General features: G+C 37.6%; 1 long non-coding RNA gene across 1 annotated transcript; it reads left to right on the plus strand.

The window, feature by feature from the left end:
* Window positions 1-22,256: 22,256 nt before the first annotated feature.
* LOC108641688 lies at window positions 22,257-43,006 on the plus strand. The gene is made up of 6 exons (XR_001922202.1): window positions 22,257-22,368; window positions 29,560-29,680; window positions 32,242-32,320; window positions 34,762-34,833; window positions 42,550-42,615; window positions 42,925-43,006. It is a non-coding gene; the product is annotated as an uncharacterized LOC108641688 (long non-coding RNA).
* The last annotated feature ends 29,083 nt before the right edge of the window (window positions 43,007-72,089 follow it).

Genomic DNA, 72,089 nt, shown 5'->3' on the forward strand with positions numbered 1-72,089 from the left:
TACCTGAGCTTGGCTGGGACACCTTGACTTAGTTCTGTGAGCCTTGGATCTAGTACAGCAAAACGGTGGCTATTTTTGATCCCCACATAATAGCTGGAAACCAAGAAGAGCTCCAGGAACCTGCCCTAGGGAAATTAAATCATTTAAAAGATCAAGTTTAGAAGAATTGTACTTGAAAGAATTTAAACACTAGAAAATAGACAAATATATTAGAAACAGTGTAATACCAATACTAACTATACCTGGATTAGACCATTTTCAAACCCATCATCCTGATTAGGGGTAGACAAGTTTCGACTTCAGTCAAATTTTGTTACTATGCTGGTTAGCTTCGCCTGCCAAAGAAATGCCAGAAAACAGTTTCTCCATTATGACTAGTGTTTCTTCCTCACCTGTCTCTGGTTTGCCAAGACAAAAGTCACACATCTGATAAAGGGTCTACAGAAGTCTCTTAGTGTTATTGTGCTGCTTCTGCTGTTCTTTATGTGCACTTCTTAGTGGTTCTTTAGGTATGAACAAGCCTTATTTTGATCTAGCCAGCTGTCATAGATCCTGATCCATGATTGGGAAGCCCACATATAGCTAATGTACATAATTGTGAGTGTCAGTGGGGTAATTACAGCAATATGATTAAAGGAGTGAAAGGAAAATCAGACACTGTGGGTTACCTGTGGGAAGAATATCTCAGAATTTTCCAAATTCTGAAATCAATGCACACCTCATTCATACGGATTTGATCTGAAGAGCAAACAAAGTAGTAATAATGTTTACATATCACAGTTTCCCATAAAGAGCTTGGTAAGCCCTGGAAAAACATGTATGAAAGAACATTTCCAAGTTTCTAATTACAGATGTTATGGTTTTGGTTGTTCCTGAGTAATTATTTAGTTTTATAGGGTTTTTTTACCTGAGAAAATTTGAAGAATACCTTGAAAATTAATAGCTCATCACTATAGTCATATGCAATTTCATCTTTTTTACTTCATCTTTTGGATAACTTTTCCATTACGAGGTGAATGCCTCAACTCAAAGTTATATTGTTCACTTTTTATTTTCAAACGTTGCTTATTGCAGGCTTGGAAAAGAAGACAACTCAGGGAAAAGCACAACGAGAGCGCAGCTTTACAAGCAGAAATCTAACTCTGACACAAACCTCATGGCTGAGGCTTATTTTCTATGGATTTTGAAGCTGAAGAAACATCTCTTATCACACAAGGACAGGCTACATTCAGTATAGATTAGGAGGTGGACTGTGTGTCAAGGAATGTAGGGATTTCTGAGTAAATTTGAAATAACAGAACAGTCAATCCGCTCCATTGATTTTGGGTATTTTTAAACCCAGCTTAATGTATGGGATGCACTGATGATTGTGTTTTAAGCTGATGCAGCTTGGAAATGCTTACTGATGAAGTCAGTGCAGTGCTTGATGTCTTATTTCAAAATAGTATCTGCCTGTATTCCTCTACACATATTTATTTCATATTTATTTTAAATGCTACAGTTTTTTTAATGTCATGTCACAGGGTCTTTTAATGAAGGGCTGCTGAATTATTGAGAAATTTCATTCAGAATTCAAAATATAGTATGAACAGTCATCTTGCAAAATTTATGTTGACCCACTGTGCTAGTTTTGGCTAGGATAGAGTTAATATTCACAGTGGCTGGTATGGGGCTCGATTTTTCATTGGTACAAAGTCTGCTGTTTTTTCTTAGTCTTTAGAAACAGTGTGATGTCTGAAGTGCTTGGTCATAATGTCATAGAAGTAGATTCAGCTCGTCTCTAACATAACAGTGTGATTTTGTTCATCCCTTATAAAGTTCTCTGTCTAAGGGAGTGTTTCACAGAGAAGTCTCTAGTCCACACTGGGACCAGCAGGAATCTCCGAGCATCTGTCAAGCGCTGACTTGTATGCTAGAGATACATCTTCAAACCCCATATACCAATGCATTTGCACAGGCAGATTTTTAACAAAACAGCTTGTTTGGGATATTTTTAGCTGTATGTGTGTGGCTCCGTTTTCAATGGTGACTTGAGAACTGCAGTAATTAGACTGTAGTGAAACAGCAGTGCAAGTATCCAGGCAGGCCTTTGGGCATAACAATTTGAAGTCCTTAAACCAACTGCAAATAATTTTAGTATTTCCAACCCATTATTCCAACTCAGTCCTTGACCATACAGGTACGCCCCTGTGCATACTGGGCAGAGTTGTACTGTGTGTATTTTACTACAACACTGGCAAAACAAGCACTCGAGTAACCACATTATATTTATCTGTGCAGTTAGTATAGTTAAATTCCATTAAGTCAGTGAGAGCTTTTCCAGTGGTTTTAATTTCACAAATTTAATAATAGTAGTAACCTTGTATTGGTTTTAAAAAAAACTAGGTTTGTTTGTTTGCTTCCCCCATAGGAAACATCACTAACATAGATAGTTTTAGTATTAAAACAATATTGATTTAGCCCAATTTCAGTGGATGCTTTTTTTTTTTAATTTAAACTCTCTTGGGATTATCTTTATGAAATGCTGTTGTGTTTACATGTACATATTGTTTTGCAACATGATATCACTTATGTAAAAATTCCTGTGGTATTTTCCTTGGTTCACCATAGTCATCGTCTTCTAGGTTGTCCACAGGTGTCTGCCTCAGCAGCTGTTCTCACTGTGTTAGTGTTGATATACAGTTGTCAACTGCATTAACTGCACATTAAAGATCACAAAGAGAAGTTGGTCACAGGTCCAAGTTCCTGTATCTTTTTGTCCCGCTTACCTGCCTTTCCATCTCAGTTCCATTAAGTCTATGAGGTACTTTTTATTCCATTTAGTCTTAAATCACAATATTTTTATGGACTGTTCCAGACTACTCTTCAGAGAGACAGCCAACAAATCCCTGTTTTGACAAGCCAGTGATTCATAGTAGCTGACCAGAGGAGTAGATCTGGCTTCTGGGTTTGATAACATGCTCCAGTTTTTGGGTTCATTTCAAAAATGGCCACTAGCTATCCTAGGAGATTTAAGCAACAAATTCACAGATGTCCCCTGCAGGATCAAAGCGAAGGAACCAATGTTTCAAGCCAATATACAGTTTTTAGCCTTATCTGTTACTGTTGGCTTTTCCTAGAGAGATTGGCTTCTGTAAAGGTCAAAAGCCATTTACGAAGCTTACGCAGAAGTTTATTACCGCTCTTCCATCCCAAAGTCCACCTAATTATCGAGGGGGAGAATGGTAAATACGCAGCCAAGTGTAAATGTGTCATAGTAGTGACCTATATATTTTAAATAGGCACCATTCATACCATTAGATGCCTTTTCTTTAGTGTGTTGTCATAATCTGTAGAACTGCATCGTTCGCACATAACGGGATACAGATTGCAATACAGCTGTCGTGACTTGGATTACTGATTTTAGACCTCTTCATTGGACAAAGTTTGTCAGGATTCAATGTCGCCAAAGATCAATCTGTCCTTGTAAGTCTTTTTCTTTTTTTTTATGGAGGGGGATGTATGAAAACTCTGTACACATGCAGCTCCTGCTCTTTGGCAAGCAGTCATAGCAAGGAGTAATTGCTGAATTCCTCTGTGGCAAAGTCCATGTTTTTAGGTTTTGCCTTGTGTTTCTATTTTTTATGAGAAAAGGGGAGGAAGTTGCAGAATACAGCCAGATTATGCTTATCAGGTAGCAGCATATGCATCAGCAACACATCAGTAGCCTTTGCCACTTTCTAATAAATAATAGTTACAGACTTATTGCACAAGCATGATTTTGGTTAATTTGTTTAATAAGGTGAATTTTGCTGGATCTCTTCTGTTATTAACACATTCACCAATACGTGGTATTGTCACCACGTATTGGTGACAAAATCTTTTCATTGGCTGAAGAAATTCCTCTACTGGAACAGAGCACCTTTTTGTTGCTTAGACAGACAGTATAGTCATTGTGTTAAAATTTGTAAACTAGGACCTTTATCAGAAGGCAGCTAGACAACATTCTTCTTTGGAATCTCAGATTAACGTGTTCTCTTTCTCTAGTTTTGCGGGTACTCTGAGGATGGAAGGGCCAGTTAGGAGGCTGAGCAAAGCCATTGCTAAAGATAGCAAAGAAATGCATCTCACTCCCAGTGACATTACTGTGAAGATGCAGAAGAGGAACACCAAATTCCAAGACTTGCTGCAGGTACAACAGGAACAAGGGATAAGAAACTCTGACAATGTAATGGTATGAGGAAGAAGGAAAGAAGGCACTTGCTAGAAGGGCAACAAATGCTTTCCGGTGTCTAAAGTTTATGTGCAGATACAAATTCTATAAAGACTAATGACAAGCTCTCTGAGCAATAACCTTACACATAAAAGTTATGACAGTGCATTTGTAGACTTTATTTTCACAGATTTCACTTCAAATTTGGTCTTCCAAACTGTACTAGGTAATTAAAACCATTTTTTTGTTAGCTGACAGAAGGTTTGATGGCCTTGCTCTTAAACATTTCCTTTCATATGTTTCCAATATTAATAAAGTTGTTTATTTAGACATTTGTTGTTCACTTAGTTATAAAGATGGCCATTATGCAAGAATTACTCTTAAAGAAGAGTAAAGCAGCTAATCTGTAAGATCAGATACCTGTGCTCACAGAAAAGCACACGCCAAAATTTATGTATAATTTGACATGTATTTTGAAAAAGAAATCAACCGTTACCCCATGCAAACCTTACAGTTATTCTGGCCTATACAACTGTACAAATTTATGATCACCTAACCTAAAGCTTGTTGAAGAATTAGCACCACAGGCCTCTATAAAGCCTCATAGCATAGAAACATGGGGGTTCCAAAGCATTTTTCTAGCACAAGCCACCCTATATATCAACAATAAACTGCTCCCTAAAATGGTTTAATCTGAATGCATGTAGTCTTTCTAATTTTAGTCTTCCTGATTTCTTATCAAAGGCATGAATGCTCCCAGAAGTGTGAGTCAGCTCAAAACAACTCCTAGGGTAAGTTTACAGGATCCAGACATTGTCAGAATACTCACTTTCAGCCTCTCAAGTAAAGGTGCAAAACGAAGTATGCCACAAATTAGTGTAAACTAAGGAAGTGGTGTCTTGCCTTCCAAATGCATGTTCTGCTTTAGCAGTGGCTAAGAACAGTAGCTGATTTTTCTCTGCAGCTCCCACATTGTCTGGGACTTGCTTCTTAAAATAATGTCAGGAAAAGTTAAATGAAGTTTACCCAAGTATGTTAACAACTTCTAACCCATTGCAAGCGATGGCCCCTGGTTCTGAATAAGGTTCCAATTTGTCTAGCCTCTTACCAGTGCCTGACACTGGTACATAGTAGTTTTGATGTAGGCGTGACAAAACTCCCAAGACATTCTGATTGGAGTAATATTTCTTCTGGTTAATGCAGGTGTTAAAACTTTTGGGAGGACGAATTATGGGCCAAATTTTTAGGGGAGTACTCCCTATGCTAGATTATGTAGACAAGCCTTATGTGAGAAAAGACTTCTGGGAGTAATCTAGATCCTGTGATGAGAGGCATGTAATTGTTGTGCATGTAATAGGTACTTTCTAATTCACGTAAAGAAGCAGCTGTAAACCTCTTAATCAGACAGGTTGAATTGTTTGTGAAGTACTCTAGAACAGGTGAACACAATCTTTTATATTTTACAGGGAATATTTTCATGAAGGGTAATACTAACTACTTCTCTCATTCCAATTCATCTTTTATTTATGTCTTATAAAGATGCAAACCTTTATTCTCAACAGCCAGAAGAGAAAGCACCAAACAAAACAAAATGCTGTGTAAGCAAAACATTCCAGTGCCTATGTCCCCCCCCCTTAGAAGGGATGGACATAAAGATCACCAAACTCATGGTAGATAATTACTCAGGTGTCAGGAGTGGCTACACTGAGATGACAGAGCTGCTCAGTCACATGATTGTTCCTGTATCATATGAGCAGGATCATGCCTGCCATGCTAGACTTGCACTGGCAAGGAGAGGGAGGTGGAGTGGGAAGGGATTGAAGTATTTTAAAGCTTGCCCTCCTGTTAAATACACACCTTCCTCAGCACATTCCTGTCAAGTTTTTAGATACCGTATCAACACGTGGGGCAAATCTAGACACTGTGCAAATCTTTGGTTATTAAAACCTTTTTGCAAATAAGTCAATAATACTAACAAATCAAAATAGGAGCCCTTGACCTTTGTTTTGCACTCACCTAGCAGGCCTGCATATGACTAAATAAAACACAAGACACTGGAAAACCAGGCTTAGTGTGTGCATGTCCATATGTTCTCTCTGTACCCCTGTCTCCTCCTTTTCATTCTGAATAATGATCAGGACTAGGCTGAAACTGAATGAGAAATCCATGTTCCAAAGAAGCAATGCGATATTATAGTTTAAAAATCAGTTTGTTAGAATTGAAAGCTGGGCGGATGTTAGAAGCAGCCTGGAGAGAGTCAGAAAGAGAGGTTGAATTTAACACAAGTAAGTTTTTGGCAACTTTCCTGTTAAAATCTATGGCCAATGCAATCTTGCAGAAGTAGTTTTAGAGCTGAAACTTTTCTTCCAATGGTAACAGCAACCATGTATTTCTTCTGATTTGTGCTGAATAGAGATTGAACTATGCAGACAAAGCAAGGTGCATATGAGAGTTCAGACACAGCATAAAGCCTATGCAGGACTATGAGCTGTTGAAAATCCAAGTAGCCTGTTTTCTCTATTCCAATGCTGTTAGTGGGTGCAAAGAGGTGAAAAGTAGCTCAAAAATACCCAGGTTACACATGAGTTTATCTCCAGTGGTGCAGATACACTGCCAGTTCAACATCTATTTTACAGAGGGATGTTACGCCTCTTTTGCCTTGCGTGAGTTAATTTCTGTACGGACCATATAGGTACAAAATCATGCACACTAGTGTTATGAAAGAGACATTAGTACTCTCTGTAGATCATGTTTGTCCCTACTTGAAGAACCATTATAGTACAGTAGACTCATTCGACACAAGTATTTGTCAGGGAGATTTCAAACAAACCTGTACTTTTTATTTTTGCCCATCATAAAGTAATTAAAACTCAATTAATATGTAGAAAAAATGAAACGATATAAGGCTGTGATTCTGCATTAAGTCATATAAAATCTGTGTATGCTGGATTTCCTGGCAGTAAAAATTTGATCTGTTATTGGTGTGAGCATAACTGCATTTTTACCAAATCACCCAGAGCATATGTTACAGTGTTTATTCAGGGTTTGTGCCAGCTTTCTGTCAGTTGAACAAGATAAATTATGCCCGAACCAGCACAGAGTTAGAGTGGTACAAACAGAAAATATCTGACAGGACCTCTCCTGGGACAAAATTATTTCTTCAAGGTATTTATTACCACATGGAATGATAACCTACCACCCTAATAAGCTATAAACCCTGCATAGTCCTTAGACAAATCTGTTTCAAGTCAGAGCATGTCTATATCTGATTAGCTGTAAATAGACTGACAATTTTTACCTCAGAGGGAAAGAAGGGGAGAGACACAAATTCAAATTATATTTTTCACCTTAGGCAAGTACAGAAATGTTCAAGAATATGATTTGTGTAGAAATCTCAAGTGTACTCATGTGTAAATGTAATTAATGAGATGGGGAAAAAATGAGTCGTAATGATAAATAGAAACATAATTCTTGAAATTGCTGGGTTAGATTTGAGCCCATATTGTGAAAGAAAAAGGATTTGATTCTGTGCTTCCCACCATGTTTCTTCTTTTAAGTATGCAGCTGCTGTGTCATGTTACAGATCTGTGACGTTTCATTCTGAAGCTGAATTGTCATGACAGTAGTTAAGAGAGGTGAAGATTGTAAACCAGAACATTGCAGTGTAAACCCAGTGATTTTTGAGATTTCCTAAGTCAAAGGGCTGAATCCATCAGTGAGTGCATGCAGGTTTTACTGTCTTTGATATAAAATCAGCTGGGGTCATGTACAATTTTTGTTGGGATTTTGTTAATTTTCATTGAAATTTCGTTAGAGTTTGTGAACTCACTTTTGTCACTGCAGCATTGTCTGTCTTTGGCCAGGGATTGTAAGTGACTGCAATGCAAATTTCCGTGGCAGTACTGCTTAACATTGTGCAGGCCACCCTGGCTATTTGTTTCCACCTGCACCTGTACTGCAGTCTTTACTAGGCTAGCACAGCAATTTTTTGGGTCCATCCTAGAGTAGCCTATGGAACTGATTTAACTGAAGAATAGCAGGGATTATGAAATCTGGCATTGCCACTGAGTTTTTTTCCCTCCAAACTGCATAGTGTATGAAAACAAATGGAGCTGGGAATTTGGAGCAGACCTGGCAAAAGGGTATGATTGTGGTTCGGAATAAACTATAAGAGGGATGATTCTTCTCAAGGTAAGAGCATTACTTGTACCTCCATACCAGGAAATAAGTTAAAGTAGAAAAGGGTATCCTGAAGTAGATGCAGTCATGTGAACACAAGAATTCTTTTTAAAAGTGTAGCACATACTGGGGACTGTAAATCAACTTTGTTATGGTATGACTGCATCTATACCACTGGTGCTTAACAAAGTTAGTAAAAATGTTCTTCTAACTGACGGAGTGATGCTAATAAAACTTTTATGTGTACAAGACCCCTAAAAATTGGAATAATCAATAAATAACATACACGACTAGTGTTAAAATTGCACACCCCAAATTCAGCAAGAATTCCTATTACGCAAGTCTGAGTTTGTAGAGCTGTAATTCTACTAAGCTAGCACTGTGGGAGAATGCAGAAGTTACTTTTTAGAAGTTGAAGTGCCTTTTTATTTCTCTTGATACATTTTGGGGAACTTTCCAAAATCAGTCTTGGCACAGCTGAAGCATCTTTAACATTCTTCTACTACTGTTTCTTCTACCGCTGTCACCTTTTAAAAGCTTATGTTTTTTAGCATTCTTCTACCACTATGACTCTTAAAAGGTTATGTATGTTCTCCAAATGGGACCAGATTGTACTGAAAGACTGTTATTTTTAATACAGTTTCCTGTGGAGGAATAACCCGAACTCCTGGCAACACACCACTATTCAATTCATACAAAGCACTCACATCATTTACTCCAGAGACAGGCTTGGGCTCACAACCATTCCGATGTAATCTCTACTAGCAGTGCTATTTTAACTGCAATCACATTACATTATAGGCAAGTACTAAAGGCATACAAGAAGAGAACTTAAAACATCCTTTGGGGTTGAATTTTGCAAAAAGTGATGCTTCATAAAAGCTCGTCAACATAAACTACTTTCAAGCGAAAGTTTATTAAATATACTAAATTAAGGTCTGATGATACATAGCAATTTGCTACATATGGGGATGCTTAAAGCAAAATGTGATTTATGTATTTGACTTCTACCTGCAAGAGAAACATCTGCCGTCCAGTGTGTGATTTCAGTGCACTTGGGATGGAATGAGTCCAGCTACCTAGTGGCAGACATTATAGAGGCACTTTCTTATGCTGTTATGGGTCTCAGAAACTCAGGACTGACCAAAAATCCTAAAGCAAAGAAACTACTGAAGACTATTTATATGGCTGCCCCACATACTCCGAGGAGGATCCAATCTCGTTGAATGATAGGGCCTGTTAATTTGTGATAAACCAGATGGGAATGAGAGTCATGTGAAAAAAAAAAAAAAAAAGATGCATGTGATTTCTCCTGATCAAGTGTCTTATAAAATAATGGCAATTTTTTTGTAATACCGTGCCCTAGGAGTCAGCATTTTCCTATAGCTCTCCTGTGTCCTTCCCATAAATGCTGTGCTGAGGTCCTAAGTGTTCTTGCTCTTTGCATGGAAAAGGCAAAAAAGTACAAGGAAGACTAGAATTCAAACTTTTGAGGGCACTTGTGAATTGAGCTGGGTCACAGGCCCTCATGCAACATCCTTTTTGAGCAAAACATGTGAAGATAATCAAAAAGAAAACTCATGTGTGCTGGGCCTTTATCAGAATTCAAACTAAGGCAGGATATTTTAAAAAGACATTGACAACTTATTTTTCTGTTTTGGACATGGACAATGTGGAAGGGAATAGTTAGTGGGGTGTGATTGAGGAATATACCAAGGGATCTTTGGTATGCAGAGACTTGATTTCTCAGGAATGGATGTAGTCCTGTGTTTCTCCACCTTCCTGCTTCACTTCCTCCCAACATCCCTATTGCTGTCCAGCCTTCTGTCAAAGAAATACTCTGGCTGTAAGTTGCACTGTAGAAGAATTTATTAAAAACTATTTCTCTTGCCATTGTAAGATATTGGTGTAATTATGATGTTGTGTACACATAGTATTTATTTATTTTCATTGCTGTAGTTTGGAGCTCTGAACATGTCATATGTAGAGGTTTTGTGTTGTGGTTTAGGTCTTGGAAATGCTGCTTACCTCTGTTTAAGTTACTGTCATCTTTACGTGCTCCAAATGACAGTATCTTTCCCAGTAGTAAGTCAGGAAACCACAGCTTTATATGCTAGTAGTTTCTGCAGTGAACTAGCCATCATTCCTTATGCTCCCATGCCAATCATATCAGCCTCCAGAGAACATACCCTATAATCACAACACATATGAGTAAGAACATTTTGATCACACAAGAAATAATTTGTGATTATACAATAATGTCTATAAAACCTTACCAATGTATTTTTTAATTCAGTAAAAATCTAATTAAACTTTTTTAGATATAAATCTTTAAAAACCCTACAACTCTTACATTGCACTACTAAGGCAATATGGACAGAAACATTTTACACAATTTATAATTATATACAATTATTATGAATTGTATATGATTATAATATATGTTAACTCCCAGTGTGGTTAAATCTCATTGTACAGCAATAATACTTACACACCTAACTTAGGATTTGCCCACAGATGATAGAAAAAGAAATTCCTCAACATGAAAAAATGCTTGGAAAGGCTCTGATGCAAGACAAAACCACTTTCTGGTTTCCTGAGTAGGTCTCTAAGGCCTTCCAGCCTTACAGAACATTAGTATAATATTGTTAATGTATATAAGGATTTATTTTATTTCTTTTTCATTTTGGAAACATAAATAAGGGCCTTTTACCTATCCCTATCCGTCTCAATGTTTCCTGAATTGCACTTAGTTAAGGCCTTGCTTTCCCTATGTCAAGGTTTCACCTGGTCTCTATACTAAGTGACAATAAGAGTGAGGGCATTTCCTGTGCCTCAAACAAGCCCCCATTTCTCTCACTGCTCTGACACAACTACTAACAGTTTCAGAACTATGGACATTTCCTTAATTTCCAAAGCATTTGAAATAAGAGGTGAGAAAAGACATATAATCTTCCCTGTCTGGAAAGAGACTCAAAACCCAAGATGAAAACCTTTGCTACTGTTAAAATTGAAAGTTGAACAGTAACTCTTCACCTTTCAGATATTGCTTCTAGACTCTGAGGTCCTCCAAACTATCTGTGTTATCAAGTGCTTGCATGTCATATTTTCATGGGGAACTAAAGTTAAAAAAAAGAATTTTTTTTGTGACCTTAAGAGAGAAAGAAAGAAGGGCTTGGGGGAATGGATAAGTGATAAAGAGAGTTTGCTTTGTTTGACTGCTGTTTCAGATTTTTCCTGAGCATTACCGAGTTTAAATCCGTGGAGCCTCATCAGTCCTACACATGACACTCCTTGGTCACAGAATAGCAGAATAATTTACTTTGAAGGGATCCTAGAGGTCACTTGGTCAATCTCAGATCAAAGCAGGGCCACTTAAGATCAGATTGATTAGGGCATTGTCCTGCTGAGTTCTGAATATCTCCAAGGATGAAGAGTCAAGAGGTACCCTTGGACAATCTACTCCTGTGTTGGACTACCTTTATTTTGATCTTTTTTTTTTCTTCACAACAGGTTTCCATCTGTCCTACAGTCCATCTGTCCCACTATCCGATCCATAACCAAGGCCATTTTAGGAGATAATTTTGTCACTTCTTCAGAATCTGCTGCACTTGTTTATTCTTCAAGTCTTGGACTCTGATGTTAGGGGAGCACAACTGGCAGGAAATCTTGAGTCAGGACATGCAGTTAGATTGGAATCCTTCTGGATCTTAAAGCCAGAGAGGATTTTTTTCAGTGCTTTGGACATGGTCTTAGTATAACTGCCACCGAGAGGAACTGAGCTGAACAGTACCTTTTGCTATAGGTAGTCAGGAGGGTCAAGGTTTGTACTTCAGTGGAACCCAAATTTAGCATGTCTTACTTTTGTTTTCCTTTAGGCTGGTGATTTGCAATCAGGTGCTAAGAACACTGCTATTTCTCCAATCCCCACTCTGCTCTCAGAAGGGCAGGCAAATTCCCTCACAAACACTGGGAAAGGATTACTGGTGCCCTAAATTACTGCAGTACTTAAAGTCATGGACCATAGCCCTGAAACAGGCTGATGCACATGCAGGTAAGCAAGGGACACAGTAAATGTATTGTTCCATGCACACTTTTGCCAGCAGCAGCCTGTTTTGAGGCATTCTTAGGACTCACCTCAACTATAAGCTGCTTGTTCCTGACTCTGTTTCAGCTGTGACAAAATGACTGTATATGTGTGTGTTTGGGAACAGAATCATGAGACTGATTCTGGTTAAACTGCCTAGCAAAGCTTTTTTTGCAGAATTTTTTCTTCAATACCTATTAAATTCCCATGACCTGATTCACAAGGTGGCCTTTTAGACAGTTGTGTTGATAAGAGTCATATGGCTCTTAAGAGAACAAGGAAGGAAGGAAGAAACAGGCAGGAAGGAAGAAAAAATTGTAGGAAGTACCTTAAGTCAATACCACTGCCAAAGGCAACTTCTCTTCAAACCTACAGCCTTATGTTGCTGCTGCTATGACCTGAGCTAAGATATCACTGTTGTCGAGTCCAGTGTCCATCTCACAGTCAGCATCAACAATGCTGGCACTTTCATAGCTATACTTGTATCAGTTTGCTCAGTAGCAGTGATAAGCTAAAGATTAAGGTAAAAGAATGTAGTAGAAAGGGATCCCTCATAAACTTTTGAAGTTTTTTAGGAGGAATTCCTTGCTCTTTGCAAGCACAAGTACTGCTGAATTTGCAGAGCAACCCTCTTTGGAGTTGTGGAATAGTATCTGAATTAACAGTGTATTTAAAATTGAAGTTCTCATTTAAATTTTTATGTTAATTTTAGTTTGCCACTGATGTCACACAAGTGGCAGCTGGAATTATTTTACTGAAATCACAGATACTGCTGTGTCCCTCATGAAGTAATTTCTACCTGTGTAAAATACCTATGAAATGCTACTAAATCAAGTCAGCATTTTATACTGACTTGACACCCATATTGCAGTGATGTAAATTGCTGCAATATGAGACATAAGTGGATAAAATTATACTAGAATAAAAGTCTTGTGTCAGATTTGATCCCATATAAGTGTTTTGTACTGTTGTTTTAATAGAACATTGCAAAATTGAAAAATGATTAGTAGTCCTACCACTGCTTTAGCATTTAAAAGGTCCTATTTTCCATTTCTCCATAGTCCCTTTATGCTACTTCATTAGTTTAAAAAGGCCATAAAGACAGCACATTTAGCCGCTTGGGAATATTTTCATTTCAGTGTTGCTCTTGCCTTTGGCATAGTAGATATGTTAGGTTGTGGCTGAGGAGAAAGGGTCACGGCTTGCCTGTGTCCCTGTTCCAGCTATTCTTGGATGCTGGAACAGCTCCTGGGGGCCCCAGGCTGCCAATTGTACTGAAATTGCTGGTAGCCTTAAGACTATTCAAGGAGTAATTAGCTACCAAATATGGGTTATTGTGGCAGAGTCTAGCTAATACTGCCTTTGCCCAACAGACTAATTAAAGGCTGCACATATGAGAAGAATTGAAAAAAACATCTTCTCTTAAGGAAAAGAATTGTTAAGAAAGAAAATTTGATCTGGTATTAAAAAAAAAGTTCTGTTCTGTTCCTTTTATAGGATCCTAGAAGTTTTTTATAGTTAATCTTAGACTGAAGCACAGCTAGAGTTCTTAAATTAAATTCTTTCATTGTGGTACCCCTGCATTCTCTTCTTTTGATTTAATAAATACATATTTTTTATAAAAAGGTTGTTCAGTGCAAGAACATTTAAAAATTATTCTTGCCTATGAGAAATCAGGAATTCTATTTCTGCTATCAGAAGAAGCCCAGTTGGAGATATGTCAGCATGGGTACCTACACTCTGTTTCTCCCTCTGTACAAAATGAGATGAGGAAGGGGAATCTGCTGGTCTGACAGTCCTCTACACATCAGTATAGCTGTGTTTGTTGTAATTTGTACCTGTGCTCCTCCCTTCTGCTGCTCCTATAATCAGTTGTGAGTAGTTCCATTTCAGCCTATATGTGTAATGTGTGTTTTCAGTGGCACTTCTATATTTGCTAGTACAATCATAAAATCTCACATCTCAACTAAATTTTCTATGCCTCCAGCTGTGCTGCAGGCAATACCAGATTTCTGAACTGCAGGAGCCCCATCTATAGCTGATTATATCTCCTCTTTCTCTACTCTGAAGTAGGTAACAAAGTGCACAAGCAGAATGAGACCCTTGCTAGAGCAGCAGATTCAGAAGCAAACAGCTCCCTTTCCTTCCTCCTGCTCAGCTAAAACCGATTATTTAAAAAAACACTTCCCTGTGTTCTGAGATGCTCAGCCAGCATTTCCCAGCAACCAGCAGCCACCCGGCCACCATCAGAACTCTGTTTCTTTCACTTAAACTTGTAAAACGTCTCTTACATATGACAAACAACTTGCAGTGTCCTGCCTTGTGAATTGACACACATATGCAGACATTTTGCAAAGTTCAAATGTGATTGAATTCCAGACATTTTACAGCCATGAATACAGATATTACCTCATTATTGCAGCTGCAATTCCTTCTTTATAAACTGCTTCAAAGAGCAGCTGATATAGCCTTGTCTCCCTGTTTAAATACCTTCTTACTCCATGTTGTGAAAGTGAGTTAGAAATAACATTGCAACTCCTCTTCATTACCCAGGAAAAAAGGAAACAAAGCTCTGTTACTGAATGCAGACATTAACTAGAATGGGCAGTTTATGATTGTCTTTTCAAGACAAAGCTGGTGATCAGCAGAGTTTGTAGGTAATACTTGATCTTTTCTTCTGTATCCTCTCTATTGATTTGCACTCGGAAATTCATCTAAGTGAGATGTTCTGCCTTGGTGTGAGAGCTCCTGTGGAAATGAGAGGACATGGTAGCTGATTCTCCTCCTCTTTGAACTGAAAATTGGGGTGACCTGACTGGCAACTCATAGAAAGGCTCTTAGGAAAAGAGCAGCAGTGATACTGGTTTAGCAGGACTGTCCATTCTGAAATAGTCTTCAGGTGGCTTTGACTGGTTTAAAGGCTGAGTATGAAAATTCTGTGCATGATGTCTGTGGAAAGATGTCAGAAGGCCTGTGACACAGGTTTTCAAGCAGTCTCCTTGTTTACAGTCTTTATAACAGCAAATCTATTTTCCTTGGTCTTAACAATTTGAAGCATCTTAAAAATGAAAGGCAATCATTACAGCCCAAAAGAAGGGAAAGAAGCAGAAATTGCTCTCTAGCCTTGTCACTCTTTTGTGCTATTCAGGAAAGAGGAACTCAAAAATAGGAGTGGCAATGTCTGTACCTTTTCAAAAGTCTGACAGCTGGTGCTATGGCAGTGCATCTCTGCTACCTGACCTGGAGGCCTTCTGGTTGAGACAGTGAAAATACAGTCAGATTGTTGAAAAATGTGAAATATGTAAAATTTTCTTAAGAAAGAATGTTCTTTGATGTTTGATCCTTGTATACTTTCAAGGCTAAACAATCAGAAAGGAGGAGATTTAGTCCATGAAACAGCAGCTAACAATCTCTAAGTGATGTCCAGGTGTTAGAAAGCAAATTACTTGTTGGTAGAATTGCCTTGTTAAGGTTTAGGGCTGAACATGCTTCAGTGATCTCAGACCTAGGGAGAGGTTAACAAAGTTTGGGAAGAAGGAAGGTCACTTACAGTGGACACAAAGAATGCAGAATTTATGGACCACAAGGACATCTGACAGAACTCCCAAGATAAGGAAGAAATTAATAAAGCCAACTCAGCAATTGTGCTGAAATCAGCTCCAGTTGGGGAAGAGGTAATTCTGGCAGGGGGAGATGGTGACCATTGACCCAAGAAACCTACTGACTTAAGAGAAAGACTGAATGTGCAGACTAATTAGCATGAGAAGGGAGAGAATCATTACCCAATAGAAGATAGAATACTAATTAATAGAGAACTATGTAACTTGTAGCCAATAAACACTAATTCCTTTGTTTCCTAAAGTGCATAAGTAGTAAAGAGTTTTGATAGTTGGTGTGCTTGGTTTGTGGAATACCACTGAGCACCCAGGCTTGTTCAACTCTGAAATAATCAATGTCTCTCTCAAGTGTGTAATTATTGTCTTGTTGCACACCAGGTAACAAATCCAATTTTTGTGAAGAATATAAGCTACATTTTAGAAATACCTGTCATTATTCACATAACTTTGCAGAGATGGAAGTAGGGGTTGCTGTGTGAGTGCTATCTTGCAGTAGAAACTGTAGGCTTGATAAAGTAATTTAATGTAATTAAATTACATTAAATTAGTAATTATAATACTGGATAAAGTGAACTAAATTAATAATAAACATGCAGGTTCCACCTGAGTGCGTGAAAAAAGATCGGACTCTTAAGATTTTATAAGACAAATTTGGGGTTCGTATTTTTGTGTTGGTTTTTTTGTGTTATTTTAACTGAAAGTAATTAGCTCACATGTTAGAAAGCTACTTTCTTCCCTAGTTCAGCTCTAGAGCTGTGTTTCCCATGCTTGCAGTTGGTCATCATGTCATGAAGATGAGTTCCTTCTTTGTTTCTTTTTAGATTAAAGGATTAGTGTCATGTTTCCTGTCTTGCCCAATGAGCCTGGTTTTCCCTTTTCTCTTCCAGTGGCACAACTTCAAGTACCACAAGTACCTGACCTTTACTGCAGCCCTCATCCAAGAGCAAAATGTTAGCCTAATGATCAGAGCATACCTCAGAGAGGTCTGCATTTAGCTGATTTGGCCAAGGAAGGAATTAGGCCAAATTTCCTACCTCTGACCAAGGATTAATAACATTTTGTAAATCAGAGCACTATCACCTTGGTGTTCTTCCCTGTTAGGTCACTCAAGCAGAGGACAGTGACCTGTCCTGACTTCCTTCTACAAATTCTGCAGGGTGACAGAGCACTGGCAGTTCCCTCTGTAGGGAAGTACTTAAGACAATACAGTGGCTTCAGGTAACTTCCTGATCAGCTCACTAGTTGCTTTGAATTTCATTTTGAGGTGTGCAGGCATGCACTGTGTTAGGAACTTAAGCATGAAAATGGATTTCTGGATTCCAGACTCACTCAAACCTCATTCATATCAAACCTAAATTCTATCTCTGTACAAATGGTCACTGAGTTTGAGTGTTCTCTGAGCTGGCCAGATGTCAGGGAACATCTGTGTGATGGCATGGTGTGTTACAGCATTAGTGCCTGGCAAGGGAAGAGCAGATCCTTACAGACAGAGAGGGAGGAGAGGACAGGACAGCTGCTTTTCATGACTGTGCAAACTTAGATTGCCTTCAGGTGCTTGTGAAACCACAGGTACAGGCTTTAGGTATTTTGAGGGAGAATCATTGCTTTATTTTTAGATGAAATAGCATTGCCACTCCAGTTAAGTAGTCTTGCTGCAAAACACGGCTATATTTAGAAGTCACTCATCTCCTTAATGCAAGAACAATATCTTATAAGAAAGGTCACATTATACTTCTCCATTCTGTTAGTACTGTGAGTTTTGTGCTAGACCACTTTATTCCTCTTTAATCACAACACACATGAATGTACATCTTCACTATGTAATTGTGGCCTCCATTTCCATCAATATTTGTCTCAAGTGGACCTATAAAGACTATTCCACTGATTTTCAGTCACCATTAGCTCTGAGCTCATCCAGAGGCTCTGAATCACAGATAAGGAAATGCATACTGGTGCATGAAGTTAGAATGCATATTGGTACATACCAATGCATATTGGTACATAAAATTAATACCCTGCATTGTCCTGCTCACTCCTTTTTAAGGAATCCATTCCCTCTCTGGGATTGGATTGGACGGCTAATGATGGTGGATTTACAGCATGCAATCTGCACATTAGCAAGCGCTGTGAGACACATTTCTGAGGGGAAAGCACACTTGCAACACACTTTCACATCTCATTTTCATAGGTTTAAATAAAGAACCAATTCATAAAAAGACATACCTCATTGTAAAGCATTGTGGATCAAAGTCAGGCATGGATAGCTGGGACACAGGGCAAGGAGTCTTAAAGCACTGAGACCAGTAAAATAAAGGTAGGGTTACCCTGGATCATGACCTGCTTCATTGCATGTACCTGTGAACTTCATTGGTCACCTCTGGATACACATTTGCTAGTGGGGAGAGAGATCTGTTGTTACCAACTGTTGGCTTTGGAATTTGATTATGCATAAATAAAAGCAGGTGTTCCCCAAGATAGATGGTTTATCAATGTTTTCATCTGTTCAAGAGTTGCAAATTACTATTTTTCCTTTCAAATTTCTTCTTCCTTCACATTTGCATGGCTATTTGCTTTCAGTGAGCAAAGGCTATGTGTATGGTATCAGAAATAAAACTCTGAACTGAATAGAAATATGTTACAGAACACACAGAAACATGTCCTTGTAGTCTTTATGCCTTTAAAAAGCTAATCTGAAATGAACACTGAAATGTCAGGAGATAAGAAACACCATGAGCATGAGGATATGTAAGCACTTTGGATATGCAGAAAATAATTTGGCGTGAGGTTTAGACATTTCAAATGTCACGGTTGAGCACTGTGAGTACTATAATCTTGTTACTTCTTCAGAATGGCACACATGAATGGCCAAAAAGAAATCAAAGCTAAATTTCTAAATTTTAAAAATATAATTTATTGTGTGTCAAAGAACATACATGATGTTAATTAAGTGAGGGGAATTCATATTGGATGTCATATGTTGCCTGTCAGTGTTCCAAGCTGTGCTTAGCCTGTGCTGCAACATAATATACACAGTGGCATTGCACAGAGCAGGTGGGATCCACAGGCCTCAACACAGACAAATCAGGCAGTCTTGGCAACAGTTTTCCTGGTATTTGTCATTTGGCTGTAATAAGACAGATTTGCTGTAATGCTTTCAGGTGTGCAGTAACAGGAACAGATTGGTTACCAGTTTGAATGATTTTAGTGTTGCATCCAATGCAAATAAAGCAATTTACCAAACACTCTGTGAATAAAAAGATTCAGAGCTTTGCATCAGCTTTGTCATTTGTGGATCTAATTGCTTGGCAGTGCTCTATTTAAAACCAACATTATAGGTATAGATATTTACTACATATTTCCTATCTAGTTTGAAAAATTTGTCACAGCAGCAGAATAATAGTGTTATTCTGCAATTATTTGGTTTTAAAACTATAGACAAATATTCTATTTGCAGGAATAAACAGTTTGGTATTCAGTAGTTCATCTAGAATATGAAATTGGTCTGAAGGAGGACCACTCCCAAACGGAGCTTATGTCTCTAAGCAACTTGAATTGTAACATGTAATTTAGAAGCACTTTAAAAATCTAATTCATGTGAGGCAGTCCATCATTATATGGAGATGATTCACTTGATTTGCTTTTATAGATGATTAGACTATTGATATTAGTAATTCCATTGGCTCTGTCTATGTTGCCCTATGTAATATTAGGGTGCTGCCCCACCCAGTTTAGTGTCCTAGCTTGGAGCTGGCAGCTCCTGGTGCCACCTACCCTGGAAGGAAGTCTGTGACTTAATCTCAGTATGGTAAAAGATTCCCAGTGTCGGAGCTTAGCAAAGGCTTTCTAAATCAGCACTGGTATGAGAAGATTGCTGCTTGGCTGGTCTGGCGTGACCAACACCTAGTTCCAGAACAACGTCAGGAAATTAAAGGAGGTCAGAACAAGCCAAGAATAGCAAGTTGTGCTCAGGGGCTTTGCAGGGGGAAGCATTCTTGCCTGAGGTATGGTGTTTTCTGGGAGGATTTTAGCAGGGAAGTGCACACCTGTGACATGATGCTGCATGTAGTGGGAAGAACAGGGAGGGGATCTCATTGTCTAGTGAGTGGTACAGGAGAACCTGATTTGTCACAGTTTTCCTTTTAGGCAATGGTATATGTCAAGCAGCCTCTGGAGTTGCCAGCCTCATTCCTAGTCTCTGACTCAGTCATTCAATATTCTTGTAGCTTGACTTCATTCCTGCAAGATTGCTGTTTCTGTAATTGTCAAAGGGGTAGGATGAGAAGTAGGGAGGGAGAGAGAGGAACCTGGAGCCTGCAGTCTACAGTGCCAACTGTGGGGCTTCTATGCCAGATGGTATTTCCCCATCTGAGGTCAGGACAGCATGTGGGATTCAGCAGTACCGGCGTGCCAGAGACACATCGCGTGCATTTTGTGTCCCATGATGGGCACCATGATTATTGTGAGGTGTCATTCCATCCTGTTCTATGATCTGTGTGATCATTGCAGGCAATTAATTCATGCATATCAGCTCCTGATTTAGAATGGTTTTAAAATGCATGCATAACTTTAAATGTGGCTACTCAGTTAGTTTGTTTGGGCCCTATGAGAGGCTTTGTTTGCTTTTCTAAAAAATATCAGAAATTTAAAGTATACAGTGGAAAGCAGCAAAATATCAGTGAGATCCAGAATGATTTTTCTGCAGGTGTTGTTTTTATCCACAGAATTACTGTTACACATAGTTCAGAAGTGAATTAGGCTGGGAAAGGGGTTATTAGCTGAGAAGTGTCTTGTAGTCTCATGATTTGTTTCAGAAGAGGACTGAAAGCAATAGACGGCAGCACTGAACTTGACACAGCCTTCCTTCCCTGCTCACAAGCTTTTTTCTCACTGTTTCTCCTTCATCCTGGCTATAATAGGTACCCAGTAAGACTATCCCATGCAATTACATAAAGAGTCAGAGGACATTCACTCTACACAGACTCTGCATATGACCTTCACACTGCAAAGACAAAAGAAATCCAGGCATGCTGAGTAGCCTCAACTATAGCTAGGTTTGGTGCCATTCTAAATTGGGAGGGCAGACTGACACAGTGACAAAATCACATGACCCACATTTAGATTCTGTAACTGAGTGTACCTGCAGAGGGGGAGCGAAGGGACCGTGCCTATCACTGTCACTGATTGAGAACAGCAGGTATGGGGAGATCCATGCGACAGCTCTTCATTCTCCTAGGCTTATACATCTATACTTTCATTCCCCAACTTCACCTGGTTCTCCCCACAGCAACCCTATTTACTTTCTTTGAGATAAATTTACTGACTTTTCCTGCTACTACTGATACCTACCACTACTCTTATCTATACAACATCAAAACACAGTGAATCACATATGTATTTTATCACTTTTGTATACAGTGTGATGTGCTTGGTGAGCAGTTCTCTTCTTCCTCAACAATTCCTGGATCTCGATTGTTTTCATCAAACCAGTCCTTGTTCTTCTTGAAGGAGAATCCTAAGGATTCTTCACCAGATGTGCCTATCTCGTATTGGCCTTTTTAGCCACCAGCGTGCTTGTAACAAATGTGGGTAGAGCCTTCCCCAAATCTTTGTTCGCGAAGCCTAGCCATGATACAGTGAAATAGTAACTGGTCTAGAGAAGTGCATTAAATAAATTATAATATAGTTAAATATAATCCACACAAAATACTCAGAAGCGATTGCAACAGCCAGCTGTAATAAATTTTTATATTCATGGATGATCATACTCTTGTTTAATGCAGGGCTTGTTTTACACTTAGTATGCAGAGTAGTAGTTTCCTATTCTATGAAAAGGTAAGGGAGCTTAAGCAAATACTGTTTTAACTTATTCTTAAAGAATATGGTCATTTTAAAGTAGCATAAGTTTAAATAAGCAGAACTTTAAATAACTGTGATCTGCTTCTGTTTGCAAATGAGCTATCAAAAACCCCCTAGCTTCTTTTCAGTACAATTTTTAGTGCTTTTACCCTAAAACCCTAATGCCAAATAATCACATTTGGAACTGATCTGTGTGTTCTACAAACTAATTTTCTTATCACTCTGGTTCATTTCAGCAATCTAGTTGTTCTTAAACTAATTGTATTGAAAAAGAAGGACTCGATTTAAGAGAAGCTAAAATCCCTTCTTGTACCTTGCTTTTTAGGCTCAAACCTTTTTTTACAGAAAGCTTCTCCTACTGCCCAGAAGGAAAATTTCTTCCCAGTTGCTCACCTAATTGTGCATCTTGTCTACAAGCAGAAAGTTTCACTGGCTCTGTAAGTCCATCCAGTGGCTGCATATGGGAATTGCATATTTTTGAGGGTAAATTCCAATTTTGTACAATTTAGCTTATTAAGTAGTGTAGTTAATGTTATTACTGGAAATAAACGTGAACTGAAATGTACAACTGGAATACTCCCAGCCTTTGCTAATAAGTAGATCTATATCTCTAAAGTATCCTTTGAGTAATACTGGGAATTGATTTGTTGTTCCAGCAACAGGGACAAGATAAAAGTTGATGATTATTTATTTGTATTTAAATTAATTACCTCCTAGAGTGAGGAACAGAAACCTTCTGAGTGAAAAGTTTTAGCTTATTTTCATTCTGAACCTGAGACAACTGAGGTCATTGTGAATGCTAGGCTAGCTCTTGTGAATCATCCTCTTAGATCTCATGTGTGTGTTCATAGTAAAGCAAACCTCTGTGAAGTTACATCTTCTAATTATTGAGTATGTGTTTTTGTTAAATGGCATGAGATACTTCAAAAAGTCATTAAAAAACTGAAAGAGGACAAGATCTGAACAGTGTGTACCAGAAGTCACATTAAGAATTTATATACAGACTATTTCCAGAAAATCCTGATTAAGTTCAGTACTGAATCTTGATGGATCATCAGACTAAATCAGGCCAGCTGATTGTTTGAGAATCTATCATTAGATGTAGCATTTCCCCTTGATGATGACAGCAATTTGAGCCTTAGTGCCTTGAGCCCTAATTCTAACATCATTTCCATTATTGCTACCAGTGCTGAAGTTGTAACTGTAGAGAATATTGGTGGAATACTTTTACCAGTTAGAAAAAGCCCATTTGCTAAAAGCCTTTTAATTCTCTGTTCTTGGTAAATAAGGGCTTCTAAAATGTTCACCATCATTACTACCTTTTTTCTTCCCATGAAAGTAAATGTATCTTTAATTTTGCCTTCTAGAGTGAATACATTATGATATAGCTTACAATTACATGATAGCCTATAATTTGTCCAGCCCTGCTTCAGTTAGTGTGTAGGTTGTGGAGGCATAAAAAGGCATAAAGAGAGAATGACTTCTGTAACACCAGCCTAAATCTAGTACTTTTAAAAAAATTAAGAGCTTTATTTTTCTATCTTTATAAATAAATTTTACCCTAGAAAGTTGTAGAAGTGTGTGTAAGATACTGTCATGGCAGGTACTTTGTGCTTGTTAAAACAACCATGTAGTACCTGTTGCCTGCTGTGGTACAACAGTTGCCTTTATAATTCTTTCCAGTGTTTTATACATTTCAAATCTTCATTATTTTTGGTCTAGAATTGCCACTACTGAGGTTGCTATGTTTGTAAACTCTAGCAGTTTCTCTCCAACAAGATATCTGGTTTTAGTAATAGAGTTTTGAATTAGAATATTACAATTCCTTCTTGCTGCAATGATTATTATAAAATAGATAATGTCAATGTGTTGTGGATATAATGCAACTCGATCTGCTACAGAAACTCTGCTTTCAGGTTTGGTTTTCTTTTGTTTGTTTGTTTTTAACTAGGGCCACAATAAATATATACCTTCTTTGTTAGCCTAAGTACTCCCCAGACCTGAAAACATAGAGCCTTCATGGAACTTTAAGTTAAAATGAGTTGGCTTTGGAAAATGAATGCAGAAAACATTCAACTCATCTCTGGAACCCACTCTAGCAGTTTTTTGCATGGTTCTCACTTTACGAAGTTGGCTGGTATCTTATGAATTCACTTTCCTCTGTAAGGGTATAGAGTTGGGTGATATAGAACCACTGAATGAACTCCTAGCTTTCCTTTCTCTGTAAGCTGTGAGTCTCAGCATATTTTAGTTGGAGCACAACATAGGTTTCCCTACTGTGTACTTGATCAGTCTGCAAAAGCTGTTGTTATAACACTGCCTTTGTCCTCTCCTTCCCTCTGAGTACAACCAGAGGATCACTTGGTTATTTTATTTTACTTGCATTTACCAGTGTTAGCATTTCATTATTCATGTGTCAGTTATGACTATATCATTTATCAGAACCAAAAAGACTCCGCTTCTTAGTACATTACAATAGCTACAAATCTTTCCAGAGGCATCCAGTAAATTATTTTGGTTTTGTTTGTTCCATTAAATATATAGGAAACTATTTTCCTCTAGTGAATTATTATTCTTCATGAGAAGACAAGGAATAAATATAATGTATTTCTGATTTGTTCTGAGCTCTTTACTGGAGATAGGAAAAGAACTCTAAAGGTGGTGTACCTTTCTTGAGGCCATAGTAGAGCCCACTTTTTAACCCTACCAGCTTCCATGCTTTTTGTCTGAGCAATATTAATACTGCAGCATTCTTCTGTTAATGCATGGCCCTGCATTTTACCATGTTCTGTGATGTGACAGATCAATAAACACCCTCAATGAGGAGATTACAAATAAAACTGTGGAATTTACAAATTTAGAAAATTATTTCCAAATCAGCTAAGTTTTTTAGCTAAACAAAACAAGATTTACGAATACCTGCATACCAAACACTTCCTATCAGAGTTCACAATATTTACAAAGCCCATTAGCAGGTTTTGCAGAACATCCTCAATCCTGTACTCAGCTGATAGGTTGTTACAGACACATCAGTATGGAAAAATTCTGTCCTGTTCTAGTTTCTCTTTCAAACGTCTCTAGCAGTTCCAGAAGTTATGAGATCCATTGCCTGCCTCAGTTCTGCCCTTTCCCAACAACTGCAAACAAGGCAAAGCGGTTTTCTGCAACCTGGTGGGGTTGCAGGCACCCTCTTTTTCTAGGGTGAACATAATCAAATTATTAGAATTGCCATTTTTTGGCATATTTCTCGTAGTTCTTGCTGCATGGAAAGACTTCACCATTTGATGTGTATTTAATTCAAAGTGGAAAAATGCAAAAGGAAAGAACAAACAAATTTAGAAGCTTTTCAGACAAAATAGTGGTCACAGAATTGAGTTTACAGGTCAGCACAAACATTCTAGGCATATGTTAGTCTGTTATAATTATGATTGTCGATTTGTTCTTCCCTTATGAATAAATATAAAATATACCATTTATATTTCTTTGGCCAGATTTTCTTTCATCTTTTCTAAGCCGACCACTCCTAATCTTTTGTATCTTCTGCTGTGCACAATAGAGCCCAATTTAGTAAGGATCGTCAAATGTCATTGCAAAACTGTTATGCAAAAACCATATTGCAAAACCATTATGTCATTTAGTAGTGTCTTTCAAATTCTAAAATAATTTTTAAGAAGTCTAGTCAGGGTTTATGATGTTATGTTCCATATTCCCAGAGATCTGTTTCAATTATATTTTCACAGAGCTGAATGTTTTGTTATGAGGTTAGAAGTTAGTTTTGAAAAATTTGTTTCAAGAATATTTACAGTCCATCTGTTTATGAGCAAAGCACAGACTGAAGAGACAGCATAGCACAGATGAGTCATAAACTGGTTCTTAATTATTGCAGTTTGGAGGCAGTACCAAGTGGTGTGTTTGGTCCTGTATGGTCCTAGTCTTCCCTGGAATTAATCTTTTGACAAAACTGGAAGACTTTTGGGTACCCACCCAGTCCTAAGAACTGTTTATTCTCCCATAATCCTGCCTTCAGAAATTGATAACTGACAACTGTTTGGTGAAAGATTAAACAACAGATGATTTTCAGTTCTTGTAATTTCTATACAGTTTCTTAATTTTACTGTAGTAAAAAAAATCCATATAGCAAACACTGCCAGTCATGTCACCCTTCTCATTTTAGAAGTGTGTAGTTTAGGATCACAAAATGTTTTGCATGTTTACATAACTGGTTATTTTTGCATCCCTGCTCTGAGGACGGTACCATAATATGCTCATTTTACAGTTGAAGGAAGTGTGGCAGAGAGCAATGACTTGATTCAGGGCACACATCAAGAGTGGTGTAGGCTCAGTCATCCCAATTCCCACTTATAGTGAATGCTACTTCGTTCTTCATACCACAAAAACTACAGCTTAAAAAAATGTAAAAATTTGTTTTGAAAAATTGCCCTGTAGCTCCTTTCTTGGGACAGGATTTTCAGAACCTGAATTCTGGCACCCGGACGCACCTTATCGTAATGCTTTACTAGTCTTTTTTGTGGGTAACTTTGTGCCTTTCAAAGAGCACCTGGATACAGCTAGAAACACAAGGAACTAAGCTAGCTTTGAAGCAGAAGGGCTGATTGCAATGGAGAGGAGTGGGATTATTTTAACTAAGCAGTGTTTTAAGATAGTGAACAATCTAGAAAAATCTTATTCCTAACAAATTACAAAAACAGTCCAGTGGCATTTAATTTATTCCTGTTATAAGCCCCAGTTTACCTCTAAGAGGTGTTAAGAGAAACTGTTCTGTCAAGCCCATTTAATAACAAGCTTTTATTCAACATGAATAATACTGAGCTCTTTTATGAATAAGATTAGAAAATTATTCTATTTTTATGTGAGAGAAATAAATTAATAAAGAAAACCAACACTTTGTGCACAAACCAAATGTTCCTCTCATCTCTGAGGTGACTCTCAAGTTACTTGTATCTTGTCAGCCTCACTTTTCAATAGTTTTGTTTTTATGGGTAGTATTTAGCAGGCAGCTCAGCTCCTCTAGTGTTTGCTACATGATAAATGTTTTTGTCCAGGACATTCTCAAACCTGACTGGATTGTCTGTGCTAGCATAGGCAGCTCCTTGTCAGCATACAAGGGATCCATATTGGCAGTTGTGCATTCGTTCGGTAGGTCACCCATGTAGAGAGTAAATGGAAGGAAACTGTAAATTACAGGGTTATAAATACATGAAGAGTCTCTTGAGCAAAGATTGAGTGGTTTCTGATGTCAGCAGAACCCTGAGATGAATTTAGTGTCCTGCTTTGTTTTGCTGTTTTTCTATTCCCTGTGAAGCAGGGCTCCTTTATAAAGAGAAGAGAAAGCCAATTTAATGGAGAAATCAAACTTAGACACTTAAATGATAACCATAAACATTTACAGGATGTCCTGTTCTGTCATGGCCACAGATAGATGCTTAAAATTCTGTCCCATGGATGTAGCTAAAATGGGAATTCTGAACCTATTCAATATAATCCATTTCATTTACTGGCTGTAATGCTGTTGCAAGTGGATATTAAAAAGAACAATCTTGGACTTTAAAATACTGTTGGTGTAGAAATTGAAGTATAAAACCAGAAAACATGTTAGTACAGTACAGATTTAAACAGGCAGGTTAGGAAGATAATGAATACATATTATGTAATAAAGAATAACAGGATTATCTATTTTCATGGCAGTGCAACACAAAATAATTCTAAAGACTAAGAATCTAAGATTTTCATACGGTCGGTGGTAACCAAGAAGGAATAATCTCAGTCAATGATATTCAGAAAAAAAGAAACTGAACTTTGTTACTGAAAAATTATCCATAGGCTTCAGTAATAAAAAATGATATATTTTGCAAACTGCCAGATTTTGCAAAGTGCAGATTACTCTGAAACCTGTAGGCAGAATCAGTGTGGCAATGCCCAACTGTATTTGCTTCTGACCCAGAGAAGGAAGAGTTGTGGTCTGAATGAAAAAGACAAAATAACAGCATGTCCTGTGTATGGGTCAAAGCTTTCAGGCTTAAATTCAGTCACAGCAAATAATAACCTTGTTTCTCTAGAAATATCTATTTTTCACATTGTGCAGCATAGTAATCCTAATAATTCAGTTGTGATCATTTTGAAGGATGTTGCATATTTCCTATAGTTAGTCTGAAGGAGCTCTAGGCTTGTAAACAGCATAATTTGTTTCAGAGGTTAAAGGTCTAGACCAAAACCTCAGTGTCTGTCTGGATCAAAAGCCAGTCAGTCTATGAAAGAGTGAAGACCTCTAGGCTGAATTACTTTTGTGGCATTGCTAAAATGCAAGGTGTGTCTTATCAGAGAATATTTATTTTAAATAATACAAGAATCTATCAAAATCCCATAACATGTTTCTACCTCAAATCTGAAAAATTAAATAAGGATAACTACCATTATGAGGATGTGGTTATCCTGTACCACCATCCTTCTCTAGCCTTTGTAAAGTTCTGAGAAATTACAAAGTATTTTGTAACACTAAAATATAGTGCCCTGGCAAAAATCAGAGGCACTGTGGCTCAGCTGTGATTTCCAGGTGTACATGGAATAAACTAGAGGTTGTGGGATAATTTGAGATGTTTTGTTTATGTCAGATTCTCTGTGGTGGCAACAAAAATACTCACTAGATTTCAGGCTAAAATGTGGATTAGTACTGAAAGTAATTACTTCTGTGTGACTACACAATTCCTTCTTCTGACACTAAATTTATCTCAGGCTTTTAGGAAGTCTACAGGCATTGAGAATTATATTGAACATATTCCATGTGTGCAAAAGAGAAACATTTCAGCCTCAGATGGGATATAACTTTTAATATTTCCACTTGTACCCTAGACAATAGTTCTATAAAATTTCTCATAGTTTAATAAAGTTTCTTATCCTAAATGCAGGTGTTTTCTTACAGCAATCCTGAAGGCAAAAATATCATTCCTTTCCCCTTGGAAATCTTGAATGATAACTCACAGAATAGAACAATAAATCAGTTATATCCAGGAAATGTTAGTTTGAAAAAGGAAAAAAGCCTACAAAATACTGATTTGATATTGCTTTCCAGATTAATGCAAAAACTTGACTGAACACATGGCTGCATTGTCATACTGTGCTTAAAATTGGCAGTCCCACATGGCATTGGACACAGTCCTGTCACTGGGTCCAGCCTGATAAGAAGAGAACCCTCAAACACTTTGACTCATCTCTAGTAAAATCTTTCTACACTTGGGCTTTCCCCCCCCACTAGGTTGCTTTTAAAAAACACTATGTTAATAATATTTTTGGAATTAGGCACATTTCAGAGAAATGCACTGTACCGTACGGAGTAATAATGCCCAGAAACTTATCTGTGTATAGTATTTCATCATATATATTAGGATGATATTTTAAAATATAGATCTTGGTGAAATAATTTAAGTTTTTTGACTGCAGGAATACAGGAATGAGCATACAAAAAGAAACTCCTAAAAACTTCAGAGTAGACCAAATTCTTACATGAGTAGCATCTAAAAATAAAGGATACTAATTATAACAACAGAAGATACTTACAAGTGTAGATGAACACACCTCTTTTTTTTCTCTTTCATTTCAACACATTTGGGAAGATCTGTGATGGAACATGCCTGCCACTTTCACTGTTAATGGAAAACAATGAAGTATCTGGCAGGATCAGTTACATTAAGGTGTGATTTCCTGCTGGAATAAGATCTGGAGGCCAAAGGGGAGGTAAGTACTTTCTTAATCTTATTTATTAATCTTAATAAATGCTTTAACTATTAAGTTACCAAGTATTGCAAACTGGGAAACACTGTGAAATCCTCTGTCTTATTTTTTATGAGGAGAGGATGATGGGACAGAGTTCTAGAGGAGAGCCAGTAGCTGAGAATCCTGAATAAGCCCTTAATTGTCTCTGGGGGGACATATATTAGATCCTCTCCTTTTTTTTGGTCATCTTTTACTGGTAGCTTTGTCTGTTAAGTTTACTGGTTTGTACGCCTGAATTTCCTGTGTTTTATGGGGACTCTGGGTACCTTCTCTCAAGAAAGTGAATTTTATTGCAACACACACATCCATGATGGAAGTAAGCCAAGTTAATGTTTTTCTACTCTAGAAGCAACTTGAGTTTTTTCAGCAAAATAAAATGCCAGTGTTCTTTGTACTCATTCAGCATCAGGCAGAAAGTAAAAATGAGGCATTTTGAAAGTTCAGATGTGAGAATTTGTGCGAGCTCTGCTACAAACTAAAGGAATGTGAAAAGTTTTAAGCCCTGGTGTCATCTGATATGGCAGACTATATTATTGCAGAGTTTGCTGCCAAATCCTAATCTAATCAAGGCAGATACATTTCCTTTAACCAAATAGTTTCCAGTCATGTCAGAAAAAAAATTAAACGAAGCAGTGAAGGAGATTATGATCTACCTAGGAAAACAAAGTAGTTCTTAATCTGGATAATATATTATTACTTTGTTGTAAAAGGTTAGATTCAGACTGAGTGTTGTTTTAGTAGTTGCTGATTAGTGATGCGTTATTATGGGAAGTAATTAAAAGCTTGCCAGACTGACGAAGCAGGGTCTGTGCACAGTCAAAGTGGGAATTCAGAAGCCTGGCAGATTAGATTTCCAATTAAAGTCTGTGATTTTAAATCATTTTAAACAAACATTGTTTCACTTCCCATTGGAGTAGAATAGGTTCATTTGGAAATACTGTGAAATCACTTCATCAGAAACAAACCAAGGACATATTGTCTTTCTTAGACTGCCAAATTTGTGAAGTAAATCAAGTTTTTTTCTAGATTTCTCTGGTACCTAGTTTACATAGCTGTTTTGTGGGTAAATTAATAATTTTTAACTGCATTAAATATGAACAATTATGCACAAATAGTAATACCCAATAGTAATTACATGGAAGGACTATATTAACCCCTTAGATCTCTTTTATTTTAGTAGGGTTTTTTTAATGCCTTTGTTATTTAGAATTACTCATGATTTAACTTCAAGTTTTGGGCCCAGTCTTCACATATTTTATGTCTGAGCTTTCTGGAGTGGTCACAACCCAATTTCATATCCATGTTGCCTGAAAAGACCATTAAGACACTCCAGGATAAACATATGCAATGGTAATTAAGTAATTAGATGCCTCTACATTTCTTTGAATGCTCTACTACATCAGGAACAGAGCAGATGAAGCGGGGGTTAGTTTTTTTTCTGAAACACCTGTTCTCTCTCCCTCGTCCTTTCCGCCTTCCCTGTCTCCTCTGCTTTCTGCCAGGAACTGCTGGAGTCCATGAGATGGCACTACGGCATAGCAGGGTGTTGGGACATCAGCTCTACAGCTCCAACTTTATAGCATGGATAGATCCCTTTTTAAACTCTAGAGATTTGTTCAAATTCTAGTTTCCTTATGTCAAATATCCTGCCTTTCAGACTGTCATCAGTTGGGAATTGCGGGTGATTCCTGCTAGGGGACATAGGAGAATTCCAGTGTAGAAAGGGATCAATTTACTAAAAAATTTGGGAAAAATGTTTACTCTAAGCTCCCTCTATTGAACTGTTAGGTGAAGGCTCCTCTTTGGAACTAGCAGGAATGTCTCTGAGAAACACAGTTAATCAGTTAAGAAGGATTTTAAAATATTCAATTCATATGTTCTTGGCTTATCTTCAGATTCTAATATATAAGGCAAAGGTTGTTTTTTGATTAAATATAAAAAGGTAACACAATTTAGGAGGTGTGTCCTTCAAGTAACTTTTATCCAGACTAGCGCACAGAGAGGAAATGCCTTGTCAAGCCCCAGCCACCTGAGACCCACTGGGCTATTAAGGCCAAGTTAATTGGTTCAGGCAGGGTGATATAAGCAGTGAAGAGCCTACAAGATCAGCATCCCTCCCTCCCTAAAATGAGAAGAGCAAAATCCTTCCTGTTGTGGATCTGCTCTGCAACTTTGCAGGGAGGAGAGCAGGAAGGAGGACAGCTCTTACTTTCTGGAACAGAAAGCAACCTCTGCAGCTGTGAAACCTGAGAGAACAATGGAGATTGTGTAGACAAGCAGTTACGGGGGGCTGCTCTTGGCTCTCTGAGGCTTGATGCCAGAGAGCTCCCACAGCAGCAATCTTTTCTTTGTAATAAATTCTAAACTTCTGTTGACCTTATTGCTGTGCTCTGGGCTGAATTGCATGTGAACAACTGACGGGACGTACCCCAGATCTTGTAATTGTGGATGCTTACTGAATGCCAACAGAACTGTTCTGGACAAGACCAAAATGTAACCGAAAGCATTTTTCTTGTTTCCAGACTGAATGTGAACTAAGCTGTTCATTCCTGCTTTAGCCATGCCCTGGAAGAACATATCATACCGCTCAAGTCACTTTAGGTTAGTGTGGTAGACGTAGCTCTCATTTTCCCATTTTCAATCCTGTACTGCTTTGTATTAAGATTGGCTTATTTTTTTTTAATGAAAAACCTCCAACCTTCAAGCTTTTATTTTAAAAAAGTCTGAAGACTTCACTTTTTTCTCTACAGAAACATATTGTCAACTGCAAATATAGAGAAAGTAAAACCTGAAGGTTTTTATACTTTGGTATCACTTTGAAGCATTTGTTCAATTTAAAGTCCTTGCTTTTTATTCCAGGTTCTGTGGAGAACATGTCATTACAGACCATTCTTCTTCACTTTGTTGTAAACTACTTCTATCCATAGGCCATAGTTCTTCCAACTTTATGGATATGCCTAAAATCTATTCATGTGAACATTCACATTGATTTCTTTTTTATATTGTGTGCAATAGGCATGTGTATAACTTGTAAAAATCAGAACAGAATTATTACTTTGTCCTCAGCGGATTAAAACCATTTGAAATGTCTACTATTTGCCAAATGAGACATAAGATCCTGATTTACACCATCAGTTTTCTACAAGACCAAATCTATTTAAACAATACAGTAAAATAATATTGTTCCCTGTTACATATAACAGTGGACTTTGATAGTAAGTAGCCCACAACTATTGGATTAATATGTGTAAGTATTTGTAATACATGTTTTAAATTATATACCAGGATGGACTGTGCATTTTTTATACATATGTATGTGTGTGTGAGTATATAGTCTTGGACTGTAGCCAAGACTACGTAAGAAATATTGTGTGTGTAGAAGCTCTGAATGACCTCCTTCACAAACATCATCATGCAGGCATTTTCTCTGTTTTACCACCCCTCAATGCTCTTTCCTTTAGTTAACTGTATTTCTGGCTCATATCACACTAGAATATATTCCTTCCACTGCCTGTCATCTACTAGGATTCATTTTAAATGAGGTAGTCACTATCCTTATCTAATGAATGATAGTACTTTGGCCAGTGCAGTTTAAGGATTGGGATGATTTATGGTTCAGTTATCTGAACACAAAATAAGATTTTTTGGCAGTGAAATAAATATTTGAAATTCAAATTTTATAAAGGGGTTCTTTAAAAACACTTTGATGTTTAATCACACTGAAAAAGAACTTTATTACATGAGTGGCTGTAAGACTTTTGGATGCTGTCTGTATTTATACCACACCATCACAAGAGAAATTATTGTTACTTATTGAAGAAATAATCTCTGTTCTTTCTAGTTGGATTATATTTAAAGCCTAGAAAATTTTGACAAAAGAGGAAGATGAAAGCTAAAGTCAGTGATAGATTCAGTCTGGAAATAGTTGAAATGTGTCTTGTGGGATAAATGGTTTTTTATATTGACTGCATGTCAGCTCTATATTAGATGTGAGCATGACAATAGCAGAGAAGACAACTACCATAATTTACCTACTTTTATAAAAACCAGATATTGCCGGGTTACCCGTGCAAGTGTGGTGTTATTTTGTAATTTGGGTGCTTTTCACACAGCCTGATTCAAGGCACTCCATGGCAAGTGCCTGTGTTGGTTGATTAGCCTTCCTAGAATCCTCAAAATTTGTTAGGAGAAAGAGATTTCTACCACCCAGAGGACAATTCAGAGGAAGGATTTACTGAATTACTGAATTACTGAATGAATGAATGAATTACTCTCCTGAAGAGGCCTTCTCACCCTGCTGATACACAGGAAACCAACAGCATCCAACTTCCTATTTTATTGTATAAACAGAACAAAAAAATGGCAATGTCAGGAATAAAAACCAAATCAGGATAAGTATATAAACCTGTAGTATGCTGAATGTAAAATGAGGCACTTAAAGCCAAAAATTAGAAACCTGAATATGCCTGCTTATGTGGTACCAATTTCTAGGTTTTCTCAAACTGTGCCTGTTGATATGTCAATGGGCATGTCTGGAACTGCTTGAGATTTCGTAGTGCTGGAGAGACAACACATGCCATACCTCATAGTCCACATACAGAAACTAGATGTTCTCTCTATTATAAGACACATTCTTTTCCTTTCATCTCTTTCCGTGTCAAGACCATTGTTAATGATTTTAGTGGTTAAAACAATGGTTAAAAGGTCCATTCTCATTTGAAAGTTGATGATACAAGCATAGGACATTTTAAGCATTTAACAGTGTGAAAAATTAACACTGTGATTGCAATAGATGCTGCATAGTAATAGAAGGAAAAAACTAGTTCTCACCTGAGGCAATTGTACAATGTAATAAGATACAAAACCTGTTTTAGTTCAGAACAGCAGAAAAAGTTTAATCAGATTCAAGAAACTGGGGAATTGGTAATGTCGGCACCATGTCAATTCCATCACTGCAACACAGGTTTGAAGCTTCTAGTGGAACTAAGGAAAACAAAGATTATGTTAATAATTTTGTTAACTTTTTTTTCTTTATTCCTAAGAGACATTAAAAAGGCACCAAGAAATAGTGTTAACAAAGTCAAGACAAATTGTGTTCATCTGGAGAGTTAGAGGTACGTTGAAACTGATGTCTTATCATTCCTTTTTTTTAATAAATATCCAACTACTAAAGAAATACAGACAGGTCTGAATGAGTGTCTAGTGATAGTACATCAAAAAATGCATATATAACAATGCTGTTGTAAAGACTGCCCAATAATCACAGCCTACATTAATTCCAGAAAGCACACACAACTAATATTCCTTGGCTTCATTTTTAAGGCAGCATTTGGAAAGTTATGTGCACTAATCCTGTAACAGTAATGGCATTTGTGTTTCCAACACAAGCATAGCTTTGAAAATGTAACCATAAGAGTCCCATGCAGCAGTCAAAGTAATGCCTGGCTTCTGAGAAAGAAGAACAACTTTGCAAAATTTTGTCACCAAACTAAAAATACATTCTGTATCTCGGGGAATCCTCATATAAACATTCTTTTCCTGGCTGCAGGGATGTAAGATCACAAGGAAATGGAGGAGAAAGAGCGGTTACTGAAAGAACCCGAGTCTGCTTCTTAGCTGTCTGAAAATCCGCAGTGTCCCCATTTTCCCACAAAAGTGTTATCATAGTGTTATCATGATTTGGTTTGGAAGGGACATTTAAAGGTCATCTAGTCCAACAGTAGGGACATCTTCAACCAGATTAGGTTGCTCAAAGCCCCGTTCAGCCTGATCTTGAATGTTTCCAGGAGTGAGGCATCCACCACCTCCCTGTGAAATCTGTGCCACTGTATCACCATCCTTATCATGAGAAATTTCTTCCTTATATCTAGTCTGAATCTATCCTCTTTTAGTGTAAAATGATTACCCTGTGTCCTGTTGCAACAGGTACTCCTAAAAAAAATTATAACCCCTGAGAGGTGAGTGGTCACTTTAAGTACTTCATTATTTAAATTGGTAAGGTAAAAATGCTAGTTTAGTCTCCTGTTGCCTGACAGAGCAAAGTAGTGTCTCTTCTCCTTCAATTCCTATTTACAGAGAGTAGGACCTTTGGAAATTTTCAGAATTGGCATTTTTCCTCTTCTCCCTAGAACAAGAGTTGTATGTAAATCTTACGTGTGAATAGGAAGTTAAGTGAAATTCAGTAATTCATATAGGGAAGTAGCAAATGCAATCTGAAAAGTTTCAGCCTGGGTATTTTTATTCAAAATTCCTGTTGACTTCAGAAGAATGAAAGATGTGGGTCTTTTTCACAACAGAAAAACAATCCTATGTGTTAAATATCTGTTGGAATGAATGGGTGTTGCTGGCTTTTTGTATCATACTGGAAGTTGTCAATTTCTGAGGATATTGGTTTCCACTCTTGTGGTTGAGAGCGGGGTTATTGGTCATTATTATTTGTGACACCTATTTTAAATAGGGACATAATTAAAAACTCTGTCCAGGATAGCAGTATCTAAAGATTGCAGTCACATACATCAACACTGTTGTGAGTCTGAATAAAACTGCAATAATATTGTTGGGTTTAGGATTAGGGGTAAGGGTAGGGGCAGGGTTAGGGATTAGAGTTAGGGGGTAGGGGTAGGGATAGGGATTAGGATTAGGGTTAGGGGTTAGGTTTGGTTTTTTTTTATTCCACTGTACAAATCTCGTATTTGATTTTGAACATGTACTTCAGGACTTTTGAGGGAATAAAGATTTGGCATTGTGTATTCCTATGGAAATCTCACCATTAAAGTTCATCCTAACTTTCAAAAACACTACAGATATACTCCCAGATACAATGTATCTGCTTGCCTGTATGTATGACTTGTAAATCATGAGAATAAAACATGACTTATTCCAAACGTTAAGGGTTTTCTCTTTTACAGGTCTGAAATCATTTTGCCACTAGTATATGTGATTGCAAATTTACAGGTGACATGGCTTATTTCAATAAAAATGCCAGATATCAATTTCTAAGGGATACAATTTCATATACTTCTTCATGACAGCTAATTTTACCACACAGTGGTTGGTGTTGTTTCTGTTACCAACAAATACTTGTCAAATGAGGAAGCTCTGTGCTTTCACCTTATGATTTTTCTTTTGTGAAAAGTTTTATGATCCATCCTGGACATTTCTTCTAATAATATTTCACAGGAGGCAGTGAAGAGCTGCACTCCCTTGAAAAGGAAATCTCTGTATCAAAGAGACTGTTCCTTGGTACATCTGTAGAAGTGTCTACACTTCTCTGAGGCGTACTCTATCATGTAGTAAGGAGGTAGTAGATTTCTTCTCCTTCTCATTCTTCAACTGGAGGCTGACTGAATTATGATCATGATGCCTTCTACTTCCTTTTATTGGTGACTTGCAGTCTGTGGTCAAGTCTCTGCTCTCTGAGGTTGCAGAGATCACGCCTGTTGCGAGCCCTTCTGCATTGTGCAAAGGCAGATGTCTTGGGTATCCCCCAGTTTATGAGTTACGTGGGATCATTGCAATATGATTTTGCATGTCTATAATGCTTTTAAAATCCTTGTTAAAAAAACCCAGCCTTTGGCTGTTTCAACGTGACCATCTCCTGCCTGTGCCCATCAAAAATTTCTTTTGGTCCAAGGTACTTTATGTCAATAAAGATTGCTTAAATAGCCTTTGCATAGCACAGCATGAGTTTCTCAGAGGGGCTATAGGTATGGGAAGGATGAAGCAGAAATCCTGAAAGAAGGAAGCTGAGAGTTCTGCAATGGCTGGAAATAGATATGAACAGCAATTTGATAAAACAGCTTAAAAGAGTTAGTTTTCTTACCACACCCACAAAACCCCCACATCTTTGGTATGATTGGACATATAGAGTCCACTACGGAGGGTCCTGATCTCTAGAGCAGGTCTCCACATACTGAGGCTCTGATCTCAGAGCACCCATAAAAGAGCAATGAATTTAGAACTCCTTTCTTGTGTGGAGGTCTTGCTGTCTCTGACAAACAGTTTGTGAGAGAATCATGGATGGTTTTGTGTATGCTTTCCCCCAGTTTTCTCCCCTCACCCCTGGAGCATTACTGTGTGGTTAGTCACATCCAGTGTCAATATATTCTGGTCAGATACTTGGAATGCTGCATTGCTGGAGTTACATTTGCTCACAAAACAATAGTCTTCCTCTCATAAAATAGAATTAGCATGTATATCATCCTGTTTAGTGTGGGGCATCAAAAAGTGAAGATCTATCCAGCTTGGTGTTTCAGACACCTTGCTGTTTGGTATATTAGATGGGATTTTTTTAAAGATTCAGGAAAAGCTTTTTCTATTCAAATGTCTTCAATTTTTCCTTAACAGTCTGAATTCTGGAATGCTTAGTTAATTGTAGGTCTGTTATTTTCACTGTCAGGTAATAGCTGTCAACATCTTTAATAGACTACCTGAAATAAGCAGCATTTTAGACATGTTGGTGGTTTTCAGCATTAAATTACATTTTGTATGATTCTAACAGCAGAACCCAAACTTCCTGAATTATGCCAAGAAGGAGGAATCTGCTACTTGTTTTGTAATCCATGTGAAAGACATATGATTTAGAAGATAAATGTCCATTCCCACTAATTAGAGCAAAAAACTTTCTAACTTCTGTGAGTTCTGCCTCTTGGGTAACTGTTTAAGATTATATTGAAGTTACCTACAATCTAAGCTAAATATCCTGAGCCCATGGAATAACTTTCTCTTGTAATTGGTAGATAAGAAATTTTATAGTTTAAAAAAAAAGAAGCAGGAGAAAAAATTTTCTCTGCTTCTAGAAGACCAACAATGAATCCTTCCCAGCAATCTCTTCAGTAATGTGTAAAATTTTAGTAGAAATAGATTTTCTTAAAAGATGTAGCAGCTCATTTTCTGTTCCTTTTGGTTGTGAGAGTCTTTTTCTGTCAATCATAACTTTCAGAATTGGATGTTCTACACTGAGATTCTTTTCTTGGTGACTAACCTGTTTTCTTGCATTAGGCCAGAATAGTACAACTAAGCATATGAACTTGGGAGATAGTCAAGTATTTCCAGTTAAGAAATACAGATTCTGAAATGCAGATATGCCAAAGGCCATATGTTCTTTTGGCTGAAGTGCTTAAGCACAGGGTAGGCTTAGATTTATAATTTAGATTTACAGGTAGCATGCAATACTATTTTACTTTGTAAAAGCTTGTCACGTGAAAGGTATGGGGAGGGATTCACCTGACTTTGGATTTGCATATGAAAACCTGGTACTAAATAATAATCAATGTAATACAGAGTAGTATGGCTCTGTATGAATATATGAATCTCCAATTTAAAGCCATGAGAAATTTTATTTCTTAATATCCCACATAATGGAATGAGTTTAAAATCCCAAATAAGAACATTGTAATTCAAATATTTTGCAGGTACCAAAACCAGATGAACTCCTACAGGATTAAGATTTTATTTTCTTGCAACTATAAAATGTAGTCTAAAGATGAAAGAAGAATGCTTATTTTCCCCAGGAAGCAGTTTCCCTTCTGTTTTTCCTTGAAGCATTAATTTTCCTCTCAGCAGAAAAAAAAAATGGCCACAGAAAATAAACTGTTATTTTGCCCTTTGCATTGTGTCATGGATGAAGAAGCTTTGTGATTTCTTTAAGGTCTTAGCTCTAACTACTGGGCCATAGCATCAGAGATTGATTGCTGCTATTGTGTGCCATTAAGGGATATTATATATTCAGAGGTCTGAATCATTACTAGGTTTTGTAGTACCCCAAAAAATCTTTTGGTATTTCTTTTCAGTGCAACGTGAAGGAGCTTTCATTTTGCTTTTCTCATTGTCATAGAGATCCTGCTATGATTTGTACAGCTTACCTATGTCAAGAATGTAGTTTTAGAAGCTTGTGTAAATTATCTGTTATTCACTAAACTGTAATGGGCTACATACCCATGAGATTATGAATTTATACTAGCTTATGATTAATTTAAATTATTGATAGAAATGCTGTTTACTGACAATGACAAGCATAGTATGAAATAATTTTGCTAACATCATCTGATTTTTGCAGTAACAAACATTTTCTGATTTTCACATGATAGGGCAAGAACCTGATCCATAGAAATGACATCTTGTTTGTATTTCTTCCAAGATTATAAGAACTTCCGTTACAAAAGGGTTACAGATAACAAACTTACAACCCTGAAGGTATTTTAGTTTGTTAGTCACAATGTAGTTACTTCATTATTAGCAGCAACAAAAGTTTTCCCATTGTCTACTAAAGTACCTTGCTAGGGATCTAGAATGACCCTTCTTAGGTATTTGGGAATGTTCCAGTCTCTAACCAACTTCTGTCCCTGGTGTATATGACATATGTGATTTGTGTTAGCAAATATAGTGGTATCTATAATAAAATAAATTTTAAAGTGTATAATTGAGTGAATAGTTAACTTTATCCATCCAAGTAAACTTTACAGAAATGAACATTAAAAAATTATGGTCAAACTGGATTGAAATAAATGTAAATATTACTTTTTCTCAACTTTGTATATAGTTTATTTAGCAAGTTTTATTAAGCTCGCTGGAATGAGAAATGAGCTGTGAGCCCTCACAGAATTAACTAGGCATGTTTGTTTCTGTTATCAGGGGCAACAGATAATGGAGTAGGAGACCCTGATAACAGAAGAGCTTTCATAAAAAGATCATAGTGCAAGTAGAGATGCAAGTACAGCATCATGTTATGGCCTCAAACCCTTTATTTAACCCAGAAAGAGCTTGAGTACTTCCAGACCATGCTCTCCATGAGGACTAGCTCAAAGTTTACAATGTGTATTTTGATTTCCTGAATTTTCAGGGTCCCAAAAGCTCATAACCCAGATCAAAACTTCTATCAGGGAGAATAGCTGCCTGCAGAGGCCCTGTCCTACCCTTCAGAGAATTTGTCCCCTTCCAATTTAATTAATCCCAGGAGCCTGTTCACTAAACCACAACCTGCTCTCAGCCACACTGAACCTCATTCAGGATGCTTTATCTAGAAGCTACTTCTAACCTACCCTAGACTTTTCCCTAAATCTACAGCCTTTCTCAGAGAATACTCCCAGCTCAACACAGCTGGGAAAGATCTAAACCCTAATGGCCCAGCTCCTGCTGTGCCTTGTGTTACTGGTTGGCTTCAGAGGCCACTCAACTCACACTCCTTCCTTTCCTCCCTCTATGATTAGTGTAGTGGCTGGGTTTGTTTAATGTTTTGTAGAGGAGAGGCTTGGTCTTAGTTGTTTTTTCAGAATCCCTGAGCTACTCAATGGGACCTCTAAAGGATGAATTACAGAGGTAAGAGTCTTCCCTGAACAAGTTAAAAAATCAGTGTAAGATGGTTCAATGCAAAACAGTGCAATGTGAGGTCTTTTTTAATTCAGATGGTGGTAAATTATTTTATGTATGAAAGTAACTTGTTACATGAAAGCAACGTGTTACGTGATTGGCCTCTTTAAAAAGGAGAACTGGAGTAGTATTTATACCTACCTGTTACTGTGCTTCTTTTAGATCTCAGTATTGTTACAGTGATGGTGAAATGTAGGCAAAATGAATAAAATTGTTTTCCAAAAGATGTGTTTGTAAGTATATGACAAGAAGTTGTTCTTTAATGGCTTGTATCCACAAAAGATAGAAGGATTTTAGTTCTAGTTTCACATGCTTTTTAAAGCTGTTCAGAAGTCCCTTGTTGAAGTTAGTTTCGATTTTGCATATAAATGTTCAACTATTTTATGCTAATATTGCTCGTATACATAGAACATATTCTTCCTAAATTTATAATACTTTTATTTCACATTTTTCTTAATTTTCAACCGAATTAGAACATTTTATTATTAAAAAATATTTATTTTAAAAATGTAGTCCCTTTTAATTCTTTTATTCAAATGACTCTAATATTGAGGAATCTTCAAAATTCCTTTGTAGTTAAAACTCAAATTATATAACTTTAAGAAAATTGGTTTTTATGTTGGTGGCTATTTTATCCTACTATTTTTCATAAGTAAAAATAGCTTCTTCAGTCATATTGACTATTGGTCAAACTGTATCAGCCCTGAGAGAAAATAGGTCTCTCCGAGCATCTCTTTTCTGTTCCTACAAGTTTTCCTCTAAATTGTAGTGAAAATATCACTATATAGTCTACTCTACAAGCAGCAAAATTGATATTGTAAGAGCAAACTATTTGTCAGGGAGCACTAGCAGAGTCTGAAATCCAAAGCAGGGTTAATGTTATAGAGTTTCAAGCCATTTTATAAGAATACATTCATTGGATCTTGACTTGTAGTTTAGCTGTAACAAGAGTATTGTATGCAATCTGGCAGAGCATAAATCTCCTGGACTCCAGTTATGGCATAATTTAATTCTGAGTCGTGTTTTCTAACGTAACAGCTTCTAAAACTGCATGTGCAGTTTAGTTGAGTGACGAGGTGCGAGGACTTCTACCTACAAATGAATTTTAGGGATCTTTACTATATTCACTGGAGAGAGTTTAAAATATACACTGACTTTTTAAAAAGAGCTTGATATTTTTTTCTGATATGTAGTAGAAGTTCTGGTCTGCTTATGAGATAATTTCAGAATCTTCACCTTTCAACTTCAATATGTGAATGAATTCTAGAGAATGAAGGTACTTGAAGAGGTTAAAGAAGGCCAATGCACTGTACTTGCCTACCTCACATGGTGAAGAATGAAGAGAATTCATTAAACAAACTGTGTTATAGGTGGGACAAGTAAAGGGACAGTCTGTGGTGTTCTATAAAAGCTCACTGACAAAACCTTGTGATTTGTCATGAAATTTCCATTTATCTGTTTAGCCATGGAAACCTGCAGTTAATGCTGTTGAGGTGCTAATGAAGTTGATGGGAAGGAACCCTTTAAAAGTAAGTTCAGATGAAACAAAAATCCCTTCCATTTGCAACAAGTGAATTGCATAGGGCTTGAAAATGAAAGAGTTATGTAAATATTTTTCTCTTAATTTAGAATAATTTTTTTTCTCTTTTAAAAGCTTCAAGATTTCAGTTGTAACCTCCTGTGACAACTGCCCTTAATGTATAAACAGATTTAACTGTGCGTTGCATCTGTACTTGCAGTAATATTCTCCCTTATTCAGTTGTAATCTAGAATATATAATCTAGAATCTGCTGCTGGTAGTGTGCTTTGGGCTGATTCAGACTCTTCTCAACTTCCAGGGAACTTGGATTCAGATGTAGAAGGACTGTAGATGAGGGGACCAAAGGATGTCTTTTTGGGCATGGTGTCCATGGGCATGGTGAGATGATAAAGTTTATATATTGTCAGAAAAATTAATGTGAAAGTCTTCACCAATTTGGTAGCCGAAGCAAAAACCCTGTCATACCCAGCATTGTAGCTACGGAAAATACGCATCACTGCTTTCAAGGTCATGTCTTCCATGAGAGCATTACAGTGTTTCCAGCGTGTTTCCAGACTTTCAGTCTGACGTCTGTGAGGCAATACACTTTTGAATGCAGGTGCACCTTCCTTAAAGTCAGTAATGAATATATCTTTTGTTTCCCATCTTTTATAAGGGTGCAAAGTCCAGATGTGGACCCAACTGCCACTAAAATCCTAGAGGGAGGGGTTTTTTTCTTAAAATTAAATGGAGAATTGGCAGTGGTGTTAGAAATTATTTGGCAATTCACATATCAAGTTGTCTAAGTGATGATTGCCTTTTAGCCTGAAGTTCCGTGAGAAAGATAGCTCTTGAGTTTTAGTTTAAAGAAGATTTGGAGATACATAACTGAAAGTTAAAAGACAATGAAAGATAGCTGAGAATGCTGGATAGCATAATCGTAGTGAAATGTAGGACTGGACTAATTTATTTGAAGTGTTTCTACTAATGAAACCCTGGCAAAATCACCCTAATCTTGTAATTCAGGGTTGCTCACTCTGCATAGTATTTACTCTTCTTTTAAAGGCTGTGTATATTTCATTTGCTAGTGATAACATAATAAGGCCACATGGAAATCCTATAAAGATTGGAGGGAAAAAAATCCCTCTCATGAGAAGAAAAACAGATGCAAAGCTGTAACCTTGCACCTGGAAGTCTTTCACATGGAAGTTCTGTGTGTTTCCAACCACCCCATAAGGACAGAAACAACACAAGCAGCTGATAATGTGATTGTGAGGAATGTGCTGACCATGGTGATGACAGGGTGATATATTTACCCTCAAGAGCACAAGTGCACCTGTGAAATATTAGACTGTGCTTTTTTACTACAAGATCAGTTTAGAAATATTTAAGAGTAAGCTACAAGATGGAAGGAGAGGGCAGTTAAAAGAGGCTGGGAAGAGGTAAGTGATAGACATTTGGGAAAAGCAGAGTGTGCTTTCAGAACAATTTATCGCAGATCTTTGGAAGCTTATTCCACTCTCACTAAGAACAGATCCTTTGGAAGGAAATGTCTATCAATGCAACTAATTAAATACACTAGAATTAGTAAACTAGGAGAGAAAATTCCTAGCTTATGTTAAAAATATAAAATTTAACATGCAATTAGTGATGCATACTTGAGAAAATAAAAGGGATGTTTCAGATGGCTGACTGGGTTGCACTGACTGTGTATTTCTAATTTATGTTTTAGGTTAACACACCAAACGGTACAGAAAACATTACATGCGTGGAGAGCATCAAAACTGAAATTACTGTTGGTGTGCTATCCTCTGGGTTTCCTGAATTCTTAGAATTTTATCTTTAGTACTCACAAATAAATAATGGTTGTGATTATATTTAAAGAAAATTCTGCATGCTAGTATTGCTGTTTCCAAATGATCCTTTTCCATTTTGAAGTTCTCCTGTGGGAGGAAAGAGAAAAGATGTACTTGTGGATTGGTTTCTTGTTTGGAGTTTTCATTTGTTTTTCTTTTTTTGTACTGTTTAATGTAGCCTTATAGAAAACTTAGCAAACCTTAAGCTGGCTTGTAAGGGACACATGTGGATCATGATGTTTTGAAGGGAAGATTCTTCCTGGTTAGCTGCTGTTGTGTCTGGGAGATGTGGAAATACATTGGTCACTTTACCTACTTCAAACTGGATGAAAATGTGTTATCTTATACCAAGGCTGATAAAAAGAATATAATGCCATCTGTATAAAATAGGGAGTGTGTTTTTTGCAGGCTTGTGAACAGATGCTAGCTGCCATGTTTTAGCCAAAAACTATGACATTAATGATAAGGTTTCCTGATACAGGAATGTAATGGTTCCAAGTATAACAAACCAGAGGAATCTGGGTTTAGATTAGAAAGAAACACTTACTGATGTGTTCAGTAAAGAGAGGAGATTCTAAAGAGAGGAGATTAAGACCAGAAACTCTAGAAAAGGATTTTTTACTCTCTTGAAGAAGAACTATGTTCAACACCTGAGAAGGGTCTGTGAAATCATGTGTCACCACTGCCTGACTTCTACCATTGTTTCTGCAGCAGTGCCCAGCTATAGTGAGAGTCTGGTTCATTTACTTTGGTTAATTAGGCATGTGCTGCTTTCATACTACGTAGCACTTTCACACAACTTGTAGTTTTCTTTATTATTTAGTGGTTTGGTGGTTTGGGGTGGGTTTTTTTTGTGTTTGTTTTTGTTGTTGTTGTTGTTGTTGTTGTTGTTGTTTTTTGTTTTTTTTTTAATGGCGTTTGAAGTTGAGGCATCTGAAAAAGTCAGTTTGCCAGCCTGGAATAAGATTTCCACTGGGATGACAACCAAGTGGTAATCTTTGAGGTTTCTGTGAGCTGAGGGGGAAACTGCAAGTATTTGCAGGACAGTCAGTCCGCAATGTCTTGAGTATTTTTATTGAGGGGAATTCAACTCCTCAGAGTAAGGAATTCAACAGTTGGCTGTTTTTGCTGAATAGGTTCCTTGAGTTAGTAGGTCAGACTCATTTGACAAGGTTCTCAGTTTCTCCTAAAGTAAATACAATTTGAAAAATTTGAAATTCAGTATGATGTATAATAATCAAACAGGTGGAACCTATTTGAAAGGTAATAAGTGGTAATAAAGGTGTATGTGATAATAAACTAAACATTACAAGCCTTGTTTCTTTAGGAAAGGAGAGTAAGAGTGTAATCTCTTGGTGTTCATCCATCCCCTAACAACTTTTGATGCCATTCATTAATTTCAACAGAAGCTGGCAATGGAGATCAATCTTTAAGCTACTTGATTTCTGTGAGCTTCATGAAAATACATTCCATCTCTCCTTCCCACCTATCTATCAGTGTTCTCATTAGGAAAGCGAGTGTCAGCTCAACCCTCATCAGTTACCAGATTATCTGTAGGTGGCAGCAATGGTATGAAGTGCCCTGATTTCTTCTGTCAGTTCAGTGCTTTTGTAGACCTGGCAGAATCCAATGTGAAAGCTAAAGCTGTAGGAAAGCAGTCTTTTTTAATTCTGCTGTCCATATTTCAAAGCAGTTTCACTTCAGGCACTATTATGAAGAAACCATAAAGGTGATTAATATTTTGTAATGAAGCTGTTGGCACCTAATAAGCTATCCACTTCTGTGGACTCATTACTAAAAATATTTAAGAACTTGAAGGTAAATGTAACATTCAGTTTTAAATACATGCATTTGGATACTAGATCCTTTGTCTAAATGAATTCATTGGTATTGACTGATCAATTGCCTTCCAAGGAAATAATCAAGGGGTAATCTTGTTGAAGACAAATGGACTACTTAGCCTGACTCAAATGTCAAAGGGCCAAATCTTGTTTTGAGAGTGGAGAATAACCTTGTGGTTACATTGGGACTGTTAAAATGAGAGAGGTGAGAGGGACTCATTCCAAAAAGGAAGTGAGTTTTTGCTAGGTCTCTAAGTCAGAGGAGCCTGCAGCTGGCTGGTCCAGCAGCTTGGCTTTAATAGACAGTGTAGAAGGGAAACTGTGCAGATGAGGAGGGAGAATCAGGCCCATTTTGGTATCACGCAACAAGGAAAAATAAGGTCACTTGAGCTATAGCTTATAATTGATTCCTGATGTTGTTAGTTCTTAAAAAGAAAATGTTGTAAAATTTTTTGGCAAATGTGGGAATTAACTATATGGATAATTCCTAATAATGGCCATGAATCATCTTTGAAAAGGGTATTGCAAATTTTAATGTGCCTCAGGATTTTCAGAGTGATTTTTTTCCCCACCTCTTCCTTCCTGCAGCTTTCTTTTCCTTTCTCCTAATAGTTTTATAAACTTATTGTAAACTTTTCATGTTCAAACTACCTTTTACAGTCTTACTTCTCACCCATATGCAGAACTCTGAATCATCCACATCAAAACTTACAAAATTGGCATTTTGTCATTTCAGGAAAATAGTAGCCAAGATTAAACCATATATTATTTATTTTATTTAGTTTTTATTGTAAAAGCCACTGTTACTGCCTGAGAGCCAAGAGTACTGATCTTCATAAGATCTGGGACACCTTTGTGGAATTTTTTATATTTACATTTCGATTTGTTTGTTGCTGCACATTACAGATGTGCCTTTCTCACAGTACTATCTTCAGACAGGGGGCCCCCTGGTGGTCTAGTGGTTAGGATGTGATGCTCTCACTGCTGTGGTTTGGGTTTGATTCCCGGTCAGGGAACCCCTCCGGGCAGATGGAGCTCGTCAGCCCTGTAAGGCCATCCATCTAAGAGAAGGTCACTCTAAACAAACCTACGTCCTGAGGACCTCGCTGCCACCGTCCAAGCTCGCTCGGCCCCGGCAGATGAACCTCAGGATTAAAGGGTGGGCTCAGTTCAGCACACACTGTGTCTCACCTAAAAAATCCACTGCGCAGGCTCGAATGGTAAAGACCTTTCCCAAATCTTCGTTCGCAAAGACTGGCCATGAATGTAGAAGGAGACAGGAAAATGGATGATATTAAATATGGATAGATCTGAAAGAATAACATGGAAAGGTGGAAGGAGGTACTTGTATGTGAAACAGACAATATCTCATTTTTGAAGAAAACATTTGTCATACAGTTTCACAATTCTGACATTTTCCTCTATCTTTCAGACTGTTCTTAGTTCCTCTCTACAAAAGAGAAGTTTCTTATTAGATGGAGTGACTTTTAATTAATGCTTGTCTTTGGTGAAAGCAGCCTGAGGTGGGTGTATAGTTATAGCAAACTGATTCAATTCAGCAGACCTACCATGTGACCAGCTGCTAGAAGCTGGACTATGGAGTCACAGGAAAAGGCTTGTAATCAATTTAGAAAAGCATATAGCTGGGCAGAAGGAGAAGTGTTTCAGTTTTAGTTTTTAGATGGTGATTTGAAGAACACAGAGACAATTCACATGAAAGGAATTGATTTTTTTCCCCTCTTCTATACCTAAGTGAGCTGAGCTTAACACTGTTGAAGGATTTTCTGTGAGATGTTCATGCAACTCTGGTGATAGTATCTTGGCTTTGGTTCTGAATTTTGTTCTAAATTTAGGATTCCTCTTTGCCTCTCTCTTGGAAAGGTAGTTGTTCCCTTCCCTGTTTGGTATCAATAACAGTCTACCTCCCTTTTAGCATTATTTCTGAACTCAGTACTTGCACAGTGTGTGAATCTCTTTATATCATCTGTGACTATCACCATTTTGGGGACATACATTATTTTTGCTTTCACAGAAGCAATTTACAGTAGATAGATAGATGTTGACAGTTCTGGGCAGCCAAAGTTGTATCACAACTGTCTTAGGATCAAAGAAATGTTGTCCTTACTGCCTCCTACCACATTTCCAAGTTATCCATGTTTCCTGTATTTTCTTGGCCAAAAGTAAACAAAAATCAAATAGAAAACTGTCAGGAGGTCATTCCTGAAGGACAGATTATTATTATTTTTTAGTTTCTCTGTTCATCAGAGCTCTTGTTAACATGTTACTACAGATTAATATGTAGCTGCAATAGCACCACTAGCATTCCTGTTGTATGAAAAGGCTTGTCTGCCATCAAAAATTATGAAGAGACAGCAGGCAGCAAGACAATAGATCAACCAGAGTGTCTGCAGATGGTTTTAATCTGATCCTGTTGTTTATACAGTGTCATAGGTATGCATGTTGTGTTATAGATATTTAAACATGAGAGTTTCCTGTCCTGAGGGGCTTACAACATACAACATTGTAAATTAAATCCTGAAAGATTTCTAGGTCATCCTGTTCATGCCCAGTGTGTGTAGCTTACAACTGCAATATGGAATATCCCCACTTCTCACTAGCTGAGTGTGTAAGGGCGAGAAACACGTTTAAGTGATGCACAGTCAATAGCAAGTGAGACAACTCCAGTAATGGATCTTCAGGGCTTTAAATAGAGAATTCCAACATATGAACAGAGTTGAGGTTTGGTTTTGTACATTTAGTTGCTGTGAAGGAGCTCAAAAACATGCCTAGTTTTTCTGTTTCAACTGTGTATGTGTGTGTCTTCCTGTGGAGGCACTGCAAGGTGAATTTAAGAACTGAGGAGAAGAAGAGAGACAACTGAATAATTTCCTTACTAATGAAATGATATGACCATTTCAGAAGCCCTTTCGTAAGTTCTGTTTTAAGGTCACAAAGTTATAAACCCATGACATACTTTTGCTAGCATTTTACAGTTACTGTTCTGGAAGAAGTCATACCTTCAGAATATATCTGATGGAGATTTGTGCACTTTACACTGTAATCTTCCTTCTTTGTGCCATGAAATATTGGCTGGAAAATTTGACTGTGAAATTTGTTCTTCTTTCAATATAAAGCAAGTTGTATGTTAGGAGTGCAACCGAGAAGCAATTTTATGGCCTCTACTACTTTATTTAGAAGTTCTTGACTCCTGACAGATAAGGATAATTTTTCTAGTCCTGAATTCTAGTTCCTGAACCTAGGAATGGGCAGTATTGATCTCATTAACTTGCTTCAGGCACAATTCCCATTTTTCCACGCTACTTGGGAGTGATTTATGTACTTCAGAGTATCTCCATATGATATAGACCTTGAATTTTTTTCAGTTATTTTTGATTTGTAGGGTCATAAAAATAGTTGCTTAATAACTTTTGTATATAAATATCTCTCCTACAACCTTCAATTTTATTTTCTATCTCTCATGATGTTCTTCATTTTTAAGATTTGAAAACAACTGTAGGTCAGAGAGAAATAGGAAGAAATCTGGAAGTTCAAAGCTCAGAAAAGAGTTAAGTGGGTTTTTTCCTTGCTATAAAAGAAGTATTGGGCAGAAGCCAGGTGCTTGAGAGGTGGAGAAGAGGAATTGCAGAGGCTGTTTCTCTGTGTGTTGTAGTCTGGGGGAGGAAAGACAAGTGGAGCTAAAACAGGGCATGACTCCTGGGAGGGAGCCTTTTATGACAGCTTTCTGGGAGAGTGGAAACTAGGAGAAAAGGTGGCCAGAAGAATGTGTGTGAAACATGTTTGTTTTACTTAGCTCAGACTGCTTCTTAAAAAATTTAAACTAGGTTAATTAGCACTTGCAAAATGCTGCTCTAATTTGCTGAATTGCTTCCTGTCTTTGGGCTAGTTCATTTAGAATTAGCCTATTCCAGGCTGAGATTGCCAAGTTTCTAGCCTTGACTGAGAAACTGAGTTAATGGGCTTATGCCTATTTAAAACACCTCTGTACCTCCCATCTGAAACTCAGCGCACTTCTGATGTTCACTTCCTAATTTCACATTGCAAAAGGCACAGCGACAAGTGGCAGGGATACTCAGAGATGTGGAATGGCTTCCGCACAAACCCCAGTTGGTTAACCTGGCCTCCTTAAGGCTGGGGAAAATGAGACTGTGAAGAGGACATGATAGAAGACTGTAAAATCCTGGGTGGAAAAGGAGACTAAGGAGCAAGTAACCACACTTTCTCATAACACAAGGATTGGAGGTGGCAGGCTAGAAATGCACAAGAAGGAAAGATAATTCTGGGGAACCTGTTGCCATGGAGTAGTTATGCTTGGGTAGACTTGGGCTTAGAAGTGATGAAGCAAATGAAAGCTCACAAGGGCCTTTTGAAGGCAAAGATGTCCTCTATGGCTTCGAAAGTGCCTGAAAAACAGATTACTGTGCTGGTGTATTGCTTCATGCTTGCCCTGTTCTTGTGCTCTTTATCCAGATATCTGCCACTTGCTGTTTTCACGGAGAACCTGGCTCAGTGTGGCCATTCCTATGGAACAGCAAGTCATATGCAGTAAATATAATATGAAATAATCACTTTGGAACAGTACAGATTTGCTTTTGGATTCTATTAAAGTGTGTAAATACTTTGGATGCTATTTAAATTCAGTTGAATAGCAAAGTGGTTTTGCCTCTTTTTCTGAGAGCTTTGTTGCTTTTAAGCTGAAAGAAAGTAATTAGATTTTAATCTAAGGCTATTCAGGCAAGATTTTATTGCTGAAAAGAAGGTTATGCATGCAAATCTGCATGGTACACATTTGATTTGATGTCTAAGTAAGTTTCAGATATGTATCTAAATGTTACGATGCTGGCAGAAATTCAAACAAGCCAATATCAAACTCCAGCTGTTGCTTCAACACACTCGATATGTATTTTGCCTAATTTGTGTTTAGTTCCAACAGTGGCAAGCTGTGTTACCCTAACTGTAGAGTAATTTCAGAAAAAGCTGTAGTCTTTTTTTTTTTTTCGGATATTTTGTTTTCCACAAAACAGCAAAGTTCTGTGAGGGTTCTGGGCTCCTTAGAAAGTTAAATTTCTTTTTCTTTTAAAAATCTTTTTGTCTCCCTTTACATCCATAAGTTTTGAGCATAAAATAGGGGCCATTGAGTATATTTTCACTTCTGGACCTAATTTTTTGTTCACATAGACAGGTGACTATATACTGAAGTACTTGACTGTGCCCATGTTGATATTCTGAGATAGGACTCACATAAAAATTATTTCTGAAAATGTAAATCATGATGGTCACACCAGGTAACTTTAGTCACTTAATTTCAGGGGTTACCTTTTACTTTAGGCTGGTGGAGAGAAAGATGCCTATGGGACTTTGGGCTGTGAACTATTTTTGAGAGGAGATTAAAGTATGACTGTACTCTAGAAGTGTCTCATCGTATTATCTGTATATAAGCACTTTTGCAGGAGTATCACAAAATTTCTCTTTCCTTTTATAAATAAAAGTCAAAATCCCAACGATTAGGAAACTAGATGATAATTGGATGTTTTAATGAAAATCTTACTACTGTTATACATTTGAAAAGAGATGTTGGAATTTTTTCCCTAGGTTCCCATTTTCCCCACCCCCGCACCCACCACCCCTGTTTCTTCTGGGATGGGGGGATTTGGGGAGGAGGGGGACTGAGCGAAGCCTCATGCGCCTCCTTTTCTTTTCCTGAGAGGAAGTTTTTTTCCCCACAGGACACCTTGCGGAGGATGGCTGAGAGAGAAAGAGACCAACCCATCTGTGGTGGTATCAGGGCTTGTGACAGGTGCACTTACACTTCTTCCTTCCATATGTTTTCCAAGAACTTTTAGCATCAGTAGAGATAGTAAGTGTTTCCTACAATTCAATTAATGCTTATTACATTTTCCTCCTCATTACATACAGTCAGGTTAATTCTGAGGTGATTGCTATGTGCAGTTGCTTAGCCTGACACAAAGGAAATGCAATAGTAGCAAGCAGAAGAAGAGAAGAAAAAATTTAATCAATTTACAAGGTAAATGCTGTCTTCCATTAATTGAAACTATGAGAGAAATTAAGTGCCCACATGTTCATGGCCAGTGTAGAGTCTTGTCTGCCTTTTCAGTTCTTCCCTTTGGAAATACCAAAATTTGTGCTGAACTTTTTGTGAGCATGACAATTGTTATTTCAAGAGAGAATGTCTCATAGATATACACTGTTAATTCTCATGCCCCAAATGCTTTCCCAAAGGGAACATGAAGTTGCAGGTGGATATCCATGACTGGAGGAGAAACACTTTTAAGCATGTTATTTAAAAAAAAAAGTAAGAAAGACATGAGAAATCCATAAGAAGGGCTTATTGAGGGAACTTTGTTTCCCAAAGTCTTCACAAAACCTTTGGTATTATTTAGTATGTCTGCTAGCACAGACAGCATTGCAAAATTAAGTGCTTGAAAATTAAAAAGTGACCAGCTGACCTTGAACAATCATCAGTGTTTTGTGTTCTTTTCACAAATTTTGATAAATTGTACTTCTGAACTTTGCTTACAAGTATTCCGTGTTTCAAGTATACCATAGAGGAACGCTTCTTCCTTGTCAAATCTGGTAGAACAGCTTTAATCCATACCCTAATTTTAGGCTACACTTGCTCAAAATTGCACATAAATAAATCTAAGGAAAATCCACCAAGAGTGGGCTTCTTATGCAGCATGGTTGTAACTGTAATTAAGTAGTAAATCACAGGAAAACCTTTCTGGTATTTGATACAAGAAGTGACACTTAGCAGACTCACTGTTTTCACATATCACTGTTTGCTAATAATACTTAGTTCAATTTTTAGCTCAAAAAAACTGGATAAGGGACTGTGGTGCTAATCTGAGTATTACTTGAATCATCAAAGCTGTTCTAAAACCAAACCAAGCGCCACAAATGGCTTAGTCTTGCTTGTATATGGAGCAGAGAGAGGTGAGAAAAAACCTATTCACCTAATTATAAATTCATTGTTATTTTCTTGCACAACGGCACATCAGGATGTGATAATTCATTTGCTAAACTGTCCTTTCAGTTATGGGGGAAATGGGCTGCATGCAATTCCCTTAAAGCAGGATTTAGCATGAGTTACCCAAAGAGTAACTCTGGTTCTACATACTGACAAAACTTGCAGTGCTGGGTATTGCTACCTAGAGTCCTGGTCATGCCCCTCTTGGCTACTGGAAAAATTAACCCTGTCCTGGTTGGAACCAGGACACTTGGAAGACAACTTCTCTGGTTGCCAAAAGTAGTACAGTTTGGTTGAAAAGCAGATACTTTGGCTATTGTAGATTTTTATTTCCATTCTAAAAACATTTCACATTTTTTTTAGTTTTACCAACATTAGTAATGAAATAATGACTGTGACTACTGAAAGTACTTATATGAGTTTTGCATACATTTTGCGACTCAGCTATCTGAGTGTCACTCATTTTGCCACTTTGCTACCTGAGACACATGGCAGAAGATAGTATGAAGAGAGGCATCCATATCATCTTGTGCACTCCATCATAATTGTCATGTGCTCAAATTACACGGTAGGTTTTTTCCATAAACTTTTATGTTATGATGCATGGATGGTTTTGAGAATGTTTTCCATAGGAGGAATTGTTCATATCCAGTTGTCTTGCAGATGTGATGAATGCTGCTTGTGTCTTCAAAGCAGAGATAAAGGCTGCAGTAGTGAAAGATGAGGAATAAAAGGAATTTAGATTAACTAAATCAGATGATTAGACCAGCTGCTCAGCTATGTGAGCTAATTGAACTGCCTTTGTAAAAATTGTGAAAGCAGTCCCTCCTCCAGCAGCAGAACAAATAGACTCTGGTTTCTTACAGATTTGCCTGAGTAGCTGAGTATTTGGGAAGATGTGAGATCCAGCTGATCCTTTTTTGCAGACAGGATGATTTCAACACCTCTGCTATGCAGGCATTTTCAGGTGTCTAGTAAGGCTGGAACAAAAGCTACAGCCTTTCTCTCTGTTGAGGTGTTGAGACTCTCCCTCCTCAGCTTAACTTCCTAATGTCATGCTTGATGAAAATCACTGTCTTTGAGGAAATTAACCTATTGATTCAGAAATTCTTTGGAAAACCTTGGTATAAAGAGTTATAAGGTAGTGAAGATGAGTATTGGGATAATTATTTTTAGTGCACAAGAATTCTGTTTTTCTTCTTTCCTTTATAACGTATAGAAGTTCAAAATGATTAAGGTTGGTTTGGACTTGTTTGGGGGGTTTTTTGTTGTTGTTTCAGGTCTTGGTTCTGGTGTTTGGTTTTTTTTTAATTGTAAATCACCTTTAAAAGACACTGCTTTGCATACACTGGAAGCTATAACATACATCAGGATATGCTTGTAGTGTGCAAATTGCGTGCTTCCATTCTTTTCATAAGGTTCAGCTGTCTAGGCAAGGCCTTAGTGCAGCTACTGCTAGATGTTTCAATCAGCACATGTTCTTCTGTGAGAGAGAATACAGGATGGAGACATTTATCTCTATATTTACAAAGGTAGAAAATGAAGTACATAGAAGAAGAAGAAAGAAAATTACAGGAGAAAACAAGGTCCTAAGGTGAAGGAAAATGGCTTTTTCTAAGTGTGACATAGGCATTTCTCCTTGCCTGTTGCTTTGGAAAGCTTCTTCCATACCACTCTTGAGCATTTTCCGCTTTTTTAGTAAATACTCAAAGAACTGTAACTGAAGTATGCTACTGAATCAGTCCCAAATCACGAAAAAACTCTCTAAAACAAATCACACCTTCCCTTCCAAATGTTTCCCAAAGCATGTAGCTCTGAATTAAAATTGGTGCAAGGAAACATACAATAGGGAAAGGGAAATCCAGGGAAATAACACCTCTCAATTTATATAAATTAATTATCATAATACGTAAGACGAGAAAGAAAGCCAAGTTCTTCCCTTTGACATTCAAACATTAGGATAGAAACCTCCTAAGGAGGAAATTTGTTTCAATTCATGCTGATAATTAACACCTAAATTTTCCTGTTTGTTAGAAACTTATCTCCTCCAGACTTGCATTAATGTTTCACTGAAATTTTACTTCAGTGTGATCTTTAAGAAGGAGACAATAGAAAACGTTTGTTTTTTTTTAATTTATTTATAATGCATCTGGAATGGCAACAATTATGCCACAGAAAACCCAGTATCAGTAATATGAATAACTCAATGAAGGCATTCTTTAAAATGCTGAAGTTAATTGTCATGTAAGAGTCTAATGTTAGCCAGTTCCAATTTCTCCATCACACAAAAGGGAATTGCGTATCTTTGTGTGGAAAAAGAATAGAGAAACAACCTAATTTATCTTGCAGTAGGAAAAGCTGACTAGATGTTGATTATGTCAGTCAATGCTAATGTTTCCACTTTTGAAGACTAACTACAAGCAAAAAATGATAGTGCAAAACCTTATTTGAAATCCATTTTCCCTTCGTTCCACCTTGATTTGTTGGAATGGATGCTGTTCTGTGGATGTATACTAAGTTTACTTCAACAGTTGGATGCAGTGATTCAAATTAGCTGAACAGGTAACAAGTCCCAGCATATTTCATCCATGTGTGATTCATAGGATTATATTCATTCTGCCTTCTTCATAACATGTGATGTATAGGGAGCAGTCCTGTGAAATCCTCTTTACAATTGCTGGAGAGTAGCATGTGCTGCTGCTTCTAGCCAGTCCCATGTCCTGGCTGTCAGCTCTTCATTCCTTTCATCTCTAAACCCAAATTTTCCCAGCTTCTCTTAAGTGGCGAGTGCCTCCAAGAAACAAGTTTTCTTTGTAAGAATTCTAGTGATAATTTGTAGTGACTTGTCTTGACTGAAAGGAGTTGAGGGAAATAATAGTCTTACCATTTTCTTCACTATTTCAAATCTTAGCAAGGGAATTTTAAAGATGTTGTGCACTGGATCAATACTTTATGTAGACCTAAGCCACATGCTTTTTGGTTAACATTAATATAATTTTACAAGATATAACATGTTCCCACCACATATAAATGGATAACTGGGCGGTTTTGCTCCATTTCCTGACTGGACAAAAATTCAATAAAGGTGTATGAGAATCAAAACTGCAATTATGTATATGAGGGCTTTCTTCAGGGCCAGTCAAGTGCGTGAGAGCCCTTACTAATTCTGTTTCTGCTATATGTCTATTCTGTGTCTATAGGCTATCTATTGCTTGTCCCCCAGATCTATCAGTTTGTTTCTTTTCATAAAACTGACTCTGAATTCCTTGATAGACACATTAGTAAATATGTGAGCCTCTGGAATTGCGCATTACGGATAAGTGCAGATGGCTTTTTAGGTTTCTTTTTATCCAATATTTACATTTTGAAATGAAGTTGATGTGTCTGTCATTACTTATCATCATGAACAGTCCCCAAATGATACTGTAAAATGCTTTTACATCACAAAACCTAATGTCAGGTTTCATATTTCTTGCTTGGTAACAGAAAGCGTTTCTTATGTTGCCATGTCTTCTACATATTCTGCATGTTGGCATAATCCTATTAACCTCATGTTACAGATGTGAACATCTTAGATCAATATAAACTGTATTTTTTAAAATTTTTTTTACAAATCAAATGTAAATGAAATGAAAATCAGGAGACTGCAAGTAAAAGGAGTGGGGAGTTGCTGACAGATAAATAAAAGAAAGCATTAGTAGTTGATCCAGGTTGAACCAAAAGAGGCCAAAACTTGGCGTGCAATGACAAGCAATTATCTGAATTTTTTCCCCACCAAAGAAATTGCCTGCTCTAAGAGATTACAGGCTCATGCCTTGCAATTAAAAGAAAATAATCTACTTTCATCCTCATGTAATTTTGTCTTGGTTCCTAGTCATGTCTCTAATGTACTTGGGTAGAATCCTCAGTCTTGTCAGCTTTCAAAACCTTTTAATATAGTATAAAAGCAGCTGACTGTTTCTGGCAGTAGGTAACTGAGTATTTGACCTATAGTATCTTTACTGTACTCTTTGCATTAAAAAAGCTGATTTTCATTTAGTTATTGAGGAATTCCAGATGCAGAGCTTTGACTGATTAATGTCTTTAAAGGAAGAATTTCTGTAAATTCAAGGTTTGGTTCTTTACTTCCATCTAACAAAGTGGGCAAGACTTTCTTACAGATCCTCATATAATTGTTTTTCAGGCATGCATCAACTACTTTCCATGAGTAGGAAGACCTGAGTAAACTCTTCATTGGAATTACTTTTTTCTAATGGGATGAAAAATGGAGAATTTATCCACAGGGAATTCAAAATAGAGGTTTTCATTTAAACAAAACTCTTTGTTTAAAGTATAATTATGGGAGGAGGCAAGGAAACTTGGCAAACTCACTTATTTGAAGCTGCCCATTCTGACAGCTGTTTACTCTCAGTCTTGGAATATGTGTAAAGCAAACAAATTACATGGAATATTGTTCTGTGTAAATTGTTGTGGATGAGGCAGTCTTTTTTGCAAGCATGTTTTTAGCAGGATTCTAAAAGCTCAGGCTGTCTTGGCAAAAAAATAATCCAGATGTAGGTGAGATGGCTCAGGAATAAGGTGGTTAGATGTCTAGGTACTATGCAGTGTGTTTGGAGGAGTTTGCAATACAAAATAGGAAGAAAATGAGAATTGAAATCCTTGTTGAAAAATTATGTGTGATTTTCAAACTACCTTTCAAATGTGTTTTAGTTGAATCTCATACTTCCCAACAGATGCTGGAATCTTATGGTATGTATATAGACTTGCAGTTCTGGGTTTGTGTTACCACCAGAGAGGAGGTTGCTGCAAACAGTGTTAGCGGAGAACAGGGATGTAAAAGGGAGAAGGTTCCTTTCCAACCATTTAACCAAAATGAAGTAAAGCTGAGCAAATCTATTTAAGAAAATTTTTCAGAAGACTTGTAGAATTTTTGTATGATTTCTTGGGATGGTATTAGCAGGAAAGCTCTCTTAGATCATTCTAGAGTTTTCTGTGGTTTTCTCTGTCTTCTGTGCAACTCAGCACTACTAAAGCTTAGCTAAAGAAATTATTTAAAAGTAGTTTTTATTTAAGGAACAGACAAAGCTCAGACCCTTTTAAAAACATTTAATGCTTGACGAACCATGTTGAACATATACCTTATTTGTGGATTATAACTTGTATTTTATTTTTACACATGGTATACAGATTTTTTGTGAATTTGTCACACTAGTCAAGATGTACATCATTGCACACTTAGATCCAGTGGCTCGTGGCACTGCTTTGTTGTAGAGATCCTGATGCTTACTCTATAGTCAAAAATCTGTGTTTTGTCAGCCATGGTTATGTAAAGGTATCATTTTTGAATTGTGGAAACTCACCTTTTATATAGCTTAGTTTATCTCTGAATTGTGTCTTCTGCAGCTTCGTACCCTGACTCCCATTGTATCAAATTGGTATTTCACTTATAAGGCCCTGAACAATTTCATCCTTTTCTGGTTTACTGCTGGTCTCTTTTATTACATAAGCCTCCTCTGCTGAGAGATGTAAAATAAATCAGCTAGCTCCCACGACTGGGCTCATAAAGCCCTTTTAAAAAAGTCTATTCACTACAGGGTCTGCATTAATCACCTGAATACATTAATATAGTGTGTTAATTAACAGCTATCATCTTCTATCGTCTTTTGTACAGGCAGGAGTGGAGTGCCTTGCTTGGCATATACTTAAATCCTGTCCTAGTTTGTTGCTTCTGGGTCTCCAGACTTTTTACAGGCTTTGGTCCCAGCTCTTGTGTCTTTCTGTCCCCTGCACCGGTGAGTTGCTTTTGGGAAGGAAGTTCTTTTGCTTCATTGTCTTCAGTGCATTGTTTATTTGTGTGCACTGGGTTTGGATCGCTCTTGAGGACTGGGGCTTTGAATTTGGTTTGCAGTGCTATGAAAGCCAGCATGCCTAGTGGGGGATACAAAAATGTTTTTGTCCATATCTCTTCTTTTTTAAGAGCTTCTTATTCAGGGACATGGGGCTATTGTCTCAGTCACACCTTTGTTCCTCTTGGGTTTGCTATGTAAATAATTGTAAGAATGGGGCTTACAGTTGATGCAAAGTCTAGTCTTCCAAGTAGTTAATTGTGAAAAAAAATTCAAGATGAGCAGCATTGAATCCACCATAATTCAGAATGAGAGTACCTACAGAAATATTTAGTGGTTTAAGTATTTTATTAGATTAGTTTGGCTTTCTGAGTGTACTTTGGTGATCAAGCTTTCCAACATATGCTATGAAATAATTTCCTGCCAGTTTCAGTACTGTGGAGATTTGTGACTTGAAGATGTTTATACTTTTTGTTTCTTCTGCCTCTTAACAGCACTACCAAGTACATTCTGATACTGTTGTTACTTCTCTGCTCACTCCCATGTGATATCTCTAGGTAGCTGTATTTATATTTGCCTTAATGCTTCAAGTTTCTCTGAACTCACGTTACTTCATCAGAATGCCATAAGTTTGTCACTTCAACAACTCAGTTGTAGTGCTTTGGCTGTACCAAAAAGTTACTTTTATAAAATCTGTCTCTCTTCAGATGCTGTTAGATAATGGATAGCCCCTTGGACTGTTGTTGAACAGATATGCTCCCCAGTTTGTGGTGGTTGTTTTCAATAGATGTTGACATGGCACAGAGGCTGATGAGACATGAAGAACAAGATTTTTTTTGTGCTTCTTGATGCCAGTAGGTTTCTAAGGTTTAGCCAATTGTTTGGCTGTGATTCGAGGACTTCAGCGATGTGTTTTGGAAACACAGTTTTGTAGCACGCACGTGCTAAAAACAATCTGTTTCCCAGTGTTGGTGCAGGGAAAGGAAATGAGTGACAGTGACTTATTCTACATGATATATTTACATGTAAATTCTACCATGCTGGTTCATATATAGGACTATTCACAGAGGTATCGTTTGGCTTCTTTTTAAAAGTCAACATGATTTTCCCAAAGAATAGGACTGTTTTGTTTATTGGTGCTCCAGACTGCTTGTATATGCTTATGAAGGATCAATGTACACATTCTATTTCCTGACAGCCAAGGCAAGTTCTCCCCAAAGAGACAAACAGCTGAGCTAAAGACAGTAGCTGATACAGGAGAGTCACTGATGTGACAGTACTGTGGCTGTTAATGACAGCTTTACTGCTGTTCTTGCTGCCCTAAGGGATTTTTTGCTGAAGGAATATAGTGCAGGCAGCGAGAATTAGAGGGCTGCTAGTTCAGACTGCTGGCTTTGCTTGTAATACTGCTTGGCATAGCTTGTAAGGAGATCTTTTGTACAGCCTGAAGTTTGTCACTGTCAGCTCAGCTGCAGGCAATTCCCTTGTCTTTGATTGCAGATCTTTATTTGGTATAAGAATGTTACGACCCACCCCAGAAGGAGAGGGTAACCCAGGTTCTTGATAATAAATCCCTTGGGGTGGATTAGAGTGAAACGACACTGAATAATTGATGTTTGTAAATATATATATATGTAGGGTTTATTTTAGAACAGTTTTGTTTGAAAGGTAAGCAGGTATGTTGCCGTTTTGGGTATTATCATCTATAGTAATACAGCAATATTAAAGAAATGTATAAGGAAAGGAACAGAAAGAAAGGATAAAAGTGGAAAGGCATATATAGTCACCACCCGCTAGATCCAATGATGAAACTTGGTAGTTGCAGCTTTCATGTCTGTTGATTGAAGTGATGGTCATGATCTGTTGGGGCTGGGAGAAGCCCCCCACAAAACTCAAAAGATTTCATGAGTTATTATATCCTTTGAGCTCAGGTGGGAACATACTTCCTCTGGGGCGGGGAGTTTTACAATGGATGATGTCACAGGACATGTCACCACTCTTCGATTCTCTCCAGAGGGGTCTTCACAGCAAAACCATCACGTAAGGGAGAACACTGGCATGATAAGAAGGATTATCCCACTGTGTAGGTATCTGGCAATCTAGTTTGGAGCTTCAGGTATGCATGCCCTTCAGCACTTGGGATAGTTGGACAATGGCACGAACTTATCTGAAGGTCCTTTCACAGCAGGCATATTCAGGGATGGTAGGCTTTGCTGGTTGTGCAGCTGTTTCTTTGCAGTTTGACAAAAGTCTTCTTTGTGATCTTAGCCATGTTTAAGCCATTAACTATTTCAGTCTCTGACAATGAAGAGCAGAGAGTGATTTGGGGGTGAGGGAGGGATGTAGGGCCTGAGGCAGATGGAGAGAACTTCACTGTGCCAGCAACAAGGAATTATTATCCAGGCTTAATAATCTGAAACATCAGATAAACGATCACTGCATCATGTTGTTCTCTAGAAAGAAAAAAAGGGTTGACTGAGACATTTTTGAGTCACCAGAGGTATATTTGAAGTGCCTTTAAAATGTTGACTCCGATGTTCATCTTCTCCAGTGTCTGAAATGTGGGGCGGTGGGCTGTGTGTACTGGGTGCTGCTTTGACTCACAGAAGTAAATGTTTATCTGTAAGCAGGGCTTTTTTGGTGAGCTATAATTTTCAAAAATTTTTCCTTGAGGGACTACCAGCAGTGAATTTGTTCAAAAACCTAGAACAAGAGCTTAAATGAATTGCAAAAAGAAGGAAGCCTTGTGATGCTGAAAGAAGTTCATCAACATGCTCTCAGTGTGTCTCTTCCCCTCACCCTGCCCGCTTTTGAATGTCCTGTTGCTTGATCTTGTAAAATAAAGCTGGGCTATGCCTAGGACTGGGAATAAACTTGGTTCTTCCTCAACCTTCCCTTTACATCTTGGGAAAAAAAGACATTTGTTTTTGTAAAAAGGTATATTCATATAAAAACAAAGAAGAAAACCTAAATAAAATCCTACGATAGCAGTTTTTGTGAAAGAAAAGCGATTACAGGAATAACCAACTCATTTTGTTGAACTTGGTGAGAGGAGCCAAAAGGAAGCTGGAGGTGAGAGATGCTCAGTGTTGAGCAGGTGAAGGGAGGAATGTGAATAAAACTTATTTTATGTTATATTTCTGTCAAGTTAAACCATTTACAAGACTGAATGCAACTCGTCAACTTGAGTGTTGTAACAGACCAAACAGTAAAGCTACACTTCAGAAAAACAGTATTCCAAATGGGCTTTGCAAATACAGCCACTTAAACTCACAAGTTTTATATATATAGTTATTCAAGTGTCTCACTAGGGACTGTATGTTCATAAGGAAGCAGTAAGTCCCTTTTCATGTTCTTTTTTTAACCTATTCTTCTGGTTTTGTCACCTGATAAAGCCTCTAGTCCTGCAGTGGCCTCCTCTTCTGAAAGGCTTTGCCCATGGCATGGTACCAATGCTTCCATTAAACTGAGCCAGACCCTTTGATCTCATGGACGAGAACCAGGTACTGCTGATTTTAGTGGAGACAGTTCCTGCTCATATTAGTCTTTGGGCTTCTCTGAACTCTAGCAACTAGATTTGTCACAGACTAGTGTTTATTCCATAGTTCTTTTTCCTTGTACTACTGCAGGTTACTTTTCTGTTGAAGGAGCTTGCATGGACACATATATACACGTTCTGCTATGCACATAAGTACTATTTTGTTGATGTAGATCACTCCCTTAGCCCTATTTCTCATTCCCTGCAGCCTCTCAAAATGGCCAAGAGCCACACATTCAGGGACTGAAAAACTATTGTTACCAGAATATGAATATCTATTTATAAAAGAATTAAAGGGAGTCAGATGCCCAAAACATTTGAATTCCAATTGGAAATATTCAGTCTTGTTAATTGAATGCATTATTTTACCAGCTTTCTTTTAAATGACATAATAATAAAAGAACTCAACCTGTTTTTAAAAGGCTGCATGTTAATAGCTTTGAGCGGGTGCTGTGGAAATCAGGGGAGTCTATGAAATTTCAGAATGCCCCCTCCCCCTATAGAAAGTTTATTTCTAGAAAGTGCACGTGTTTTCAGTCTGAGGTAGCAAATGTGTGAGACTATGATCTCTTTGTACTTCTGCTGTTTTGAGATTGGTATTTTTGTAAGGATTCAACTTAAATTTGTCTCAAGTGGAAATTCTACACAAGCTTAGTCAAAGCATCTCTAAAAAATATCATTTTAGGGTCCCAAAAGTGCAAAACCAGTTAGCATAAATCTTCCAGGAGAAGAAACCCACCGAACAACAGAAAAAAAAAAAGCCCTAAACTCTACGAAATGTCTTTTGTCACCTGATCTGTAATTGCTCCAAAAAGCTGGCACAGAAAACTACAAAACTGCAGTTCATCTGCAGTTACAGACTGAGAAATAATCTTCATAGTTGACAGTAGGCACTGAGGCATAATCTTTTTGTTCCTTTGGCTGTTTAGCACAGTAAGTAAATTTAGGTCAAACTCTCAATCATTTGATCATATGCCTGGAGATGTAATACATTTTGTCTAACAACCAGGGGAAACAATCATTTAACCAAGTAACTGTTTCACTTCTTTAAGTGACTAATTTGATAGACAAGGCACAGTTCATAGGAAAACAATGGATCCTACATGGGGATGTTCTTAGCCTGACCTTTCTGCCCAACTGGGCAGAAAGTGGGGCCTGTTAACATGGAGATGTTTGCCAGCTTGAGGGGAGTGTAGCAACACCATATATAATAGAGTCTAAGTTATATCATGCAGCGCGTTGCATCATGTGTCTACTACAAATAATTTGCCTCTTTCTTTTCCTGCCACAAGGTTTGTAAAGCAGGGTATGAAGGAAGAGCATTTAATTAAAAGAAAAGCAAAGGGTTTACTTCACCTTTAGTTTCAGAATAGCAGGGCTTGTGTATTATTTATCCTTGCTTCTGAAGACTCAATTCAGTACTTTATTGCACAGCTAAAACAGCAGGTGTATTTAAAATGAAGGGACAGCTGTATGGATGAGCCGCTGTATAAGCAGATTATGAAATGTGCAGTTTGAAGAGGTGGAACTTATTTACCCTTGTAAGGAACTCTTTGCTGGTTGTTATTTGATAAGTTCAGCCATCATCTCTTGAAGATAAATGATTGTAGCTCTGACTAATTCCACATTGGCCTCTTATCATGATTTTGACTCTTTGGAAAGATTTAGTTTATAATGGAAATATATTTTGCTGGTTTACTTTAATCATTATAAACCCCTTGTACTTGCAGTTTAGTGCTGTCAACTGAGCATTTGTAATTCATTCAGTACGTCATGTTCCTCTCCAATGATACGATTCCTTTCTGTTTTGTGAGGACCCAGGAGAGAGAATCTGCATTTATATCTAAACAGAAAACCATTAGAGGAACTGTATTGTTAAATTGGATACTTTTATTGTCAGATTTAACTGAAAAAGGAATTTCTACTGCAATTTTTAATTTAAATGTGGAAAATAAGTCTGTACAGCTCACTTTGCAAATTGTCATAGCCATTTGTTCAGGCAGAACAAGTGTCTGTCTTTGCTGTTGTACTATAACACCTTTTCTCCCAGGCTCTCATTGATGTATCTCCTTGAGGGAAGGTCTTTAATGTACCTTCATCTGGGATGAAAGTTTGAGGCAATTACCTCTCATTCTCTTTCTCTAGAGCATAATATGTGCAGGATTTTGCCAACTACATACCAGCTAATAAACATATTTAAAAGAATGAGTCCCAAGAACTGTGGAAAAAAAATTAATGTATACGATTTAGCTTCTGAAGATCTTTGTTTTCAAATTCAAAATTTATTTCACTGTTCATCATATTACTTTCTTTCATTGCACTTTCACTTCACAAAGGTTCTTAATGCTGTTGCGTTTAAAATCTTATTTTATGATTCTTTTTTTAGTTCATGAAAGTGCCATGATTTTATGAGTTAATTTGCCAGTGGTTCCTAGTTGTGCATTAGACTGCCTGCCATGATGCCTCTGGTAGCTCCTCCCTTCCAGTAACAACTGCTGAAGTCCCTCTGCTCCGTGTGTCCCTACCTAGTTTTCACGTGCTCCTTCAGCAATGCCACTGTTACTAATTCTTTCCATTCCACTTCTCTTTCTCACCCAAAACTACTGGAGTCCTGCCCACTTACATCTAGAATGTTAGAAAGAATTCTAACTGATTGAATGCATCAATTCTCATATTTAGGTAGAGAAATGCTTTTAACTAGAACATCTTCCTTCATCTTCCTCCCTCCTCCACTTACAGTTGCTTTCATCCATGTTCAGTTCACAGTGGAGAAAAGATCTCTAACTCGATTGAAATAATGAAACCAAGTGATGTTGCCACATTTAAAACCTCTTATGGCTGAAGGAGCGTACCAGTTGTGAGAGACTGGAGCACTGGAAAATGTTGTGTAGGCAAATGCAGACCTATGGTTCTCTTAAATTGAGCACATGTACTAAATTAGTGTAATGGTTGGTATAGTCTTATCTTCTTGCCTGGTCAAATCAAAAAGTTGAGCAAATGTGATGTTCTGTGCAAATGACTGCTGGGCAAGTGTGATCTGTGTGTGATTTGTGCATCTCTGAAAATAAGGGAACTTATTTATTTAGGCACCAGCATGAATTTCTTTCTTTTGAACTCAATGTTTAGAAATTAAGTGTCTGGCTTTGTTTCTGACACAGTTTGGGAATAGTTCTACACACAGAATTCTCTAGAGACTGTTCTCCCTCAGTTTTCATATTATTAACATACAAATCACTGCTGTTGGAAGTGAAAATTGAGTTGATTTTATGATCTCTCACCAGAGTCCTCGCGATCGTCTCACAGCTAGGGAAAACAAATGGGCCTTTTAGTGTGTCCTAAAAGTCAATAAACTAGAACTAGCTTGTAAGTTCCCAAACTGGGGGTACAGCAGAGCGGGCACATCTGACTTTTAGTGGTATTCCTGCCCTAGTGCTCAGCTGCTCATGGTCTCGAACAAAGTTTTTGTTTGGTTTGGTTTTTACAGATGCATGCTTTTCTCAGTTATTTTAAGGCAAATTTCCCAAATACTTTAATAATTTAATCAGCAAAAATAAGTTCCTTAAATACCATGGTCAGAAGAGGTAAAAAAAGGATCAAAAATGCATTTGAAAGAAATGGAGTGCTGACACTACCTGGCTTTGTAAATGGCTTTTGAATTGTACACAGTAGTTCATCTGGAAGGGAGAAGCTGTAGCTGAGAACTGCAAGGTATGACCTCTGGTAACCTAATGGCAGAGAAGAACACTGATTAGGCTGTAGCTGTTAGCATCTTTCAGGTTTGGGGCGGAAATCCATTGGCTCTTTCTTTTCTATCTTGTAGATGCAAGTTTAAAATTCAATACAATATCATAATTTTTTCAATGTTGTAATTTATTAAGTTTCTATGTACAAAGTCACAATGATTAAAGAGACAAGGAAATAAATTTGAAAGAAATTACTGTATTGCTGTTCCTAGAGGAAAGGGGGAAAAGGAATTGTTCTGATTTTTGAGTGTGAAAATAAAGCAATGTTCTTATATCCTCAGAGAAGTAGGAGAAGAGAGAGAGGCAGTAGTAGCTTAACAATAAAGACCATGTCTAAAGCCAATGTGTTTGTTTACCCTTAACAGTTGAGATGGATTAGGCAAGAGCAAGTTACTTTATTGCTTTCAGGCATCATCATCATCATCGTGGCTAGGCTTCGCGAATGAAGATTTGGGGAGGGCTCTACCCACGTTTGTTACAAGTGTGCTGGTGGCTAAAAAGGCCAATACGAGATAGGCATGACCGGTTGCAAAATGCACAGCAGAAAGACTCCTTAGGTGGTATATTCTGCAGGATACAATTCTTTCTGCATTGTCTTTTCTCCTCAAGAGTGATCCTGCGTGCTTTCTCAAAGGCATCAGCAGCGTTATAGATGGTGTGTCTCCAGGCCTCCCGATTGGAGGCCAGAGTAGACCAGTTATGGTGATCAATATGGCCAAGGCTGAGATGTTGTTTCATGGAGTCCTTGTCTCTTCTCTTCGGGGCTCCTCTCTTGTGGCAGCTGGTGGCAAGTTCACCATAAAGCAAGATCTTCGGGAGGTGGTGGTCCTTCATCCTGGAGATGTGTCCTACCCAATGCAGCTGTGTTCTCAGCAACATGGCCTCAATACTTGTGACTGCTGCTTATTCTAGAACAGATGTGTTAGTCACATAATCTGACCAGTGGATATTTAGGATTGTACGGAGGCAGCGTTGATGGAAGCGTTCTAGGAGTTGCAGGTGGTGGCGGTAGATGACCCATGATTCGGATCCATATAAAAGAGTAGACAGCACGATGGCTCTGTAAACACTGATCTTTGTACTTTTTTTCAGGTGTTTATTTCACCAAACTCTTTTGTGAAGCTTTCCAAAAGCACTATATGCCTTTGCTAACCTGTTGTCTATCTCCCTGTCAATCTTACCATCTGAGGAGATGAGGCTGCCTAGGGAATTAAACTGTTGGACTGATTTGAGCTCTGATTCACCAATGGTGATATGGGGATGATGGAAGACATTCTGGGGTGTGGGTTTATAGAGAACTTCAGTCTTCTTTAAGCTGACTTCCAGCCCAAAGAGCTCAGCAGCATCTGCAAAGCAGGATGTTAAACGCTGCAGAGCTGCTTCTGTGTGAGCAACAAGGGCGGCGTCATCAGCATAAAGCAGCTCCCAGACAAGATGGTTTAAGGTCTTAGTGTGGGCCTTCAGTCACCTTAGGTTGAATAGGCTTCCATCAGTATGGTATCGAATGTAGATACCATCCTGATCATTGAGGTCTGCTGTGGCCCTTTGGAGCATCATACTGAAAAAGATTGTGAATAGAGTTGGTGCGAGAATGCAGCCTTGTTTCACACCATTAGTTATTAGAAAGGGCTCAGAAAGTGCATTGCCATATCTGACTTGGCTGTGCTGATCCTCATGGAGTGAGATGATCATTTTAAGGAACTTGGGGGGACAACCTAAACGTTCCAAAATCTGCCATAGACCTTTTCTGCTCACAGTATCGAAAGCCTTGGTGAGGTCAACAAAGGTTACATAGAGACCTTTGTTCTGTTTCCTACACTTCTCTTGCAGTTGTCTGAGAACAAATACCATGTCTGTGGTACTCCTGTTGGCTCTGAAACCACATTGGCTTTCAGGTAGAATTCCTTCTGCTCTAGCGGGTATTAGTCTGTTCAAGAGTATTCTTGCCAGGATTTTGCCAGCAATGGAGAGCAGAGTAATACCATGGTAATTTGAGCAGTCTGATTTAACTCCTTTCTTCTTATACAAAGTGATGATGACTGCATCACGAAGGTCTGACGGTAGTTCGCCAAGCTCCCAACAGCGCTCCACAAACTCTGAGGTGTCAGATGATGGTCGATATGTCTTGCTGTCTATTAGAGAAGGCTGTGATCCAGTGAACAGACTGTGGTACCGTGATCTACAAAGAGAATCTCAGGGTATATCAGGTATGTGTTTTCTTGCTTTCTAAGCTTTGCTTCATTTTAAGGCAAAGTAAGACTTAAATTACTTTGTTTAAATATATGTATTCCAACATGTGTATTGCTTAACCTCCTTAATGCAAAGATTATGAAAAAAAATAAGCACTGCTTCCTTCTGCTAGCATTCCATTTTCTGTTATATATCAGTAGATGGAAAGCTTTCAAGCAAATGATGGTAAGAACATACATCTGCTTCAACATGGCATGATCTCTTTTCTAGTATGAGACAGATTTCCTCTGGGCTCTGGGAGTTATCAGATTGGGCTTTGAGGATGCTGTGGGCTGCAGGTTACACTGCTGTGAGCACCACAACATGTGAGCATGTTGAGGCAGGACAGGCTAGTCTCAGGCAAAAAATGTCAACTCAGTACAACAAGGCTGCTCCATTTTGTGTCTGGTTAATGGTAACACAAGGGTTCTGTCTCAGTTCTGGGGCTTTGTTTCTTTGGTGAATAGTTTTGAGGTAATGTGCGTGTTTTTTGTGTTCCTTTTGATAGAGAATTTTTTTCCATGCTTCCTTCCTAGTAATGTCAGAAGCAGTCAGTTTACAAGCCGTTGGGCTTAAGGACTCTTTCATTTACTTTAAATTTGAGTAACAGAGTTGTTATACCCATGCCACATACACAAAATGTATTTGCATTGCATTATATTAACAAAGTTTTAGATGCCTCTTGAGAGCTAAGACAAAAGGCCTTGGTTGCATCACTCATTTTTTATGCTGAAGTACATCTGCATTAACGTATCCTTTTCATTCTGCATAGGGTCTATCTTTTCTCCAGAAAATTAATTATAAATGACAAGTTCTCTCAGTCCTTTTCCTTCTACATAGGGTCTATATTTTCTCCAGAACGTTCATTAGAAATGACAAGTTCTCAAGTACTGGGTTTTGCCTTTTCAGAAAAAAATGGATTTTCGTAGAGAAAAACCCAGTTCTACCAGCAGCAGTAATGTGGTTTCAGGCTTTGCCTACCTGTGATAGATGAGCCACCTACTGTGAAATCTCAAGGGAGGCAGGCTGTTGCTGAGGGGCATTTAAGGACAGGGTTCACTGCACTCATTGGCTCATGGCTGACTATCTGGTTTGTTTGGTGATAGGACTAAAGACTCTCTATAGACTAGAAACTGTCGCTACTAGTGAATAAAAAAAAAGAAACCAATTTCTGGCAGTCAAGACAGCAATAATGTGCCTGAAGACTTGCAGTATTTGAAACAACTCTGATATTAAATAGATACAGTGTTTCAAAAGCTACAAGTGCCTTGTAGGGTTTTTTCTTCCCTCATCTCTTCTTTTTTTTTTTTAACGTTTTAATTTTAAGATTATTGACAAAGCCTATTGTTGAAAAAAAAAATTGCAAAAAATGTGGCACTTTGACACCCAAAGTTCAGGAGGCTGCAGAATAAGCCAGACCTTACCTTTAAGTAGTGCTCCTGTGGTAATCTCATCACAAGAAAAAATGCCAAGTTCTGATATTTGTAAATGATACAGGCTTGTCTTAGTGTGTATGTATGGTCCCATACCTTTTCCTATGTGGTGTCCAAAATATTTTTACAGAAAGAGCTTAACAGAAGTGCAGCATCTTGAGAAAAACCTGCATTCTGCCAGATAGAGTCTTCCTAAGTAGCAATTGCAAATCTGAACTTTCCCTTTAAAGAAGTTCTTCAACAAGATAGACAAACAGGTTAGGGACATGATGCAGATGAATGGGTAAGTATAATAATAGTAGTAAAGTCCCAAGCAGTGCTGGAAGCAATGTATTTCCTAAGAGATGTATAGATCCCAAATTAGGAGTGGGTAAGAAGATTGAGAGTGCAGGAGGGCCAAAAGGTTAATTTGATTGATTCTTTTATTTTCCTTCAAGATTCTTGGGACTCACTTAAATCAATGGAGAAGATGTATTATTTAAAGGGTGCTATTGGAAAAAGAACTACTGTCAATCTCTCCTTGGCTTTCAACAAAACTTTGAAAATACTGGTTTGAATCTAATTGTAGCTAGACTAGATTCTATCAAAAATTAACTTACCAAATTTGAGTGAACATGTGTCTAATTATGGACAAAATATTTGGCAAGATTCACTTGGCATATTTTGGCCTGTACTGTGCTGGTTATGTAGATTATAGTAGATCCCGATATGATGATGAGACAGGCCACAACTACTTTTAGTTGATTGGATGAATACCATTATTTATTGGCATAAAAAGTAGAAATGATTACAGCTTAGTGAACAGTAGTTAAAGAAATTCCCTGTGGGACCAACATCAGTTGGAACTGACCTTGGGTGTAGTTACAGTGTCTCAAGGACACTGAAATTATGTGGGCTTTTCAGTTCTATTAAGAGAATTATTTTCTATGTGTTCTTATCAGCTGCTGAATTGCAACTTGCTCTTTTCATTTTCCAGAGGCTCCTATATCCACAAGAAGATCAGTAGTGTTTTGCAATTAAAGGTTTTCTCAGGTGTACTGTGCACAAGAGCTATAACCAATAAGATTTTTACTTGGCAGGTAAATTCTTTGGGGATGGCCCTTCTTTCCTCTTTTTTCAGAGCCCTGAGGCCTTGGATGCATATGTGGTGTGACTGTGTAGATCAGATATTGCATTGTGACCCAACTGAGGATGTTGGTTAGACTTCACAGTCTTTAAGATTTACAGTGACTGATTTTTATTTTTTAAAATGAAACTTGAAGATGGCTTTTTTTCCTGCAAAAGGTGAAATTACTATCTAAAATATGTATAACACAATGATTTTACAAGTTTACTTACACTGCCTAATACATCCCTTCAACCCTGACTCTAAGAGCAAAGTGAAAAACTAACATGCTCCACCCACCTCTCCCAAACAATTCAAGTGCTGTGATCCAAGATCCTGCAATTTTTTTTTATTCTGAAAGCATGGGAACTAAATGGATTGGATACCATATTTATCCAGTGACAAGTGCAAAGGGAGCGTAATCCTTTGGTCTTTAGCTGCTTTTCAATAGAAATCATATTTTTCACATAAGATTCTGTGTCTATTTAATCAAACTAAGAGATTAAATGACTATTTGGAGACCTGTGGTGATGAGGAGAAGGGATGTTTGCAGTCAGGCAAGGGGTGCAGCTCATTTAGTGGTGGATAAGAATGTTTGTAAATATCAAATACTGGGTTATCCAGATATAAGTACAAGAAAATAATTACCTATTTTTAAATAAAAACAGAAGAGAGAAAATACCTGGCCAAGGTTTAGAACAGTAATGGGGAGACTAAAGCTGTGTCTATATTAGCAGCTGGATTTTAAATATGAGTATGGATTTGAAATTAAGCCCTTGATTAATCCCAATTTACTGCATATGGATTCAGTTCTCAAAGGGATCTAGGAACAACTGGATCCCTCTAGGAAGGATCTGGCCTGGAATTCAGGTCTGAATACGCTTTGG

The sequence above is a fragment of the Manacus vitellinus genome, unplaced genomic scaffold (assembly GCF_001715985.3).
Source record: "Manacus vitellinus isolate BGI_N305 unplaced genomic scaffold, ASM171598v3 scaffold_73_pilon, whole genome shotgun sequence".
In the NCBI taxonomy this organism is placed as follows: domain Eukaryota; kingdom Metazoa; phylum Chordata; class Aves; order Passeriformes; family Pipridae; genus Manacus; species Manacus vitellinus.